At 48.1% G+C, this 71,460-nt stretch overlaps 1 protein-coding gene across 1 annotated transcript; it reads left to right on the top strand.

The window, feature by feature from the left end:
- The first annotated feature begins 13,919 nt into the window (after positions 1–13,919).
- Positions 13,920–54,758, top strand: LOC139259557 (nuclear receptor-binding factor 2-like). The gene is made up of 4 exons (XM_070875052.1): positions 13,920–13,971; positions 20,711–20,795; positions 39,784–39,824; positions 53,538–54,758. Exons 2-4 carry the CDS (start codon positions 20,741–20,743, stop codon positions 54,264–54,266), a joined length of 825 nt encoding a protein of 274 aa, XP_070731153.1. The 5' UTR covers positions 13,920–13,971; positions 20,711–20,740; the 3' UTR covers positions 54,267–54,758.
- Positions 54,759–71,460: the final 16,702 nt, after the last annotated feature.

Genomic DNA, 71,460 nt, shown 5'->3' with positions numbered 1-71,460 from the left:
GGAGGAGGAGGAGAGGGGGACGGTGAGGAGGAGGAGAGGGGGACGGTGAGGAGGAGGAGAGGGGGACGGTGAGGAGGAGGAGAGGGGGACGGTGAGGAGGAGGAGAGGGGGACGGTGAGGAGGAGGAGAGGGGGACGGTGAGGAGGAGGAGAGGGGGACGGTGAGGAGGAGGAGAGGGGGACGGTGAGGAGGAGGAGAGGGGGACGGTGAGGAGGAGGAGAGGGGGACGGTGAGGAGGAGGAGAGGGGGACGGTGAGGAGGAGGAGAGGGGGACGGTGAGGAGGAGGAGAGGGGGACGGTGAGGAGGAGGAGAGGGGGACGGTGAGGAGGAGGAGAGGGGGACGGTGAGGAGGAGGAGAGGGGGACGGTGAGGAGGAGGAGAGGGGGACGGTGAGGAGGAGGAGAGGGGGACGGTGAGGAGGAGGAGAGGGGGACGGTGAGGAGGAGGAGAGGGGGACGGTGAGGAGGAGGAGAGGGGGACGGTGAGGAGGAGGAGAGGGGGACGGTGAGGAGGAGGAGAGGGGGACGGTGAGGAGGAGGAGAGGGGGACGGTGAGGAGGAGGAGAGGGGGACGGTGAGGAGGAGGAGAGGGGGACGGTGAGGAGGAGGAGAGGGGGACGGTGAGGAGGAGGAGAGGGGGACGGTGAGGAGGAGGAGAGGGGGACGGTGAGGAGGAGGAGAGGGGGACGGTGAGGAGGAGGAGAGGGGGACGGTGAGGAGGAGGAGAGGGGGACGGTGAGGAGGAGGAGAGGGGGACGGTGAGGAGGAGGAGAGGGGGACGGTGAGGAGGAGGAGAGGGGGACGGTGAGGAGGAGGAGAGGGGGACGGTGAGGAGGAGGAGAGGGGGACGGTGAGGAGGAGGAGAGGGGGACGGTGAGGAGGAGGAGAGGGGGACGGTGAGGAGGAGGAGAGGGGGACGGTGAGGAGGAGGAGAGGGGGACGGTGAGGAGGAGGAGAGGGGGACAGTGGTGAGGAGGAGGAGAGGGGGACAGTGGTGAGGAGGAGGAGAGGGGGACAGTGGTGAGGAGGAGGAGAGGGGGACAGTGGTGAGGAGGAGGAGAGGGGGACAGTGGTGAGGAGGAGGAGAGGGGGACAGTGGTGAGGAGGAGGAGAGGGGGACAGTGGTGAGGAGGAGGAGAGGGGGACAGTGGTGAGGAGGAGGAGAGGGGGACAGTGGTGAGGAGGAGGAGGAGGAGGAGAGGGGGACGGTGAGGAGGAGGAGGAGGTGAGGGGGACGGTGAGGAGGAGGAGAGGGGGACAGTGGTGAGGAGGAGGAGGAGGAGAGGGGACAGTGGTGAGGAGGAGGAGGAGGAGAGGGGGACAGTGGTGAGGAGGAGGAGGAGGAGAGGGGGACGGTGAGGAGGAGGAGGAGGGGGGGACGGTGAGGAGGAGGAGGAGGAGAGGGGGACGGTGAGGAGGAGGAGGAGGAGGAGGAGAGGTACGGTCAGGAGGAGGGGAGGAGGACGGTGTGGAGGAGGACGAGAGGGGGACGGTGAGGAGGAGGAGGAGGAGGTGGGGACGGTGAGGAGGAGGAGAGGGGGACGGTGAGGAGGAGGAGGAGAGGGGGACGGTGAGGAGGAGGAGGAGAGGGGGACGGTGAGGAGGACGGTGAGGAGGAGGAGGAGGAGAGGGGGACGGTGAGGAGGAGGAGGAGAGGGGGACGGTGAGGAGGAGGAGAGGGGGACGGTGAGGAGGAGGAGGAGAGGGGGACGGTGAGGAGGAGGAGGAGAGGGGGACGGTGAGGGTGAGGAGGAGGTGGAGGAGAGGGGGACGGTGAGGAGGAGGAGAGGGGGACGGTGAGGAGGAGGAGAGGGGACGGTGAGGAGGAGGAGAGGGGGACGGTGAGGAGGAGGAGAGGGGGACGGTGAGGAGGAGGAGAGGGGGATGGTGAGGAGGAGGAGAGGGGGACGGTCAGGAGGAGGACGGTGAGGAGGAGGAGGAGAGGGGGACGGTGAGGAGGAGGAGGAGGAGAGGGGGACGGTGAGGAGGAGGAGGAGGAGAGGGGGACGGTGAAGAGGAGAGGGGGACAGTGAGGAGGAGGAGAGGGGGACGGTGAGGAGGAGGAGGAGAGAGGGGGACGGTGAGGAGGAGGAGGAGAGAGGGGGACGGTGAGGAGGAGGAGGAGGAGAGGGGGACGGTGAGGAGGAGGAGAGAGGGACGGTGAGGAGGAGAGGGGGACGATGAGGAGGAGGAGGAGGAGGAGAGGGGGACGATGAGGAGGAGGAGGAGGAGAGGGGACGGTGAGGAGGAGGAGGAGAGGGGGACAGTGAGGAGGAGGAGAGGGGGACGGTGAGGAGGAGGAGGAGGAGAGGGGGACGGTGAGGAGGAGGAGGAGGAGAGGGGGACGGTGAGGAGGAGGAGAGGGGGACGGTGAGGAGGAGAGGGGGACGATGAGGAGGAGGAGGAGGAGAGGGGGACGGTGAGGAGGAGGAGGAGAGGGGGACAGTGAGGAGGAGGAGAGGGGGACGGTGAGGAGGAGGAGGAGGAGAGGGGGACGGTGAGGAGGAGGAGGAGGAGAGGGGGACGGTGAGGAGGAGGAGGAGGAGGAGGTGGAGGAGGAGGACGGTGAGGAGGAGGAGGAGGAGGAGAGGTGGACGGTGAGGAGGAGGAGAGGGGACGGTGAGGAGGAGGAGGAGGTGAGGGGGACGGTGAGGAGGAGAGGGGGACGGTGGTGAGGAGGAGGAGGAGGAGAGGGGGATGGTGAGGAGGAGGAGGAGAGGGGGATGGTGAGGAGGAGGAGGAGAGGGGGACGGTGAGGAGGAGGAGGAGGACGGTGAGGAGGAGGAGGAGAGGGGGACGGTGAGGAGGAGGAGGAGAGGGGGACGGTGGTGAGGAGGAGGAGAGGGGGACGGTCAGGAGGAGGGGGAGGAGGACGGTGAGGAGGAGGAGGAGAGGGGGACGGTGAGGAGGAGGAGGAGAGGGGGACGGTGAGGCGGAGGAGGAGGAGGAGGAGGAGGAGAGGGGGACGGTGAGGCGGAGGAGGAGGAGAGGGGGACGGTGAGGAGGAGGAGGAGGGCGGTGAGGAGGAGGAGGAGAGGGGAACGGTAAGGAGGAGGAGGAGGAGAGGGGGACAGAGAGGAGGAGGAGAGGGGGATGGTGAGGAGGAGGAGGAGGCGAGGGGGACGGTGAGGAGGAGGAGGAGGAGAGGGGGACGGTGAGGAGGAGGAGGAGGAGGAGGAGGAGAGGGGGACGGTGGTGAGGAGGAGAGGGGGACGGTGAGGAGGAGGAGGAGAGGGGGACGGTGAGGAGGAGGAGGAGAGGGGGACGGTGAGGAGGAGGAGGGGAGGGGGACGGTGAGGAGGAGGAGATGGGGAGGAGGAGTGGGGGGGGGAGGAAGAGGAGGGGAAGGGGTGTGGGGGTGAGGAGGAGGGGGTGAGGGGGAGCGGGGGGGAGAGGAGGGGATGGGGTAAGAGGAGGAGGAGGAGGAGGAGGAGGAGAGGGGGAGTTGGGGGTGGGAAGAGGAGGAGGAGGAGAGGGGGGGTTGGGGGTGGGAAGAGGAGGAGGAGGAGGGGGTGGGAGGAAGAGGAGGAGGGGATGGGGGAGGAAGAGGAGGAGGAGGGAGTGGGGGGGGGAGAGAAGCGGGGGCGGGTTGGAAGAGGAGGAGGAGGGGAAGGGGAAAGGCGCTGGGGGAAGAGTAGGAGGAGAGGGGGACGGTGAGGAGGAGGAGGAGGAGGAGAGGGGGACAGGGAGGTGGAGGAGGAGAGGGGGACGGTGAGGAGGAGGAGAGGGGGACGGTGAGGAGGAGGAGAGGGGGACGGTGAGGAGGAGGAGAGGGGGACGGTGAGGAGGAGGAGAGGGGGACGGTGAGGAGGAGGAGGAGGCGGAGGAGGAGAGGGGGGGGTTAAGGACGAGGAGGAAAGGGGGGGAAGAGGAAGAGGAGGTGGAGGGGAAGGGGTGTGGGGATGAGGAGGAGGGGTGGGGGGGAGCGGGGGGAGAGGAGGGGATGGGGTAAGAGGAGGAGGAGGAGAGGGGGTGTTGGGGGTGGGAAGAGGAGGAGGAGGTGGTGGGGAGCAGGGTGAGGGGGGAAGAGGAGGAGGGGGTGGGGGGGAGAGGAGGAGGAGGGGGGCGGGTGGGAAGAGGAGGAGGGGAAGGGGGAAGGCGGTGGGGAAAGTGGAGGAAGGAGGAAGGGGGAAGAGGAGGAGGAGGAGGAGGTGTGGGGGGGAAAAGTAGGAGAGGGGAGAGAGAAGAGGGGGAGGCTGAACGGGCCCCGCCGATGTGGAGCGAACGGGGGGGGAGGAGGCAGCGAGGTGGGGGAGCGGGAGCTGAACGGGAGGGGTCAGGAGGTGGAGCGGCAGCTGAATGGGAGCCGGGGGTGGGTGGATGGAGGGAGTGGGAACTGAACGAGATGGGGGGAGGCCAGAGTCCGGTCTTCACCCGGGGGGCCCATTCGGCCAGGGCTAGGAGCGGCATGCTTCGGGCCCCTCACGCAGCCTCGGGGGCGAGGAGCTACTGCACATGCGCGCACACTCCAGCGTGCATGTGCAGATGTCCCGGCACTGTTTTCAGCTCCGGGACCTGGCTCTGTCCCCAACCCCTCGTGCTGCGCTATGCCAAGCACGAAGACGTCCTGAGAAGCTCGCAGAATCACAAGTTAAGTTTTCGGCGTCCTTTTTATTCCAGAAATTCGGCGCAACTTTTGGATGTGTGCCGTTCTTACAGTGGGCGGAAACTTGGGCCCTTAGTAGCTGGAGGGCCTGCCAGGTTGGGTATCTCGCCCCCGCTTGGTAATTCGGCGATGTCACTGTTCTGAAGTGTCCCCACACACTTCAATGGAGTAGACACTGAGAAACTATTTCCTTTGGTGGGGCAATCTGGAACAAGGCAGCAGAACCTTAAAATTAGAGCTCGGCCGTTCAGAAGTGAAATCAGGAACCACATTTTCACACAAAAGGGTAGTGGGAATCTGGAACATGATCCTCCAAAAGACTGTGGATGCTGGGGGCCAATTGGAGCATTCGAAACGGCGATCGACAGATTCTTACAACACCTAGATTAGATTACCCCTCAACCTTCTAAATTCAAGGAAATGCAAGCTCGGTTTATGTAACCTGTTCTCCTAATTTAACCCTTTAAGCCATGGTATTCTAGTAAGTTTGTGCTGTGCCAATCTATCCTTTCTAAGTTGTGGTGTCCAAAACCTTTGTTAGCATTTCAACTTCCCGTTTAGGCATTATTGACATGGAAACTTGTTGGGGGAAGGGAAAGAACTGTGTCTAAAAATGGCGTGGGACTTTATCAGGAAGCTTAGAAAATAAGCTATCAAAAAATGGGGTGTTAGTTTATGCAACGATATCCCCGTACAGTTCATAATCTCAGCCAGTCCACTGAAGCAAGCAGGTGTTTCCTACATCGGGAGAGGGGAAAATGGTGGTAAGTTGGGTCAAGCTGTGTTTGCACATTGTACAGTGACTGATTTACAGAGCGCATTAGACACAAGCTTGTATTCAGGTTGTCTCCTATCCCAGGGCATGAAAGAGAGCCTTTAAAACCTTTCTAACTTGGTGTTACTCCTTCAAACTGTTGAAAATTGTACATTATTTTCAAATCGTTCCTTGGCCTCACCCACCCCCCAAATCTCTCTAACCTCCTCTAACCCTACAATAAGAACATAAGAAATAGGAGCAGGAGTAGGACATATGGCCATTCAAGCTTGCTCCACCATTCAATAAGATCATGGCTGATCTGATCATGGACTCAGCTCCACTTCCCTGCCCGCTCCCATAACCCCTTATTCCCTTATCATTTAAGAAACTTTCTATTCTGTCTTAAATTCATTCAATGACCCAGCTTCCACAGCTCTCTTGAGGCAGCGAATTCCACAGATCCACAACCCTCTGAGAGAAGATCCTCATCTTTGTTTTAAATGGACAGCCCCTTATTCTAAGATCATGCCCTCTAGTTCGAGTCTCTCCCATCAGTGGAAACATCCTCTCTGCATCCACCTTTTCAAGCCCCCTCATAATCTTATACGTTTCGATAAGATCACCTCTCATTCTTCTGAATTCCATTCAGTAAAGGCCCAGCCTACTCGACCTTTCCTCATAAGTCAAATCCCCTCATCCCCAGAATCAACCTTGTGAACCTTCTCTGAACTGTCTCCAAAGCAAGTATATCCTTTTGTAAATATGGAAACTAAAACTGCATGCAGTATTCCAGGTGTGGCCTCACCAATATCTTATATAGCTGTAGCAAGACTTCCCTGCTTTTATACTCCATCCCCTTTGCAATAAAGGCCACAATACCATTGGCCTTCCTGATCACTTGCTGTACCTGCATACTATCCTTCTGTACTGCGGCACTTTGCAATCTTTCTCCATTTAAATAATAACTTGCTCTTTGATTTTTTTCTGCCAAAGTGCATGACCACACACTTTCCAACATTATATTCCATCTGCCAAATTTTTGCCCAATCGCTTAGCTTGTCTATGTCCTTTTGCAGATTTTTGGTGTCCGCCTCGCACATTGCTTTTCCTTCCATCTTTGTATCGTCAGCAAACTTGGCTACGTTACACTCAGTCCCTTCTTCCAAGTCGTTAATATAGATTGTAAATATATGGGGTCCTAGCACTGATCTCTGCAGCACCCCACTAGTTACTGGATGCCAACCAGAGAATGAACCATTTACCCCGACTCTCTGTTAGTTAGTCAATCCTCTCTCCATGCTAATATATTACCCCCAACCCCGTGAACTTTTATCATGTGCAGTAACCTTTTATGTGGCACCTTGTCAAATGCCTTCTGGAAGTCCAAATACACCACATTCACTGGTTCCCCTTTATCCACCCTGTTCGTTACATCCTCAAGAACTTCCAGCAAATTTGTCAAACATGACTTCGCCTTCATAAATCCATGCCGATTCTGCCTGACCGAATTTTGCTTTTCCAAATGTCCTGCTACTGCTTCTTTAATAACGGACTCCAACATTTTCCCAACCACAGATGTTAGGCTAACTGGTCTATAGTTTCCTGCTTTTTGTCTGCCTCCTTTTTTAAATAGGGGTGTTACATTTGCAGTTTTCCAATCTGCTGGGACCTCCCCAGAATCCAGGGAATTTTGGTAAATTACAACCAATGCATCCACAATCCCTGCCGCTACTTCTCTTAAGACCCAAGGATGTAAGCCATCAGTTCCAGGGGATTTATCTGCCTTTAGTCCCATTATCTTACTGAGTACCACCCCCTATAGCCCCTTGACTATCCACTGTTGGGATATTGTTAGTGTCCTCTACCGTAAAGATTGATACAAAATATTTGTTCAGAATTTCTGCAATCTCCATGTTCCCCATTACTAATTCCCCGTCTCGTCCTCTAAGGGACCAACATTTACTTTAGCCACTCTTTTCCTTTTTATATATCTGTAGAGATTCTTGCTATCTGCTTTTATATTTTGTGCTAGTTTACTTTCATAGTCTATCTTCCCTTTCTTAATAATTTTTTTAGTCATTCTTTGCTGGTTTTTAAAAGCTTCCCAATCTTCTGTCCTCCCACTAGTTTTGGCCACTTTGTATGCCCTTGTTTTTAATTGGATACTGTCCTTTATTTCTTTAGTTAGCCATGGATGGCTATCTTTTCTCTCACACCCTTTCCTCCTCACTGGAATATAGAGCTCCTCCAATTCGGCATCTAGCCCATCCCCGATTTTAATCATTCCGCCATCAGTGGCCATGCCTTCAGCTGCGAAGGCCCTAAGCTCTAGAATTCGCTGCCCAAACCTCTCCACCTTTCTACTTCTCTTTCCTCCTTTAAAATGCTCCTTAACACCTGCCGCTGTCTTCTGCCCAAATAGCCCCTAGGGTGGCTCGGTGTCAAATTTTGTTTGATAACACATCTGTGAAGCGCCCTGGGATGTTTTACTATGTCAAAGGTGCTATATAAGTGCAAATTATTGTTGACGGGATAACTAATGGTGCTGCATCTCAGTCAAGGAGTGGGAAAATCATCTGCATTAGAATGCTGAACTCCCAGGTACACTTTATTGTAAGTGGTCCCACTGGCATTTTAGTTGCTCACCTGCCATAAAGTCTGTAAAACGTTGTTCAGGTTTGACCTCCCAAATCCGGAGTTCCAAACTCCAGAATGTTCTGAAATCCAGACATCGCGATAATCCATGGAGGGGTTGTCTGAAATCCAGACATTTTAAAAACGGTGATATTTTTTCTGTATTTTTCGCCAAAAATACCGCTAATCATTCCGCTATTTTTTTTAAAGTTCCAGGCGTAAAAATTAGCGGAAACCACAGTCCTCGTCAACTTTAGTCCGAGGCTGATTACCGCTGTGGGAGAGGCCGTGGGAGGGGGAGAGAACACAAAAAAAAAATTAAAAAATCACAAGACACTTGAAGCGCTGAAAAAGAATTAAAAATAAAAACTTTAACTTTATTTTTCAGTTTTTCATACCTACCGCTGTCCCAATGGCTGCAACGCAGATTTTTCCCAGGCATTTTTTTTCTAACTAACTACAGGTCACGGCTGAGCCAAATAGGTTTTTTTCACTCGTAAATAATCCCCGATACAGCACAGATACACACACTCAAAAAAAAAAAAATTACAAAACATTCACAGGACACTCTCTGGCGTTTTTTTTTCCGGCCAGAATACGGCCGGCCGATGGGTTCCGAAATTCAGAAATACCTGAACCTCGGCCCGGGCGTTTCTGGATTCGGGGTGTGGGAAATACGTTCCAAAATATCCGAAATACGGAATGCTCTTGGTCCCAAAGTTTCCAGATTTTGGAGGTCGAACCTGTACTGGCGATTGCATATCATTGGCAAATCGCATTTGCACGAATGCATCTGCTATAAGAGGTGGGGACTGTAAATTACTTTTCAGGAAGATATTTGCGAATTGGCAACTGCCGCATGAAACCTGCATCATTCTTTAAAAAGATTTTTGTGACGTTTAAAAAGTTTACACCAGACAGACCTGGGCAATAAAGCAGGAAATTAATGACCTCAATAATAATGGTCACAGCTACAATGACCAAGCATCTAGTAGTGACCGTATCAACGTGAGGTATGAAGTAAGCACAACATTTTGCCATCTGTAGTGACTACAGGTGAAGAGGGGAGTGAGCTGAAGTTTATGAACAGTTGACAGTTCTGTAGGGAGACAGAAATTAATGGATAAATATTTTTGAAAGATGCACAAACGAAAAAAGCAGATAGAGGTCGTATACAAAATCAGTGAGTCCAACTAATTCACATGAGGGATCGTGTCTAATTTGGTCCCAAATGGAGGAAGTTAAACTGAAGGGGGTGGGATGGGGGGAAAACTGCATTTCTCCAGTGCAGAGGACACTTGCAGAAAAGGATAACCTAAGGCCTCATAATTTTTCTGGCCTAAGTCCAACCACTTGGGTTGGGCCCCAGTAAAAAACTCTCCTAGCCTGTTGTGCTTGTCTAGCTAAGGTAAATCTGGGGAAAAAAACTCTCTCAGTATTTTGCTCCCTTCTCCACTTCTATCTCTCTCAGACCTTCCTCCACCAGTTTGCTATTTCACTAACTTTTGCTCGCTGTCTTTTTCACTTCTGTTTTTGCATATTATCCCTTATTTTTGTTTCTTTTGTGCGCGAAGGGCCTCTTTCATTTTCTTTCGTTCCCTCATCCTTCACTGTTTCTTCTGTTTGCTCTCTCTTCCACTTATTTTTTTAGCTTCTTGTTTCCAGCAATTCTTTTTTTCACTCGCTGCCTCCTTCGCCTGTTTCATTCACACAGTCTTTTCCTTCGCTTCTGTTTCTGAAGCCCACTCTCTTGTACGCCTCGACCACTCACTCTTTCATCTCCTGTCCACTCGCATGTTGTTCCATCACTTCTGTTTCTTCCTTGTGCACTCCTTCACTTTCCACTTTCCCTTTCCTAACTGGTTTACCTTTCTCTCCTTTTTGTCCCTGCAACACACTCACTACTCTTGGGGAAGGAGGGAGTGTCTGGTGGGCCAGAAACCCCAGAGAGCAGAAGGGAGCAGGCTATTTAAATGGGGGGGGGCAGTCAGAACATTGGAAGAGGCAGAAATCGGTAGAATTCTAAAAGGAGAAGGAGAGGAAAGGAGCTTGACGAGGACTCCAGCTAATTGGGAGGAGCCACTTCAACACCATGGCATCAACACATCGTCCGGGTTAATTTTTGAGCACATGTTACATCCTGCCATCCTTTCACAGACCCCAACACTTGGGCTCCTCTGTTCCTTACTTTGGGAACCACTGATGTGAAGAAAAAGAAATGAAAAACAGTTTTTTTGTTTATTTCCATTGACCTTTATGCAGCCAATTTACGAAAAATCGTGACCGATGTAAAGCGGGCTGCTGAGTCACTATCGCCCGTTTTACACTATCGTACAAAGTCAAAATGAAAGTGTGGGGAGAGCAGACAAATCAACATTTCATGCCGGGCCCTTCAAAACATGAGGATGCAGCCTGCAATATTGAGTTGCCTGCTCTCCACAGAGAAATCAGAGCATTGGGCTCAATTTTCCCTGGTTACTTGCGCTGTTTGTTTTGGCGTGTGCTATTTTTTCTGGCGTATTTATTTTTTTTCCAAGTTCCCCCCTGCGATCTGTGCCGGCGTAACTGACTCAGTTACGATTTTTCTAGGCCGGTTTTTTCAATTGTTCGTAGTTTGGCCAACGTTTTTTTTTTCTCTTAGGTCAGCGTATCTGACCACTCCTGAAAAACCTTCTGGTGAGTTAAAAAACCAGCGCACATTCACAAATCAGCACTGAAAGATACCGTTGTTTTTAAATCGAAGATTTTGGAGGGAGTCAAGAACACTGTCAAAAATCAATAATAAAGTTCAACTTTTTTTTAACCTGTCAATGTAGAAGTGTAAATTTGTTGGATTTCAGAAGTTTTCTAATTTTTTTACTCACTCGCAAGCCACCAGCGAAAGTCTTGAAGCAAGGCTGGAGGGTCGTAGATTTGGCCGGCAGAATCGGCCTCGTGCCCGGACACACCGGCTCGGGGTTAGGCTACAAAACAAGGCAGGGGGGATGAGAGCGAGAGAGAGAACGCGAGGTGCCGATCAGAAGCTTGGAACCCGGGGAGGGAGAGAGAGAGAAGTCACTCCGCAATTATTAAAGGCTGGGTAGAGTAGAGCAGAATAGCCGATCGGAAGGCTTGAAGCCCAGGGAGGGAGAGAGAGAGAAGTCACAAGACCTTTGGATGTGGTCCATCCATACAGACCTGGAGAGATACAACTGCGATCCTGTGTTGCCTGCTTTCCTGTCGTTTTGAGCTTCTTTCAAAGGTTAAATGTAAGTATGGGGGCAGTACTGACAATGCCATACCTTGTGCGAGCCTTCTGCATTATGGTGCTACGTCGGAGACAATTGATTCGACTTCATCGCATCAGGAACATTAGAGCCCGTAGGGTGCTGGGCAGGAGGCCTTAACCACCTCAGGTATATCGAGACAGACGTTCGTACCTCCACCTGAGTGATGCAGACTGTGTCAGAAGGCTGCGTTTCTGCAAAGAAGTTGTAAGTGAGATCTGAGAGTTGGTCAAAGCAAACCTGCTACCTGCAATCTGCTTCAGGAGGACTGCTTTGTCAGTTGAAGTGAAGGTAACAGCTGCACTTTCATTCTATGCCTCCGGGTCGTTTCAAGCTACAACTGGGGATGTGTGCGCCATCTCTCAACATGTAACACGTCTCCATTCGCCAGGTGACGGCTGTACTGTATGCGCGGAGGAATGACTTCATAAAGTTCCCCATGACTGCCCAAGCAATCCATGACTGATGTGGGCTTCTCCAGGATTGCTGGCTTCCCAAAGGTACAGGGCTGCATTGATTGTACCCACATCGCCTTGCGAGCACCTTTGAAGGATTCCAAGATGTACAAAAACAGAAAAGGCTTCCACTCCATTAATGTACAGCTCGTGTGTGATGACATGCATCATATCATGTTAGTCGATGCGAGATACCCTGGCAGCACCCATGATCCTACGCGACAGAGTTATATCTGCCATGTTTCGGCAGCAGCCAGAAGGGCAGAGCTGGCTAGTGGGAGACAAACGGTATGGCCTCGCCACCTGGCTTATGACTCCCCTACACGTAACCCGGATGGAAGCTGACCGTCAATACATCGCACATTGCAATGCACAGCATCATTGAGAGGACCATTGGTATATTGAAGCAGCGTTTCCGATGCCTGGACCATTCCGGGGGCTACTTGCTGTACCCCCCTGAGATTGTCGGTCAGTTCACTGTTGTGTGCTGCATGCTGCATAACTTAGTCATCATGAGGCAGCAGCAGCTGGTAGTGGAAGAACTACGGGCGGTGAGAGTGACTGATGATGATGATGTGGAAGATGCAGGTGAGGAGGATGAGGAAGCCATGCAAGTGCCTGAGACCGGAGCACGACGGCGGAGGAGGGCGGGCCATCGTGCCCCTTTAACAATTGATCAAGCCCTGCACCAGCAGCTCATCTGTGAACGCTTTACTGATGCTGGAGGCTCAGTGACAACTATTCCAAATGGACATGTTTACTGTTTGGAGCTGTTCTGTAATGTTGTGTTGTGTTAATGGAACATAATTCTGTTTTAATGTAAAATATATTTTATTCAAAAGTTTACAATGTACTTAACTTTAATAAAATTATTCTTGTATCAAACTTTACTTTAATATCACTTTTTAAGATCACTTAAAAACTTTATTGCTTATAAACTTGTAAATTTACATAACTTACAAAAAAATTTTTAAGAACAGTTACAACAGTAACAATAATATTAACAGCAGCAAAGAAAGGCTGCACCCATCTCTCATCCCCCTTATTCTAAGACCGCCCGCTACATTTGGCCTTGGACTCTCCACCACCCCTGCCTGCTTGATTCTATCAATAGGCACAGCACTCCTCTCACACACACAACTGGCTCTTTAAAAATGGCCGATTGCCAAATCCGAGCTGTACTGAGCATGTGCGTACATTGGAGCGACATCAAAAACTTAACTTTTTTTCGCGCATGCGCAGAAGGTGCAGCTTCATTTTTTGGCTCCACCCCCCGAGGCGACTGGACATGCTGCGCGGCACCAAATTCGAATTATACATCGGGGAAACTTTGGCAAAATATTTCTGGCGCATTTCTGGCCTAGAAAAAGGGATGTCACTCTGGCAATACGCCAGAAAACGGGCTTGGGGAAAATTGAGCCCATTGTGTTTCATGTCACATATTGTGAGGGTCTTGTATCAAAAATGAGCCCTCCCCACTCCTCCCACCCCAGCCTTTTAAAACATTTTCTCAAGTTCAAGTACAGGTTGAGCGCCGTGATCTGGACACCGGGCCGATCCGTGACGGGGTCGTCCGGAAACCGGAAAATGTTTCCAAATCTGGATTCCCCCACCTCGGCTGCCCGACACCCTACCTCGGCCCAGCCAAAGATGTTCTGAAATCTGAAAATACCCGGAACGGTCGAGGTTTCCGGATTTCGGACATCACACTTGTTATGTTAACTAATAGTCCACCCATCAAAAACATGTTATTTTGGCTCTTAAACACTTGCGCTAAGCCACTCACCTGGTTGCAAGATCATTGTGGAAGATAGGGTTGTTATCAGTTGGTTTATTGGGGTGAATAATCATTGAACAGTCGGTGTAAAAGGTAGGTTCTTGTGCGTAATGCACGCATGTATCCCTATTGTGTGACAGCACCAGACTAAGGATTTGTTTCTCTAGCAGTTTCATTTTTATTTTTGTTGCATTCTAACTTTTCTTTGTCACCAGTATTTTTCTGCTTTACTTTTATTGTCTGCCTGCAGGATCTTTCTTTTCCGCTCGGCCTTTCCAGTTCCCAATGCTCCTGATGCAACAAGAACAAATTTCATCCTGTAAAGTAGCACAGCTCTAATTAAAAAATAAATCCACCTATAATTTACAGTTTATTGGTCCAAATGTGTCGTATATGAGAGGGTGTTCGGGCAACCTACTCCCAGGCCACTGCCAGTGACTCACTACCGGAGCAGCGTGTGCAAGAACAACCGCCGGGTAACTCATTTCTTCCTTTGCGTTTTCCTCCCCTCCTAAAACGAGGAATTGCTTCACCTCCTCTTGACCTCCCGACTGTAACCTGGCTGAGATTGGAAATTTACACTGGGTGGACTTGCGGAAAGGAAACCTGTAACCATTCTTTCCATGGCACAGCAAACTGGAAGAGCTACATGTCTCCTCTCTATCCCCCCCCACCACCGACCTGTTGTTAAGCAATATCATAGTGAAGGGATGTACTTTCATCGTATCCATCTGAGATTGTGATCTTTCAGTCTAACAGAGAGTCGGGATAAATGGTTCATTCTCTGGTTGGCAACCAGTAACTAGTGGGGTGCAGCAGGGATCAGTGCTGGGACCATAACTATTTACAATCTACATTAATGACTTGAAAGAAGGGACTGAGTGTAACGTAGCCAAGTTTGCTGATGTTACAAAGATTGGCGGGAAAGCAATGTGTGAGGAGGACACCAAAAATCTGCAAAGGGACATAGACAGGCTAAGTGAGTTGGCAAAAATTTGGCAGATGGAGTATAATGTCGGAAAGTGTGAGGTCATGCACTTTGGCAGAAAAAAAATCAAAGAGCAAGTTATTATTTAAATGGAGAAAGATTGCAAAGTGCCGCAGTACAGCGGGACCTAGGAGTGCTTGTGCAAGAAACACAAAAGGATAGTATGCAGGTACAGCAAGTGATCAGGAAGGTCAATGGTATCGTGGCCTTTATTGCAAAGGGGATGGAGTATAAAAGCAGGGAAGTCTTGCTACAGCTATATAAGGTATTGGTGAGGCCACTCCTGGAATACTGCAGGCAGTTTTGGTTTCCATATTTACCAAAGGACATACTTGCTTTGGAGGCAGTTCAGCGAAGGTTCACTAGGTTGATTCCGGGGATAAGGGGATTAACTTATGAGGAAAGGTTGAGTAGGTTGGGCCTCATTGGAATTCAGAAGAATGAGGAATGATCTTATCGAAACATATAAGATTATGAGGGGGTTTGACAAGGTGGATGCAGAGAGGATGTTTCCACTGATGGGGGAGGCTAAAACTAGAGGGTATGATCTCAGAATACGGGGCCACCCATTTAAAACAGAGATGAAGAGAAATTTCTTCTGAGGGTTGTAAATCAGTGGAATTTGCTGCTTCAGAGAGCTTTGAAAGAAACATAGAAACATAGAAAATAGGTGCAGGAGTCGGCCATTCGACCTTCGAGCCTGCACCACCATTCAATAAGATCATGGCTGATCATTCCCTCAGTACCGCTTTCCTGCTTTCTCTCCATACCCCTTGATCCCCTTAGCCGTAAGGGGGGCCATATCTAACTCCCTTTTGAATATTTCCAATGAACTGGCATCAACAACTCTCTGCGGCAGGGAATTCCATAGGTTAACAACTCTCTGAGTGAAGAAGTTTCTCCTCATCTCAGTCCTAAATGGCCTACCCATTATCCTAAGAATTTGTCCCCTGGTTCTGGACTTCCCCAACATCGGGAACATTCTTCCCGCATCTAATCTGTCCAGTCCCATCAGAATCTTGTACGTTTCTATGAGATCCCCTCTCACCCTTCTAAACACCAGTGAATAAAGGCCCAGTTGATCCATATGACATCCTTGGAATCAGTCTGGTGAACCTTCGCTGCACTCCCTCAATAGCAAGAACGTCCTTCCTCAGATTAGGTGACCAAAACTGTATACAATATTCCAGGTGAGGCCTCACTAAGGCCCTGTAAAACTGCAGTAAGACCTCCCTGTTCCTATACTCAAATCCCCTAGCTATGAAGGCTAACATACCATTTGCCTTCTTCACCGCCTGCTGTACCTGCATGCCCACTTTGTGACTGATGAACCATGACACCCAGGTCTCGTTGCACCTCCCCTTTTCCTAATCTGTCATCATCCAGATAATATTCTGCCTTCGTGTTTTTGCCCCAAAAATGGATAACCTCACATTTATCCACATTATACTGCATCTGCCATGCATTTGCCCACTCACCTAACCTGTCCAAGCCACCCTGCAGCCTCTTAGCGTCCTCCTCACAGCTCACACCGCCACCCAGTTTAGTGTCATCTGCAAACTTGGAGATATTGCACTCAATTCCTTCATCTAAATCGTTAATGTATATTGTAAAGAGCTGAGCTCCCAGCACTGAGCCCTGCGGCACTCCAATAGTCACTGCCTGCCATTCTGAAAAGTACCCGTTTATCTCGACTCTCTGCTTCCTGTCTGCCAACCAGTTCTCTATCCACGTCAGTACATTACCCCCAATACGATGCGCTTTGATTTTGCTCACCAATCTCTTGTGCGGGACCTTATCAAAAGCCTTTTGAAAGTCCAAATACACCACATCCACTCGTTCTCCCTTGTCCACTCTACTAGTTACATCCTCAAAAAATTCCAGAAACTTCGTCAAGCATGATTTCCCTTTCATAAATTCATGCTGACTTGGTCCGATCCTGTCACTGCTTTCCAAATGCGCTGCTATTTCATCCTTAATGATTGATTCCAACATTTTCCCCACTACTGATGTCAGGCTAACCGGTCTATAATTAACTGTTTTCTCTCCCTCCTTTTTTAAACAGTGGTGTTACATTAGCTACCTTCCAGTCCATAGGAATTGATCCAGAGTCGATAGACTGTTGGAAAATGATCACCAATGCATCCACTATTTCTAGGGCCACTTCCTTAAGTACTCTGGGATGCAGCCTATCAGGCCCCGGGGATTTATCGGCCTTCAATCCCATCAATTTCCCTAACACAATTTCCCGCCTAATAAGGATATCCTTCAGTTCCTCCTTCTCACTAGATCTACTGTCCCTTAGTACAATCGGAAGGTTTTTTGTGTCTTCCTTCGTGAAGACAGAACCGAAGTATTTGTTCAATTGGTCTGCCATTTCTTTGTTCCCCTTTATAAATTCACCTGAATCCGACTGCAAGGGACCTACGTTTGTCTTCACTAATCTTTTTCTCTTCACATATTTATAGAAGCTTTTGCAGTCAGTTTTTATGTTCCCTGCAAGCTTCCCCTCGTACTCTATTTTCCCCCTCTTAATTAAACCCTTAGTCCTCCTCTGTTGAATTCTAAATTTCTCCTAGTCCTCAGGTTTGCTGCTTTTTCTAGCCAAATTATATGCCTCCAACTTGGCCTTAACACTATCCTTAATTTCCCTTGTTAGCCACGGTTGAGCCACCTTCCCCGTTTTATTTTTATTCCAGACAGGGATGTACAATTGCTGAAGTTCATCCATGTGATCTTTAAATGTTTGCAATTGCTTATCCACCATCAACCCTTTAAGTATCCTTTGCCAGTCTATTCTCGCCAATTCACGCCTCATACCGTCGAAGTTACCTTTCCTTAAGTTTAGGACCCTAGTTTCTGAATTAACCGTTTCACTCTCCATCTTAATAAAGAATTCTACCATATTATGGTCACTCTTCCCCAAGGGGCCTCGTACAACAAGATTGCTAATTAGTCCCTTCTCGTTACACATCACCCAGTCTAGGATGGTCAGCTCTCTAGTTGGTTCCTTGACATATTGTCTAGAAAACCATCCCTAATACACTCCAGGAAATCCTCCTCCACCACATTGCTACCAGTTAGGTTAGCCCAATCAATATGTAGATTAAAGTCGCCCATGATAACTGCTGTACCTTTATTGCACGCATCCCTTATTTCTTGTTTGATGCTGTCTCGAACCTCACTACTACTGTTTGGTGGTCTGTACACAACTCCCACTAGCGTTTTCTGCCCTTTGGTATTCCGCAGCTCCACCCATACCGATTGCACATCATCCAAGCTAATGCCCTTCCTTACCATTTAATTAATTTCCTCTTTAACCGGTAATGCCACACCGCCTCCTTTTCCTTTCTGTCTATCCTTCCTAAATGTTGAATACCCCTGGATGTTGAGTTCCCAGCCTTGGTCACCCTGGAGCCATGTCTCCGTGATGCCAATTACATCATTCCCGTTAACTGCTATCTGCGCAGTTAATTCGTCCACCTTATTCCGAATACTCCTCGCATTGAGGCACAAAGCCTTCAGGCTTGCCTTTTTAACACACTTTGCCCCTTTTAGAATTTTGCTGTAATGTGGCCCATTTTGTTTTTTGCCTTGCGCTTCTCTGCCCTCCACTTTTACTATTCTCCTTTCTATCTTTTGCTTCTGCCTCCAGTTTATTTCCCTCTGTCTCCCTGCATAGGTTTCCATCCCCCTGCCATATTAGTTTAACTCCTCTCCAATAGCACTAGCAAACACTTCCCCCTCAGCCATTGATTTCGGTCCTGCCCAGATGCAGACTGTCCGGTTTGTACTGGTCCCACCTTCCCCCAGAACCGGTTCCAATGCCCCAGGAATTTGAATCCCTCTCTTCTGCACCACTGCTCAAGCCATGTATTCATCTGAGCTATCTTGCGATTCCTACTCTGACTAGCACATGGCATTGGTAGCAATCCTGAGATTACTACTTTTGAGGTCCTACTTTTTAATTTAACTCCTAGCTTCATAAATTCGTCTCGTCGGACCTCATCCCGTTTTTTACCTATATCATTAGTACCTAGATGCACCACGACAACTGGCTGTTCACCCTCCCTTTTCAGAATGTCCTGCACCCGCTCCGAGACATCCTTGACCCTTGCACCAGGGAGGCAACATACCATCCTGGAGTCTCGGTTGCGGCCGCAGAAACGCCTATCTATTCCCCTTACAATTGAATCCCCTATCACTATCGCTCTCCCACTCTTTTTCCTGCCCTCCTGTGCAGCAGAGCCAGCCATGGTGCCATGAACTTGGCTGCTGCTGCTCTCCCCTGATGAGTCATCCCCCTCAACAGTATTCAAAGCGGTGTATCTGTTTTGCAGGGGGATGACCGCAGGGGACCCCTGCACTACCTTCCTTGCACTGCTCTTCCTGTTAGTCTTCCATTCCCTATCTGGCTGTGGACCCTTTACCTGCGGTAAGACCAACTCACTAAATGTGCTATTCACATCATTCACAGCATCGTGCATGCTCCAGAGTGAATCCACCTGCAGCTCCAGTTCCACAACGCGGTCCGTCAGGAGCAGGAGGTGGATACACTTCCCGCACACATAGTCGTCAGGGACACTGGACTTCCCACATGGTACAGGAGGAGCATAACATGTGTCCGAGCTCTCCTGCCACTACTTAACCCTTAGATAAACTTAATTTGTCAACAACAATGCTAAATGTTACTTACGAAAAAAGAAAAGCTACTTACCAATCACCAGCCAATCACTTACCCCCTTGGCTATGACGTCACCTTTTGATTTCTTTCTACTTTTTTGCCTGCTGCAGCTGCACCGGCTGGGCCTTTATAGGCCGCTGCAACGTCCCCGGACTCCTGCTGCTCGCACTCTGGGACATTGAATAAATTTAAGACAGAAATAGAAAGTTTCTTGAACAATACGGGGATAAGGGGTTATGGGGAGCAGGCGGGGTGGAGCTGAGTCCATGATCAGATCAGCCATGATCTTATTGAATGGTGGAGCAGGCTCGAGGGGCCGTATGACCTACTCCTGTTTTTATTTCTTATGTTCTTATATTTAGTTTGTCTGTAAGGCTTTGTACATCTTATTTCTAAAGGTTTTCTTTATCTGTACGAGATTCCCAGGAGACTCTTGCAAATCTGTGTGTAATACACTGTGCCAGGACTCTGCATGAGGCTGTTTAAAGTACAATCTAATGTCCTTTGTCGTTGTACACTTTGTGTACAAAATGTTTCACTGACTAACCAAGTCAACAGGCTGAGCTGTCAGTGGCAGTAAGCCATGCCGTGCTACAGATAACTGGCAGCACCACTTCTCTTCTCGGAGATGTGCAGATGAACTACAGAAAGTGGCCTGGGTTTCATCCTTCTGTGCTCACCAGGCTGTGATTGTCCAGGCTGCTGAACAAGGAAACCCCAGCTAAGTCAGTCTAATGGTACATTAGCAATGCTGTGTTTTAATTGCATCTATTTTTTTGTATATGCTGGATTCTCGACATGTAGCTGCCAATGTGCTGTACAACTAAACATCCTGTATTACACTCTGTGTTGACATTTCATTTTGTGTTATTTTCATTTTCCAAACAGATTCATCTTAAACTATTTGGTGTTTTAGTTTACAGGATTTTTTTTTAACCTCTCCTGTGTTTCAGTCTTCAGTACAACTCTTGGTGACTCAAAGGTTCTGTGCCCATCCTTAAATTCAGACCAAGTGAAATGAACTGTAAACACAGCTGCTTATGGCAGTAATAGACCAGCATTTTGAACATTTCAGAAGGAATTTCCGTGTGCGTGTTTGGGAGCAAGCACCACTTATAATGTGAAATAGATAACTGCAACTTAAAGTTAGTAACTTCTGCAACCAGGTAGTGCAGCAGCAGCTTCAGATCGACAATCCGTTGTATCTGGAAATAGGACACTTCCCACCGATGTCACCATGGTGTTTGTGTTTTTTGTCTTTATTACACATGGTGCATTATGTTCATGTGATGATGCATGTTATTTCTTGAGCTTGCTCTCAAGGCTCCCTTTAGGCTCGATAAGCAAGGAGGTGTGTTATCACAACGAGTATGCACATTCGCACTCTTTCACAGGCAACCATATTCTTTCCAGCAGTTTAGATAAAGCTGTCCAGTTCAGCTGCAAGGCCGTAGTCAAATTAGTAACATAGCTGTCATGGTAGATCTTGATTTGCAATGACCCAGTGCAAGTGTATCCTGCTTAGTAGTATTGTTTCTTTCAGGCTCACCAGCAGAGCAGAAAGGCGGAGCGTATGCTAGCAGCAGGAAAGTATGCTGAAGCAATTGATTGTCATGGGAAGGCTGCAGGTTGGTGAATCTTTTCAGCATATAAAATATAGAAACATAGAAAATAGGAGCAGTAGTAGGCCATTCGGCCTTTCAAGTCTGCACCGCCATTCAATATGATCATGGCTGATCCTCTATTTCAACACCATATTCCCGCTTTTTCCCCATACCCCTTGATACCTTTTGTTTCTAGAAATCTGTCTATCTTCCTCTTAAATATATTCAGTGACTTGACCTCCACAGCCTTCTGTGGTAGAGAATTCCACAGGTTCACCACCCTCTGAGTGAAAAAATGTCTTCTCATCTCGGTCCTATATTTCCTACCCCGTATCCTGAGACTGTGACCCCCTTGTTATAGACTCCCCAGCCAGTGGAAACATCCTCCCTGCATCCAGTCTAGCCAACCTAGTCAGAATTTTATATATTTCAATGAGATCCCCTCTCATTCTTCTAAACTTTAGTGAGTACAGGCCTAGTCGACCCAATCTCTCATACGACAGTCTTGCCATCCCAGGAATCAGTCTGGTGAACCTGTGCTGTACTCCCTCTATGGCACGTATATCCTTTCTTAGGTAAGGAGATCAAAACTGCACACAATACTCCAGGTGCGGTCTCACCAAGACCCAGTATAACTGTAGTAAGACATCCTTGCTCCTGTACTCAAATCCTCTTGCCAAAACTGTAGCACCGTGGGACATTTTTGCTATTTAAAGACAAAGTTTTAATGTAGTACTAATAATTAGAAAATATTACACAGCCTGTGGTTTATATCGGACTCGGAGATGTCTGCTTATTTTGTAGACGCGGTTGCCATTCTTACTTTAGTTCCTTCCACTAGAGAATTATACAACAACAATTTGCCTTTAATGTAATAAAATATCCCAAGGTGCTTCACAGGAGCATTATCAAAAAACATTTTACACCCAGCCACATAGGGAGATATTAGGACAGGTGATCAAAAGCTTGGTGAAAGGGGTAGGTTTTAAGGAGCATAAGGAGGAATGAGAGGCGGAGAGGTTTAGGCAGGGAATTCAGAGCTTGGGGCCTAGGCAGCAGAAGGCATGGCCGCCAATGGTGGAGCGATTAAAATCGGGGACGTACAAAAGGCCAGAATTGGAGGAACGCAGAGATCTTGGAGGGTTGTAGGGGTGGAGGTGGTTAGAGATACAGAGGGGCGAGGCCGTGGAGGGATTTGGAAACAAGAATGAGAATTTTAAAATCGAGGCCAGCGAGCACAGGGGTGATGGGTGAACGGGACTTGATGCGAGTTAAGATACGGGCAGCGGAGTTTTGGATGAACTCCAGTTTATTTAGAGTGGAAGAGGGGTGGCCGGCCAGGAGAGCATTGGAATAGTCAAGTCTAGAGGTAATAAAGGCATACAGCACATACACACAGAAGAAGGGCAATTCGATCCATTGTGCCTGTGAAAGCTCTTTGAAAGAGTTATCCAATTCGTCTCATTTATCTGCTTTTTCTCCCATAGCCCTGCAAATCTCTCCTTTTTCAAGTATCCAATCTCCTTTTGAAAGTTATTATTAAATCTGTTTCCACTGCTTCCAGGCAGTGCATTCTAGATCATAACCTGCATAAAAATATTCTCCTCATCTCCCCTCGGGTTCTTTGGCCAATTATGCGTCCTCAGGTTAGTTTCTCCTTATTTACTCTATCAAAACCCCTCATAATTTTGAACACCTTTATTAAAATCTCCCCTTAACCTTCTATGCTTCTCTGATCTCTCCATATAACTGAAGTCTTTGATCCCTGGTACTATTCTGGTAAATCTTCTCTGCACCCTCTCATCCTTCCGAAAATGTGGTGCCCAGAATTGGATACAATACCCCAGCTGAGGCCTAATGTATAAAGGTTGACCATAACTTCTTACCTTTTATACTCTATGCCTCTAGGAAACAGGGTTTAGTATGTAGTAAGCAAGGCGGTCTTTCTGTGCTGAATGGTATATACTTTAATGCAAGGAGTATAGCGAATAAGGCAGGTGAGCTAAGAGCACACGTAGACACTTGGGAGTGTGACATTATAGCCATTACAGAAACATGGCTGAAAGAGGGGCAGGTTTAGCAGATCAATATTCCTGGCTACAGGATTTTTAGACAAGATAAAGAGGGGGTAAAAAGAAAAAGGGGGGGGGGAGGATGCAGTACTGATTAAAGAAAATATTACAGTGGCGAGGAGGAATGATATGTTAGAGGGATCATCAAATGAGGCCATATGGGTCGAATTGAAAAATAAAAAAGGGGCGATCACACTGCTGGGCGTGTATTATAGACCCCCAAACAGTGGGAGGGAGATAGAGGAGCAAATATGTAGGCAAATTGCAAGTCTAAAAACTATAGGGTGGTAATAGGGGATTTTGACTATCCAAATATTGATTGGGACAAATTTAGTGTGAAGGGTATAGAGGGTGCGGCATTCTTGACATGCATTCAAGAGAACTTTTTTAGTCAGTATGTAGCAAGCCAACACGAGAGGGGGCGGTCTTGTATTTAGTTTTGGGGAATGAAGCTGGGCAGGTTGAAGGGGTATTAGTGGGAGAGCACTTGGGTGCCAGTGACCATAATTCAGTCAGATTCAAGTTGGTTATGGATAAGGACAAGAATAGGCCTGGGATAAAAGTTCTGAATTGAGGAAAAGCTAATTTTGCTAAGTTAAGGAGTAATTTGGCCATAGTGGACTGGAAACAGCTACTTGTGGGTAAATCAGTGATGGAACAGTGGGAGGCATTTAAGGAGGAGATCCGGAAGGCTCAGGCCAAACATGCGCCCTTAAAGAAAAAGGCTGGGAAAAATAATTCTAGAGCCCCCTGGATGTCTAGGGACTTACAGGGGAGGATTAAGAAAAAAAGGGACGCTTATGTCATATATCAACGGCTAAATACTATAGAATCTTTAGAGGAATATAGAAAGAGCCCAAATTAAAAAGGATATTTGGAATGCTAAGAGAGAGCACGAGAAATTCTTGGCCAGTAAAATTAAGGAAAACTCTAAGATGTTCTATAAATATATTAAGAGTAAGAGGGTAACTAAAAAAAGGGTAGGGCCTATTAGAGACCATGACGGTAATCTTTGTGTGGAGGCGGAGGGTTCTTCTGTTTTCACAAAGGAAAGGGGCAATGCAGATACTGCTATCGAGGAGGAGTGAGATATTTTGGATGAAATAAATATAGTAAGAGAGGAAGTATTAAGGGGTTTAGCAGCTTTGAAAGTAGATAAGTCACCAGGCCCGGATGAAATGCATCTCAGGCTGTTGAGCGAAGGAAAAGAGGAAATAGCAGAGGCCTTGACCATCATTTTCCAGTCCTCTTTGGATCTGGGCATGGTACCGGAGGATTGGAGGACTGTTAATGTAGTACCCTTGTTTAAGAAGGGAGAAAGGGATAGGCCGAGTAATTACAGGCCTGTCAGCCTAATCTCAGTGGTGGGAAAATTATTAGAAAAAATCCTGAAAGACAGGATAAATCTGCATTTGGAAAGGCAAGGATTAATTAGGGACAGTCAGCACTGATTTGTCAAGGGAAGATCGTGTCTGACTAACTTGATTGAATTTTTTGAGGAGGTAACCAAGAGGGTCCATGAGGGTAGTGCGTACGATGTAGTATATATGGACTTTAGCAAAGCTTTTGATAAAGTCCCACATGGTAGACTGGTATGAAGGTTAAAGCCCATGGAATACAGGATAAAGTGTCAAGCTGGATCCAAAATTGGCTTGGAGGTGGGAAGCAAAAGGTAATGATTGATGGATGTTTTTGTGACTGGAAGGATGTTTCCAGTGGGGTTCCGCAGGGCTCAGTACTGGGACCCTTGCTTTTTGTGGTATATATCAACGATTTAGATTTGAAATATATAGAGTATGATTAAGAAGTTTGCAGACGACACTAAAATTGGCTGTGTGGTTAATAATGAAGAGGAAAGTCATGGGCTGCAGAAGGATATCAATCTACTGGTCAGGTGGGCAAAGCAATGGCAAATGAAATTTAATTTGGAGAAGTGCGAGGTGATGCACTTTGAGAGGGCTAATAAAGAAAGTATATACAGATTAAGCGGTAGGCCACTTAATAGTGTAGATGAACAAAGGGACCTTGGAGTGCTTGTCCACAGATCCCTGAAAGTAGCAGGCCAGGTGGATAAGGTATTTGGAATGCTTGCCTTTATTGGCTGAGGCATAGAATATAAGAACAGGGAGGTTATGCTTAAATTGTATAATACTTGGGTTAGGCCACAGCTGGAGTATTGCGTGCAGTTCTGGTCACCGTATTATAGGAAGGACGTGATTGCACTAGAGAGGGTGCAGAGGAGATTTACTCGGATGCTGCCTGGAATGGAGAATCTTAGTTATGAGGACAGATTGGATAGGCTGGCTTTGTTCTCATTGGAACAGAGGAGGTTGAGAGGAGACCTCATTGAGGTGTACAAAATATTGAGGGGCCTGGATGTAGTGGAAAGTAAGGGTCTATTTCCATTGATGGAGGGGTCTATTACGAGGGGGCATAGTTTTAAGGTGGTTGGTGGAAGGATTTGAGGGGGGGCTTCTTTACGCAGAGGGTTGTGGGGATCTGTAACTCGCTGCCTGGAAGAGTCATGGATGCAGAAACCCTCACCACTTTTTAAGAGATGGTTGGATGGGCACTTAAAGTGCAGTAACCTGCAGGGTTACGGACGTAGAGTTAGTAATTGGGATTAGACTGGATGACCTTTTGTTGGACTGTGCAGATATAATGGTAAGTACTGCAGGGAATAGAATACGGCCAGGGTGATCTCCTGGACTAGTTTCGATCGCCTGGTTGGGTCGGAGTGGAATTTCCCCAGATTTGTTTTCTCCCTAAATTGGCCTGGGTTTTTAATCTGGTTTTTGCCTCTCCCAGGAGATCACATGGCTCCGGTTGGGGTGGAGTGTCGAATGTTTCAGTATAAGGGGTGTCGCAGTTGTGGTGAGGCGGACTGGTTGAGCTGGGTGCTCTTTGCCTTTCCATCATTGTTCATAGGTTTATATGAACCATCGGCCGGCACAGACACGATGGGCCGGAATGGCCTCCTGCGCTGTAAATTTCTATGTTTCTATTTATAAAGTCAAGGATCCTGTATGCTTTTTTTAACAGCCTAATAACTTGTCCTGCCATCTTCAAGGTCCCAGGTCTCTCTCTTCCTGCACTCCCTTTAAAATTGTGCCATTTAGTTTATATTGCCCTGTCTCTTTCTCATCTTTCGAAAATGCATCACTTCACACTTCTGTTAAACTTCTTCTGCCATTTCACCAGTCTCTGTTATTCTGAGTCTACTACTATCCTCCTCATTATTTACTTCATTTCTGAGTTACGTGTCATCTGCAAGCTTTGAAATGATAGAAACATAGAAAATAGGTGCAGGAGCAGACCATTCAGCCCTTCTAGCTTGCACCGCCATTCAATGAGTTCATGGCTGAACATGCAACTTCAGTACCCCCTTCCTGCTTTCACGCCATACCCCTTGATCCCCCGAGTTGTAAGGACTTCATCTAACTCCCTTTTGAATATATTTAGTGAATTGGCCTCAACTACTTTCTGTGGTAGAGAATTCCACAGGTTCACCACTCTCTGGGTGAAGAAGTTTCTCCTTATCTCGGTCCTAAATGGCTTACCCCTTATCCTTAGACTGTGACCTCTGGTTCTGGACTTCCCCAACATTGGGAACATTCTTCCTGCATCCAATCTGTCCAAACCCGTCAGAATTTTAAACGTTTCTATGAGGTCCCCTCTCACTCTTCTGAACTCCAGTGAATACAAGCCCAGTTGATCCAGTCTTTCTTGATAGGTCAGTCCCACCATCCCGGGAATCAGTCTGGTGAATCTTCGCTGCACTCCCTCAATAGCAAGAATATCCTTTCTCAAGTTAGGAGACCAAAACTGTACACAATACTCCAGGTGTGGCCTCACCAAGGCCCTGTACAGCTGTAGCAACACCTCCCTGCCCCTGTACTCAAATCCCCTCGCTATGAAGGCCAACATGCCATTTGCTTTCTTAACAGCCTGCTGTACCTGCATGCCAACCTTCAATGACTGATGTACCATGACACCCAGGTCTCGTTTCCTAATCTGTCACCATTCAGATAATAGTCTGTCTCTCTGTTTTTACCACCAAAGTGGATAACCTCACATTTATCCACATTATACTTCATCTGCCACGCATTTGCCCACTCACCTAACCTATCCAAGTCACTCTGCAGCCTCATAGCATCCTCCTCGCAGCTCACACTGCCACCCAACTTAGTGTCATCCGCAAATTTGGAGATACTACATTTAATCCCCTCGTCTAAATCATTAATGTACAATGTAAACAACTGGGGCCCCAGCACAGAACCCTGCGGTACCCCACTAGTTACTGCCTGCCATTCCGAAAAGTACCCATTTACTCCTACTCTTTGCTTCCTGTCTGACAACCAGTTCTCAATCCACGTCAGCACACTACCCCCAATCCCATGTGCTTTAACTTTGCACATTAATCTCCTGTGTGGGACCTTGTCGAAAGCCTTCTGAAAGTCCAAATATACCACATCAACTGGTACTCCTTTGTCCACTTTATTGGAAACATCCTCAAAGAATTCCAGAAGATTTGTCAAGCATGATCTCCCTTTCACAAATCCATGCTGACTTGGACCTATCATGTCACCATTTTCCAAATGCGCTGCTATGACATCCTTAATAATTGATTCCATCATTTTATCCACTACTGAGGTCAGGCTGACCGGTCTATAATTCCCTGCTTTCTCTCCCTCCTTTTTTAAAAAGTGGGGTTACATTGGCTACCCTCCACTCGATAGGAACTGATCCAGAGTCAATGGAATGTTGGAAAATGACTGTCAATGCATCCGCTATTTCCAAGGCCACCTCCTTAAGTACTCTGGGATGCAGTCCATCAGGCCCTGGCGATTTATCGGCCTTCAATCCCATCAATTTCCCCAACACAATTTCCCGACTAATAAAGATTTCCCTCAGTTCCTCCTCCTTACTAGACCCTCTGACCACTTTTATATCCGGAAGGTTGTTTGTGTCCTCCTTAGTAAATACTGAACCAAAGTACTTGTTCAATTGGTCTGCCATTTCTTTGTTCCCCGTTATGACTTCCCCTGATTCTGACTGCAGGGGACCTACGTTTGTCTTTACTAACCTTTTTCTCTTTACATACCTATAGAAACTTTTGCAATCCGCTTTAATGTTCCCTGCAAGCTTCTTCTCGTACTCCATTTTCCCTGCCCTAATCAAACCCTTTGTCCTCCTCTGCTGAGTTCTAAATTTCTCCCAGTCCCCAGGTTCGCTGCTATTTCTGGCCAATTTGTATGCCATTTCCTTGGCTTTAATACTATCCCTGATTTCCCTAGATAGCCACGGTTGAGCCACCTTCCCTTTTTTATTTTTACGCCAGACAGGAATGTACAATTGTTGTAATTCATCCATGCGGTCTCTAAATGTCTGCCATTGCCCATCCACAGTAAACCCCTTAAGTATCATTAGCCAATCTATCTTAGCCAATTCATGCCTCATACCTTCAAAGTTACCCTTCTTTAAGTTCTGGACCATGGTCTCTGAATTAACTGTTTCATTCTCCATCCTAATGCAGAATTCCACCATATTATGGTCACTCTTCCCCAAGGGGCCTCGCACAATGAGATTGCTAATTAATCCTCTCTCATTACACAATACCCAGTCTAAGATGGCCTCCCCGCTAGTTGGTTCCTCGACATATTGGTCTAGAAAACCATCCCTTATGCACTCCAGGAAATCCTCCTCCATCGTATTGCTTCCAGTTTGGCTGGCCCAATCTATGTGCATATTAAAGTCACCCATTATAACTGCTGCACCTTTATTGCATGCACTCCTAATTTCCTGTTTGATGCCCTCCCCAACATCACTACTACTGTTTGGAGGTCTGTACACAACTCCCACTAACGATTTTTGCCCTTTAGTGTTCTGCAGCTCTACCCATATAGATTCCACATCATCCAAGCTAATGTCTTTCCTAACTATTGCATTAATCTCCTCTTTAACCAGCAATGCTACCCCACCTCCTTTTCCTTTTATTCTATCCTTCCTGAATGTTGAATACCCCTGGATGTTGAGTTCCCAGCCCTGATCATCCTGGAGCCACGTCTCCGTAATCCCAATCACATCATATTTGTTAACATCTATTTGCACAGTTAATTCATCCACCTTATTACGGATACTCCTTGCATTAAGACACAAAGCCTTCAGGCTTGCTTTTTTAACACCCTTTGTCCTTTTAGAATTTTGCTGTACAGTGGCCCTTTTTGTTCTTTGCCTTGGGTTTCTCTGCCCTCCACTTTTCCTCATCTCCTTTCTGTCTTTTGCTTTTGCCTCATTTTTGTCTCCTTCTGTCTCCCTGCATAGGTTCCCATCCCCCTGCAATATTAGTTTAACTCCTCCCCAACAGCACTAGCAAACACTCCCCCTAGGACATTGGTTCCGGTCCTGCCTAGGTGCAGACCGTCCGGTCTGTACTGGTCCCACCTCCCCCAGAACCGGTTCCAATGCCCCAAGAATTTGAATCCCTCCCTGCTGCACCACTGCTCACGCCATGTATTCATCTGCGCTATCCTGCAATTCCTACTCTGACTAGCACATGGCACTGGTAGCAATCCCGAGATGACTACTTTTGAGGTCCTACTTTTTAATTTAGCTTCTAGCTCCTTAAATTCTTTTCGTAGGATCTCATCCCTTTTTTTACCTATGTCGTTGGTACCAATGTGCACCACGACAACTGGCTGTTCTCCCTCCCATTTCAGAATGTCCTGCACCCGCTCCGAGACATCCTTGACCCTTGCACCAGGGAGGCAACATACCATCCTGGAGTCTCGGTTGCGTCCGCAGAAACGCCTATCTATTCCCCTCACCATCGAATCCCCTATCACTATCGTGCTCCCAATCTTTTTCCTGCCCTCCTTTGCAGCAGATCCTCCCCAACAGTACTCAAAGCAGTGTATCTGTTTTGCAGGGGGATGACCACAGGGGACCCCTGCACTATCTTTCTTGCACTGCTCTTCCTGCTGGTCTTCCATTCCCTATCTGGCTGTGGACCCTTCTCCTGCGGTAAGACCAACTCACTACACGTGATACTTACGTCATTCTCAGCATCGTGGATGCTCCAGAGTGAATCCACCCTCAGCTCCAATTCCGCAACGCGGACCGTCAAGAGCTCGAGGCGGATACACTTCCCACACACGTAGCGCCCGAATCCAGGTCATTAAAATGTGTCAAAAAGAGCATTGGTCCTAATACAGCCCTCGAGAGGACCCACTGTATACTTTCCTCCCATCTGAAAAACAACAGTTTCCCACTTATCTCTGCTTTCTTGGCCAATTTCATATCCATGCTGCCACTGTCCCTTCAATTTTCCTAACAAGTTTATCAAACACCTTTTGAAAGTTCATATACATAACATTAACTACACTACCCTCATTAACCCTCTGTGTTCATCGGTAAAGTAACAAAGTCAAGTTTTCTCACGATTCCGTGCTGATATGCTAGATTTTGCGTACTCCTACGTTCCCGCTTGTTTTTGGCTGCATTCAATTAAACTTTTTCTTGCTGAAAATATAATTATATAAGCTCAGCTAGTAAGTTTTGTTTTTTCAAAAACAAGCCTATCTTATTGTTTAATTCTAGGGTTGCTGCAGTTTAACGTATTTAAAAGCGGAAAGATTCCTAGAAGCTAGTTGAAATGAAACTATTGCAGAAGATGGTGAATGTGTGGAATGGACTGGAAGGGGAAATATTTTGGGAAATATTTTGGGTTAATTGCATCAGGAAATTGAAGAAAGATTCGGCTAAGGTTTAATGGAGGAGAACAGGAGATGTGATGGGACGTGATATTTCCTGGGACTGGCCAGCTCGATCCCTGGTCTTTTGCAGTCCTCTGTTCCATTGTACTGTGCTTGTAAAATTGATTTTTTTTAAAGTGCAATATTGTCAAAAGGTTTGTGCCTCTGATGACTTTCATGCTGTGATGAAATTCAACCGATTAACAATAACTTGCGTTTCATAGAATCATACACTCAGAGCGGTTACAGCACAGAAGGAGGTCATTCGGCCCATCGAGCCTGTGCCGGCTCTTTGCAAGAGCACTTGAGCTAGTCCCACTCCCCCGCCCTTTCCCCATAGCCCTGCAGTTTTTTTTTCCTTCAGACACTTATCTAATTCCCTTTTAAAAGCCACAATTGAATCTGCCTTCACCCTTTCAGGCAGTGCATTCCAGATCCTATCCACTCACTGCGATAAAAAGTTTTGTCTCCTGTCGCTTTTGGTTTTTCTGCCGATCACCTTCAATCCGTGTCCATTGGTTCTTTTCCCTTTGACAGAAGGGTCCAGTTTTTCTCTCTCTGCTCTGTCTAGACCCCTCATGATTTTGAAACATAGAAACATAGAAAATAGGTGCAGGAGTAGGCCATTCGGCCCTTCGAGCCCGCACCACCATTCAATAAGATCACAGCTGATCATTCCCTCAGTCCCCCTTTCCTGCTATCTCTCCATACCCCTTGATCTCTTTAGCCGTAAGGGCCATATCTAACTCTCTCTTGAATATATCCAATGAACTGGCATCAACAACTCTCCGCGGCAGGGAATTCCATAGGTTAACAACTCTCTGAGTGAAGAAGTTTCTCCTCATCTCGGTCCTAAATGGCCTACCCCTTATCCTAAGACTATGCCCCCTGGTTCTGGACTTCCCCAACATCGGGAACATTCTTCTCGCATCGAACCTGTCCAGTCCCGTCAGAATCTTAGAAGTTTCTATGACATCCCCTCTCATCCTTCTAAACTACAGTGAATGAAGGCCCAGTTGATCCAGTCTCTCCTCTGGAGTCCAACCATCCCTGGAATCAGTCTGGTGAACCTTCGCTGCACTCTCTCAATAGCAAGAATGTCCTTCCTCAGATTAGGAGGATATTGCAGGTGAGACCTCACTAAGGCCCTGTACAACTGCAGTAAGACCTCCCTGCTCCTATACTCAAATCCCCTAGCTTTGAAGACCAACATACCATTTGCCTTCTTCACCGCCTGCTGCACCTGCATGCCAACTTTCAATGACTAATGAACCATGACACCCAGGTCTCGTTGCATCTCCCCTTTTCCTTATCTGCCACCATTCAGATAATATACTGCCTTCGTGCTTTGCCCCGAAAGTGGAAATCCTCACATTTATCCACATTAAACTGCATCTGCCATGCATTTGCGCACTCACCTAACCTGTCCAAGTCACCCTGCAGCCTTTTAGCATCCTCCTCACAGCTCACACCGCCACCCAGTTTAGCTCATCTGCAAACTTGGAGATATTACACTCAATTCCTTCATCTAAATCGTTAATGTATATTGTAAAGAGCTTGGGGTCCCAGCACTGAGCCCTGTGGCACTCCACTAGTCACTGCCTGCCATTCTGAAAAGGACCCGTTTATCCCGACTCTCTGCTTCCTGTCTGTCAACCAGTTCTCTATCCACGTCAGTGCATTACCCCCAACACCATGTGCTTTGATTTTGCATACCAATCTTTTGTGCGGGATCTTGTCAAAAGCCTTTTGAAAGTCCAAATACACTACATCCACTGGTTCTCCCTTGTCCACTCTACTCGTTACGTCCTCAAAAAATTCCAGAAGATTCGTCGAGCATGATTTCCCTTTCATAAATCCATGCTGACTTGGACCGATCCTGTCACTGCTTTCCAAATGCACTGCTATTTCATCCTTAATGATTGATTCCAACATTTTCCCCACTACTGATGTCAGGCTAACCGGTCTATAATTACCCGTTTTCTCTCTCCCTTCTTAAAAAGTGGTGTTACATTAGCTACGCACCAGCTCATAGGAACTGATCCAGAGTCGATAGACTGTTGGAAAATGATCACCAATGCATCCACTATTTCTAGGGTCACTTCCTTAAGTACTCTGGGATGCAGACTATCAGGCCCCAGGGATTTATCGGCCTTCAATCCCATCAATTTCCCTAACACAATTTCCCGCCTAATAAGGATATCCTTCAGTTCCTCCTTCTCACTAAACCCACTGTCCCCTAGTACATTACGGAAGGTTATTTATGTCTTCCTTCGTGAAGACAGAGCCAAAGTATTTGTTCAATTGGTCTGCATTTCTTTGTTCCCCATTATAAATTCGCCTGAATCTGGCTGCAAAGGACCGATGTTTGTATTCACTAATCTTTTTCTCTTCACATATTTATAGAAGCTTTTGCAGTCAGTTTTTATGTTCCCTGCAAGCTTTCTCTCGTACTCTATTTTCTCCCTTAGTCCTCCTCTGTCGAATTCTAAATTTCTCCCAGTCCTCAGGTTTGTTGCTTTTTCTAGCCAATTTATATGCCACTTCCTTGGTTTTAACACTATCCTTAATTTCCCTTGTTAGCCACGGTTGAGCCAACTTCCCTGTTTTATTTTTACTTCAGCAATTGTACATCCCTGTCTGAAGTTCATCCATGTGATCTTTAAATGTTTGCCATTGTTTATCCACTGTCAACCCTTTAAGTATCCTTTGCCAGTCTATTCTAGCCAATTCACATCTCGTACTGTCGAAATTCTCTTTCCATAAGTTCAGGACTCTAGTTTCCAAATTAACTGTGTCACTCTCCATCTTAATAAAGAATTCTACCATGTTATGGTCACGCTTCCCCAAGGGGTCTCGCACAACAAGATTGCTAATTAGTCCCTTCTCATTACACTTCACCCAGTCTAGGATGGTCAGCTCTCTAGTTGGTTCCTCGACATATTGTTCTAGAAAACCATCCTTAATACACTCCAGGAAATTCTCCTTCACCGCATTGCTACCAGTTTGGTTAGCCCAATCAATATGTAGATTAAAATCGCCCATGATAACTGCTGTACCTTTATTGCACACATCCCTTATTTCTTGTTTGATGCTGTCCCCAACCTCACTACTACTGTTTGGTGGTCTGTACACAACTCCCACTAGCATTTTCTGCCCTTTGGTATTCCGCAGCTCCACCCATACCGATTCCACATCATCCAGGCTAATGTCCCTCCTTACTATTGCATTAATTTCCTCTTTAATCAGCAAGGCCACCCCGCTTCCTTTTCCTCTCTGTCTATCCTTCCTAAAAGTTGAATACCCCTGGATGTTGAGTTCCCAGCCTTGGTCACCCTGGAGCCATGTCTCCATGATGCCACTTACATCATATCCGCTAACTGCTATCTGCGCAGTTAATTCGTCCATCTTATTCCAAATACTCCTCGCATTGAGGCACAGAGCCTTCAGTCTTGTCTTTTTAACACACGTTGCCAGTTTAATATTTTGCTGTAATGTGGCCTTTTTTGTTTTTTGCCTTGGGTTTCTCTGCCCTCCACTTTTACTATTCTCCTTTCTATCTTTTGCTTCTGCCTGCATTTTATTTCCCTCTGTCTCCCTGCATAGGTTCCCATCCCCCTGCCATGTTAGTTTAACTTCTCCCCAACAGCACTAGCAAACACTCCCCCCAGGACATTGGTTCCGGTCCTGCCCAGATGCAGACTGTCGGTTTGTACTGGTCCCACCTCCCCCAGAACCGGTTCCAATGTCCCAGCAATTTGAATCCCTCCCTTGTGCACCACTCCTCAAGCCACGTATTCATCTGAGCTATCCTGCGATTCCTACTCTGACTAGCACTGGTAGCAATCCTGAGATTACTACTTTTGAGGTCCTACTTTTAGTGAGTCTAGTGAGAAGGAGGAACTGAAGGATATCCTTACAAAGCGAGAAATTGTGTTAGGGAAATTGATGGGATTGAAGGCCGATAAATTCCCAGGGCCTGATAGTCTGCATCCCAGAGTACTTAAGGAAGTGGCCCTAGAAATAGTGGATGCATTGGTGATCATTTTCCAACAGTCTATCGACTCTGGATCAGTTCCTATGGACTGGAGGGTAGCTTAATGTAACACCACTTTTTAAAAAAGGAGGGAGAAAGAAAACGGGTCATTGTAGACCCGTTACCCTGACATCAGTAGTGGGGAAAATGTTGGAATCAATCATTAAAGATGAAATTGCAGCGCATTTGGAAAGCAGTGATAGGATCGGTCCAAGTCAGCATGGATTTATGAAAGGGAAATCATGCTTGACGAATCTTCTGGAATTTTTTGAGGATGTAATTAGCAGAGTGGACAAGGGAGAACCAGTGGATGTGGTGTATTTGGACTTTGAAAAGGCTTCTGACAAGGTCCCGCACAAGAGATTGGTGTGCAAAATCAAAACACATGGTATTGGGGGTAATGTACTGATGTGGATAGAGAACTGGTTGGCAGACTAAACTGGGTGGCGGTGTGAGCTGTGAGGAGGACGCTAAGAGGCTGCAGGGTGACTTGGACAGGTTAGGTGAGTGGGCAAATGCATAGCAGATGCAGTATAATATGGATAAATGTGAGGTTATCCATTTTGGGGGCAAATGCACAAAGGCAGAATATTATCTGAATGGCGGCAGATTAGGAAAAGGGGAGGTGCAACAAGACCTGGGTGTCATGGTTCATCAGTCACTGAAAGTTGGTGTGCAGGTACAGCAGGCGGTGAGGAAGGCAAATGGCATTTTGGCCTTCATAGCTAGGGGATTTGAATATAGGAGCAGGGAGGTCTTACTGCAGTTGTGCAGGGCCTTTGTGAGGCCTCACCTGGAATATTGTGTTCAGTTTTGGTCTCCTAATCCGAGGAAGGACATTCTTGCTATTGAGGGAGTGCAGCGAAGGTTCACCAGACTGATTCCAGGGATGGCTGGACTGACATATAAGGAGAGACTGGATCAACTGGGCCTTTATTCACTGGAGTTTAGCAGGATTAGAGGGGATCTCATAGAAATGTATAAGATTCTGACGGGATTGGACAGGTTAAATGCGGGAAGAATGTTCCCAATGTTGGGAAGTCCAGAAGCAGGGGACATAGTCTTAGGATAAGGGGTATGCCATTTAGGACTGAGATGAGGAGAAACTTCTTCACTTAGAGTTGTTAACCTGTGGAATTCCCTGCCGCAGAGAGTTGTTGATGCCAGTTGATTGGATATATTCAAGAGGGAGTTCGATATGGCCCTTACGGCTAAAGAGATCAAGGGTATGGAGAGAAAGCAGGAAAGGGGTACTAAGGGAATGATCAGTCGTGATCTTATTGAATGGCAGTGCAGGCTCGAAGGGCCGAATGGCCTACTCCTGTACCTATTTTCTATGTTTACTTTTTAATTTAGGTCCTAGCTCCCTAAATTCATCTCGTAGGACTTCATCCTGTTTTTTACCTATATCGTTGGTACCTATATGCACCACGACAACTGGCTGCTCACCCTCCCTTTTCAGAATGTCCTTCACCGGCTCCGAGACATCCTTGACCCTCGCACCAGGGAGGCAACATACCATCCTGGAGTCTCAGTTGTGGCCGCAGAAACACCTTATCTATTCCCTTTACAATCGAATCCCCTATCACTATAGCTCTCCCACTCTTTTTCCTGCCCTCCTGTGCAGCAGAGCCAGCCACGGTGCCATGAACTTGGCTGCTGCTGCTCTCCCCTGATGAGTCATCCCCCTCAACAGTACCCAAAGTGGTATATCTGTTTTGCAGGGGGATGACCGCAGGGGACCCCTGCACTACCTTCCTTGCACTGCTCTTCCTGTTGGTCACCCATCCCCTATCTGGCTGTGTATCTTTCACCTGCGGTAAGACCAACTCGCTAAACGTGCTATTCACGTCATTCTCAGCATCGTGGATGCTCCAGAGTGAATCCACCCGCAGCTCCAGTGCCGCAATGCGGTCCGTCAGGAGCTGGAGGCGGATACACTTCCCACACACGTCGTCGTCCGGGACACTGGAAGCGTCCCTGATTTCCCACATAGTACAGGAGGAGCATAACATGTGTCCAAGCTCTCCTGCCATGTCTTAACCCTCAGATTAACTTAATTTGGTAACAACAATGCTAAAAGTTTACTTACTGATAAAGAAAAGAAAATAGAAAAGCTACTTGCCAATCACCAGCCAATCACTTACCCCCTTGGCTGTGACGTCACCTTTCGATTTCTCTCTCCTTTTTTGCCTCCCTGCTGCAGCTGCACCGGCTGGCCTCTCCGACGCCTCCTCAACCTCCCGCTGGCACCTCCCAACTGATGGGCCTTTTGTAGGCCTCCCGACTCTGCTGGCTCCGCCTCGGCGACCTCCCGCTCTATCAAATCTCCTCTCAATCTTCTCTGCTCTAAGGAGAACAACCCCAGCTTCTCCACTCTACCCACGTAACTGAAGTCCCTCATTTCTGGAATCATTCTCGTAAATCTTTTCTGCACCCTCTCCAAGGCCTTCACATCCTTCCTAAAGTGGAACTGCTCACAGTACGCCACGTCTGGTCTAACCAGGGTTTTGTACGGTTGCAGCATTACTTCTACCCCCTTGTATTCTAGTCCTCTAAATATAAAAGCCAGCATTCCATTAGCCTTTTTGATTAATTTCTTCACCTGTTCATGACATTTTAATGATCTGTGTGCCTGGGCCCTCACCCACCCCTGCCAAGTCTCTTTGGTCCTCCATTGTTTTTAGCTTTTCACTATTTAGAAAGTATCCTGTTCTATCCTTTCTCGGTCCAAAGTCAATTACCTCACATTTGCCGATGTTGAAATCCATTTGCCACAGTTTTGGCCATTCACGATCTGTTGCTATCCCTTTGTAATTTTATGCTTTCATCTACACTGCCGCCTATCTTTGTGCTATCCGCAAATTTGGATATATGACTTTCTATACCATCATCTAAATCATTAATAAATACAGTGAATAGTTGAGTCCCCAACACAGATCCCTGCGGGACACCACTAGTCACCTCCTACCAATTTGAGTATCTACCCATTATTCCTACTGCCTGTCTCCTACTGCTCAGCCAATTTCCGAACCAGGTCAGTCATTTTCCCTCAATTCCATGGGCTTCTACCTTAGTTAACAATCTCTTATGAGGGACTTTATCAAATCCCTTCTGGAAGTTAATATAAATAACATCCATAGACATTCCCCATTCCACGATTTTAGTCACCTCCTCAAGTCATGACCGACCTTTCACAAATCCATGCCGGCTCTCCCTGAGAAACTGAAAATTTTCGAGGTGTTCAGTCACCGTATCCTTAACTATAGACTCTAGTAATTTCCCGACTGGTTTCCCTATCTCACCGTTTTTAAATAACGGAGTGACACGCACAATTTTCCAATCTAAAGGAACTGTTCCTGAATCAAGAGAACTTTGGAAGATTATAATTGGGGCATCTGCAATGTGCTCATCTACTTCTCTTAAAGCCCTGGGATAGAAAGCATCTGGTCCTGGGGATTTCTCACTGTAGTGCCATTATTTTCTTCATCACTGCTATTTTACTTGCATTCATTTTATTGAGTCCCTTTCAATGATTCAATATTAAGTTTCTTTGTGATTTCTGGCATGCTCTACTGTAAATACTGATGCAAAGTAATTATTCTACATGTCTGCCATTTCCTGATTCTCATTGAGAATATTACCACTTTCAATTTTTAAGGGGTGGATTTTCATATCCCTTGCAAGTTTTTTTTCATACTCCCTTTTTGTAGCTCTTACTATCTGTTTAGTGACCCTTTGCTGTTTTTTGTATCTTTCCTATTCACCAGGATCTGTGCTATTTTTTGCATTTTTGTATGCTTTTTCTTTTAGTTTTATGCTGTCCCTTACCTCTGTATGGCTGTATTTTTTGGCAAGTAGAGCTCTTGCCCGTCAGGAGTATAAATTGATTCTGTATCACCTTGAATTCTGTTTTGAACACCTCCCATTGATCATGTGTCTTTTTACCCATTAACAGATTTGCCCAGTTTACTGTGGACAGTCTCTGTCTCATCTTGTTGAAGTCGGCCTTATCCAAATCCAGAATCTTAGTAGCTGTTTCACGTTTCTCCCTTTCAAAAACGTTAAGTTGAACTCGATAGGAAAAATGTTCACGCACAGTTAGGTCGTTAACTAAATCTGGCCGATTACTCATTTGCTAAATCTAATGTGGCTTGACCCCTTGTTGCCTCTGGAACATATTGTTGTAGAAAACTATCCCGGACACACTCAAGAAGGAAGTTCTTGTATAATCGATATTTTTTAAACTCTTGGCTATATAAAAAGGAAGTAGAAATTGATGATCTGTGGAATTCCCACTTCATTTCATAACCCAAGAAAGATCATGTACAATATTGCCACTGTTAAAATGCTGTACTTTTCCATAAACTGTCTGTTCATGTCTGCCAACCCCTGTTCACATTTAAAAAGAGGTCTGCCAAAAACAGCAGTAACTAAAGATATGAACTCCAATTCACAGCCTCAAATGTTTAGCACACGTGCTGATTGCTAACATTGAGTTGTGTTCAAGCTGAAAAACATACCCTTGGATTCAGGTGACATTTATAAACCACTTTAGCTTCACTTTCTTGGTTTGTGGCTTGCTCTGAAGCTCTTGTAATATACTAGTGTTGTCCAATATGTTGGCCACAAGTCACATGGCATGTGATCTCAATACTCATTATACAGTGTGAGAGTGAACTGTCACCTTTTTGTGTGTTGGTAAAATGGTAAGATGAAAATCAGAGTGTGAGTGCTTTTTGATCATTGAATGCTTTACTTTGTCACTGAATGGTGGCAGATGTTTCAGTAAATATGCACATGTGAAGTACATTTACCTCGATTGTGAGTGTATTAAGATGTTTTCTACTGAAATGATGTTGCCATAGTTACACCTATGACTCGTCAGCGATTTCTATTGGACAACACTAATTTATTCTAAGCCATCATTCATTGTTCAATTTAGGAATTAGTTAGGAAGGTTCTCATTGAATGGAATAAACTGCATTACACAGTCTTGCTGTTACCTGTAAATTCCTGTACTTTTGTTAATGTTTGTCGCCTGTTCGGCTGCATTTGTAAGTGTGTTTTGTGAAGTGTGGTCTGACTGTCATTTGATGAAGACATGACCTGCATGATCCACTGACTTTGGGTTTCTTCTTTCTATACAGACCATCTTGGAGAAGCCATGAAACTAACCGAGTCACAACAGGTACACATTGAGTAAGGAAACATGAACTGTTCGGAAGCACTTGTGGTTCAGCACTGAATCGAGGGAAGTCATCATTATAGGCAGTCCCTCGGAATCGAGGAAGTCTTGCTTCCACTCTTAGCATGAGTTCTTAGGTGGCTGTACAGTCCAATACAAGAACCATAGTCCCTGTCACAGGTGGAACAGATGGTCGTTGAGGGAAAGGGTGGGTGGAACAGGTTTGCCACACGCTCCTTCCGCTGCATGCGCTTGATTTCTGCATTCTCTCGGCGATGACACTTGAGGAGCTCAGCGCCCTCCCGGATGCACTTCCTCCACTTTGGGTGGTCTTTGGCCAGGGCCTCCCAGGTGTCAGTGGGGATGTTGCACTTCATCAGGGAGGCTTTGAGGGTGTCCTTGTAACATTTCCTCTGGCCACCTTTGGCTCGTTTGCCGTGGACGAGTTTTGAGTAGAGCGCTTGCTTTGGAAGTCTTGTGTCTGGCATGCGAACTATGTAGCTTGCCCAGCAGAAGTAACTACGTCTTGATTAGCATTGCCTGCCCTGTACTGATCCAGTAGTAGTTCTGTGCAATGCAGTGATCTGATGTACTACGTCTCTGCTGTTTAGAGGATACCTTGAGCTCTGGGTTGATGTGCTTCTCTTCTCTGCTCCTGTAGGTACTTGCTTTTGCTGGAGTACAAGTGCCCAAACACTTGCACCCCTCTAATACCTCCTACACATAGAAACATAGAAAATAGGTGTAGGAGTAGGCCATTCGGCCCTTCGAGCCTGCACCACCATTCAATAAGATCATCGCTGATCATTCCCTCAGTACCCCTTTCCTGCTTTCTCTCTATACCTCTTGATCCCCTTAGCCATAAGGGCCATATCTAACTCTCTCTTGAATATATCCGATGAACTGGCATCAACAACTCTCTGCGGCAGGGAATTCCACAGGTTAACAACTCTGAGTGAAGAAGTTTCTCCTCATCTCAGTCCTAAATGGCCTACCCATTATCCTACGACTATGTCCCCTGGTTCTGGACTTCCCCAACATCGGGAACATTCTTCCCGCATTTAACCTGTCCAGTCCCGTCAGAATCTTATACGTTTCTATGAGATCCTTCTAAACTCCAGTGAATAAAGGCCCTATTGATCCAGTCTCTCCTCATGTCAGTCCAGCCATCCCTGGAATCAGTCTGGTGAACTTTCGCTGCACTCGCTCAATAGCAAGAATGTCCTTCCTCAGATTAGGAGACCAAAACTGAACGCAATATTCCAGGTGAGGTGACACTTAAGGCCCTGTACAACTGCAGTAAGACCTCTCTGCTCCTATACTCAAATCCCCTAGCTATGAAGGCCAACCTACCATTTGCCTTCTTCACCGCCTGCTGTACCTGCATGCCCACTTTCAGTGACTGATGAACCATGACACCCAGGTCTCGTTGAACCTCCCCTTTTCCTAATCTGCCGCCATTCAGATAATAATCTGCCTTCGTGTTTTTGCCCCCAGAATGGATAACCTCACATTTATCCACATTGTATTGCAACTGCCATGCATTTGCCCACTCACCTAAGTCACCCTTCAGCCTCTTAGCGTCCTCCTCACAGCTCACACCGCCACCCAGTTTAGTGTCATCTGCAAACTTGGAGATATTACACTCAATTCCTTCATCTAAATCGTTAACGTGTATTGTAAAGAGCTGGGGTCCCAGCACTGAGCCCTGCAGCACCCCACTAGTCACTACCTGCCATTCTGAAAAGGACCCGTTTATCCCGACTCTCTGCTTCCTGTCTGCCAACCAGTTCTCTATCCACGTCAGTATATTACCCCCAATACCATGCACTTTAATTTTGCACACCAATCTCTTGTTGGGACCTTGTCAAAAGCCTTTTGAAAGTCCAATTACACCACATCCACTGGTTCTCCCTTGTCCACTCTACTAGTTACATCCTCAAAAAAATTCCAGAAGATTCGTCAAGCATGATTTCCCTTTCATAAATCCATGCTGACTTGGACCAATCCTGTCACTGCTTTCCAAATGCGCTGCTATTTCATCCTTAATGATTGATTCCAACATTTTCCCCACTAGTACACATCACTATTATCCCATGTGTCAGCCTAGGTAATAAGCGTTGGCAGGCTATTTGATTCAGGGCAATTACAGAAGAGCTCAATGCTGTCCTCCATATATGCACTAGAAGGAGTCTCTCAACAGCGATCAGGAGGGGACCCGAGTCAGTTATTCCCCCTTCTCCCCTCAGATAAAAAAACAACAGTGGAAATGTGTGACCAAGTGTGCATTGTATATAACATTGCACTGGAACCCTTCAGGTATTCCTTTTATACAATGGTTGAATTACAGTTTTCTACATCAATCTCCTGCACCCTGTAAGGAAGTAAACTGGCTTAGACTGCTCTGGTGTGTTCCTGCAACCACATCAGGAGTAGTGTAGCACAGACATGGGTGCTGGTTGGCTGCCTGTATTTCTTAGCTGGAATTGGTGTGTTGTACAGAAAAACCCAGTGCAAGTAATGCCTTTTTTTTTTAAATAACACAATTACTGTATTTCATCAAATTGATTTGAAAATCGTGAGTCACACATGGATATTAGTTGCCCAAATAATTCACAAGGATTTAGGATACTACAGTTGTCAACTTGTTCAAAGTCCTGGGGGTGGAAATCCGGCTGGATCCATTCTTTGGTCTGAGAATCAGTGCTGCGTAGGAAGCATCGCCCCAGCCAGGAGGCCAAGGCAGGGCTGGAATTGGGCCTGATATCAATAAGTTTGGTGAGCCTGTCGAGCTCTCTTCAGAAAATGAATTTTAGGCCATTTGCCTCGCCGGCACCCTGACCTCTGGTAAGTCTCCAGATGTGGGGTTGGGGCAAGGCACAGCAGAAAGGAGTGGTCATCAGGAGAGCTGTGGAGCTGGTGAGCACATAAGAACATAAGAAATAGGTGCAGGAGTAGGCCATCTGGCCCCTCTCCTCCTCTGCCATTCAATATGATCATGGCTGATCTGATCTTGGCCTCAACTCCACTTCTCTGCCCCCTCCCCATAACCCTTGACTCCTTTATCATTCAAAAATCTGTCTATCTCCACCTTAAATATATTCAGACCCAGCCTGTACAGCTCTCTGAGGTAGACAATTACAAAGGTTCACGACCCTCAGAAGAAATTCCTTCTCATTTCTGTTTTAAATGGGCGACCCCTTATTCTGAGACTATGCCCCCTAGTTCTAGATTTCCCCCACGAGAGGAAACATTCTCTTTGCATCTACCCTGTCAAGGCCCCTCAGAATGTTATACGTTTCAATAAGATCTCCTCTCATTCTTCTAAACTCCAATGAGTATAGGCCCAACCTACTCAACCTGTCTTCATCAGACAACCCTCTCATCTCCGGAATCAACCTAGTGAACCTTCTCTGAACTGCCTCCAAAGCAAGTATATCCCTCCTTAAATCAGGAGACCAAAACTGTACGCAGTACTCCAAGTGTGGCCTCACCAATGCCCTGTTCAGTTGTAGCAGGACTTCCTTACTTTTATACTCCATCCCCCTTGCATTAAAAGCCAACATTCCATTTACTTCCTAATTACTTGTTGTACATGCTAACTTTTTGAGTTTTATGTACAAGGACCCTCAGATCCCTCTGTACCGCAGCATTTTGTAATCTCTTCCCCATTTAAATAATTTGCTTTTTCCTACCAAAGTGGATAACCTTCTAGCTCCATGTGCATTTGATATTTTAAAAAATGACCACCTTTGGCGGCCTCTTGCTAGGCCGCATTCACGCCTTGAAACCTGAGCAGATCAGTCCCCGGTGCCTGCTTCACTCGGGACAGTCCAATTTCTCTGAGGGGTCCTCAACCTGGCATTGGATCCTCATTAGCATATGCAAGGGAGCTAATACTTCAGATGCCTGAAAATCACCTGAAGTCAAAATGCCATTGGAACATTTTTCAGACTGCAAAATAGGTTCTTATTGCCCCCAAAACTGGCGCAAAGATGAGCAATTTCTAACCCTGCACTTGCAGAGTTCTGTGGAATGCTGGCCTTGAGCCTGAAGACTATGGGCTGGAAATTCATCATATTATTGCCCACTTACCACCCAGAAATGCAAATTTGATTAAAAAAAATCAATTACTGCCCACTGCCCCAAAAACGCAAATTTGATCACTAAGATCCATTTACTCCCCACCCTAAATACCGTCCTGAAAAGTAAGGTCTTGCCTGATCTTAGCCGCTCTTAAGCGGACGGTACGGACCCCATTTTAAAAACGGGAGTATTTGACGAAAGGCTGCTGAGAGCTTAACACTTAGTTCACAGTAGGGAATTTTACAATTTTAGCCCAGTGCAAGTGCATCCCTCCCCCAGTCAAAGTGCCTTACCCCAGTGCAAGTGCATCCCTCCCCCATTCAAAGTGCCTTACCCCAGTGCAAGTGCATCCCTCCCCCAGTCAAAGTGCCTTACCCCAGTGCAAGTGCATCCCTCCCCCATTCAAAGTGCCTTACCCCAGTGCAAGTGCATCCCTCCCCCATTCAAAGTGCCTTACCCCAGTGCAAGTGCATCCCTCCCCCAGTCAAAGTGCCTTACCCCAGTCAAAGTGCCTTACCCCAGTGCAAGTGCATCCCTCCCCCAGTCAAAGTGCCTTACCCCAGTGCAAGTGCATCCTTCCCCCAGTCAAAGTGCCTTACCCCAGTGCAAGTGCATCCCTCCCCCAGTCAAAGTGCCTTACCCCAGTGCAAGTGCATCCCTCCCCCATTCAAAGTGCCTTACCCCAGTGCAAGTGCATCCCTCCCCCAGTCAAAGTGCCTTACCCCAGTCAAAGTGCCTTACCCCAGTGCAAGTGCATCCCTCCCCCAGTCAAAGTGCCTTACCCCAGTGCAAGTGCATCCTTCCCCCAGTCAAAGTGCCTTACCCCAGTGCAAGTGCATCCCTCCCCCAGTCAAAGTGCCTTACCCCAGTGCAAGTGCATCCCTCCCCCAGTCAAAGTGCCTTACCCCAGTGCAAGTGCATCCCTCCCCCAGTCAAAGTGCCTTACCCCAGTGCAAGTGCATCCTTCCCCCAGTCAAAGTGCCTTACCCCAGTGCAAGTGCATCCTTCCCCAGTCAAAGTGCCACCTTACCCCTCCACCACCACCACCACCACCATAGATGGGGTATTGTGTATCCCAGTCTCTCTCGCTCTCTCTCACCCGCCTTCCCCCCCCCCCCCCCCTCCCAATCTCTCTCTGAATGAGGAAGGTTCAGAACATAGAATCATAGAATGATGCAGCACAGGAGGAAGCCATTTGGTCCATCGTGCCTGTGCCAGCTTTTTGAAAGAGCTCCCCTATTGGTCCCACTTCCCTGCTCTTTCCTCGTAGCCCTGCAATTTTCCCTTCCAAGTATTTATCCAATTCCCTTTTGAATGTTACTGTTGAATCTGCTTCCACTACCCTTTCACATTACCTAGGCTGGCACTGCAGTACTGAGGGAGTGTTCTAATGTCTACAGTGATGACCTTCAGATGAGATGTTAAATTGAGATCCAGTCTGCCCCCTCGGGATGTAAAAGATTCTATGGCGCTACTCAAAGAGCAGGGAAGTGCTCCCAGCATCCTGAACTAGCTTTACCCCTCAGCCAACGCCACAAAAAGGCACATGAACTGGCCATTCTTCTTCTTGTCAGATTGCCTGCAATATTTGCCGACATAACAATAGTGACAACTGTTAAAGTAATTAATATTTTAAAAAAATGTTTTGGGACACATGAGCAAATGGAGATATAAACTTGATTATACGTAATAGAACTTGCATTTCTGTAGTGCCTTTCACCACCTCATGACGACCCAAAGTGATTCCCAGCCACCGAAGCACTTTGTGTAGTCACTGTTGTATAAGAAACATATTTATATATTATTCAAGTCCCAACATTTGGGTTAAGAGACGAGGTCGTCGTTAACTTGGACCCATATTCCTTGATTTATATTCAGAGCAAAGTTCAGAAATCAAACGTGTTCAGTGAAAGTTGGCCACTGAATCGTTATTGCTGAAATGAAGGTGTTTATCTTTAGCCGTGGGGCTGGGTGCCCTTGCATTAGGTTCGCGGCTTGGGGTCATACATGAGAAATGATTAGTTGGATTAGATATCCAAGAAATGGGAGCACCTCAGTCCAACCAGAGTCAGCGCATTCTGGAGAAGATGGGAACATTCTGCATCACTATTGCTTTAGACAGATGTGGTGGTTGATATTCGTGTTCTGGGTGAGCAGGGTTGCCCTAATTGTGGTGGCAAATGTGGGTAAATTTAGTGTTAGTGCCAATATGAACATGAAACTGAGGAGATTAACAATACTCAGCAAGAACCAGCGAGTGTGTTAGTGTCACTTGGGTTAGTAATGACGAGGCTGATGTCAGTGGGATAAAGTTTAGACATAAGCAAAAGTGAGTAATGGGATTCTATTCTTCTGACTGATCCTTCCTTAGAAATCCCAACTGCCTCTTGTATGATGTTCTCAGCCCCCTCGCTGAGCTTGGGCCGGAGCGGGGGAGGGGCAGGTCGCTGAGCTTGGGCCGGAGCGGGGGAGGGGCAGGTCGCTGAGCTTGGGCCGGAGCGGGGGAGAGACAGGTCGCTGAGCTTGGGTTGGAGCGGGGAGAGACAGGTAGCTGAGCTTGGGCCGGAGCGGGGGAGAAACAGGTCGCTGAGCTTGGGTTGGAGCGGGGGAGAGACAGGTCGCTGAGCTTGGGTTGGAGCGGGGGATAGACAGGTCGCTGAGCTTGGGTTGGAGCGGGGGAGAGACAGGTCACTGAGCTTGGGTTGGAGCAGGGAGAGACAGGTCACTGAGCTTGGGTTGGAGCGGGGGAGAGACAGGTCACAGCTTGGGTTGGAGCAGGGAGAGACAGGTCGCTGAGCTTGGGTTGGAGCGGGGAGAAACAGGTCGCTGAGCTTGGGTTGGAGCGGGGAGAGACAGGTCGCTGAGCTTGGGTTGGAGCGGGGGAGAGACAGGTCGCTGAGCTTGGGTTGGAGCGGGGGAGGGGCAGGTCGCTGTGCTTGGGCCGGAACGGGGGAGGGGCAGGTCGCTGAGCTTGGGTTGGAGCGGGGAGAAACGGGTCGCTGAGCTTGGGTTGGAGCGGGGAGAGACAGGTCGCTGAGCTTGGGTTGGAGCGGGGAGAGACAGGTCGCTGAGCTTGGGTTGGAGCGGGGAGAAACGGGTCGCTGAGCTTGGGTTGGAGCGGGGAGAGACAGGTCGCTGAGCTTGGGTTGGAGCGGGGAGAGACAGGTCGCTGAGCTTGGGTTGGAGCGGGGAGAGACAGGTCGCTGAGCTTGGGCTGGAGCGGGTGAGAGACAGGTCACTGAGCTTGGGCCGGAGCGGGGGAGAGACAGGTCGCTGAGCTTGGGTTGGAGCGGGGAGAGACAGGTCGCTGAGCTTGGGTTGGAGCGGGGAGAGACAGGTCGCTGAGCTTGGGCCGGAGCGGGGGAGAGACAGGTCGCTGAGCTTGGGTTGGAGCGGGGGAGAGACAGGTCACTGAGCTTGGGCCGGAGCGGGGGAGAGACAGGTCGCTGAGCTTGGGTTGGAGCGGGGAGAAACAGGTCGCTGAGCTTGGGTTGGAGCGGGGAGAGACAGGTCGCTGAGCTTGGGTTGGAGCGGGGAGAGACAGGTCGCTGAGCTTGGGTTGGAGCGGGGAGAGACAGGTCGCTGAGCTTGGGTTGGAGCGGGGGAGAGACAGGTCGCTGAGCTTGGGTTGGAGCGGGGAGAGACAGGTCGCTGAGCTTGGGTTGGAGCGGGGAGAGACAGGTCGCTGAGCTTGGGTTGGAGCGGGGGAGAGACAGGTCGCTGAGCTTGGGTTGGAGCGGGGGAGAGACAGGTCGCTGAGCTTGGGTTGGAGCGGGGGAGGGGCAGGTCGCTGTGCTTGGGCCGGAGCGGGGGAGGGGCAGGTCGCTGAGCTTGGGTTGGAGCGGGGAGAGACAGGTCGCTGAGCTTGGGTTGGAGCGGGGAGAGACAGGTCGCTGAGCTTGGGTTGGAGCGGGGGAGAGACAGGTCGCTGAGCTTGGGTTGGAGCGGGGGAGGGGCAGGTCGCTGTGCTTGGGTTGGAGCGGGGGAGGGGCAGGTCGCTGTGCTTGGGTTGGAGCGGGGGAGGGGCAGGTCGCTGAGCTTGGGCCGGAGCGGGGGAGGGGCAGGTCGCTGAGCTTGGGCCGGAGCGGGGGAGGGGCAGGTCGCTGAGCTTGGGTTGGAGCGGGGGAGAGACAGGTCGCTGAGCTTGGGTTGGAGTTGGGAGAGACAGGCCGCTGAGCTTGGATTGGAGCGGGGGAGAGACAGGTCGCTGAGTTTGGGTTGGAGCGGGGGAGGGGCAGGTTGCTGTGCTTGGGCCGGAGCGGGGGAGGGGCAGGTCGCTGAGCTTGGGTTGGAGCGGGGAGAGACAGGTCGCTGAGCTTGGGCTGTAGCGGGGAGAGACAGGCCGCTGAGCTTGGGCTGGAGCGGGGGAGAGACAGGTCACTGAGCTTGGGCCGGAGCGGGGGAGGGGCAGGTCGTTGAGCTTGGGTTGGAGCGGGGGAGAGACAGGCCGCTGAGCTTGGGCCGGAGCGGGGGAGAGAGGTCGCTGAGCTTGGGTTGGAGCGGGGGAGAGACAGGTCGCTGAGCTTGGGTTGGAGCGGGGTAGAGACAGGCCGCTGAGCTTGGGTTGGAGCGGGGGAGAGACAGGCCGCTGAGCTTGGGTTGGAGCGGGGTAGAGACAGGTCGCTGAGCTTGGGTTGGAGCGGGGGAGAGACAGGTCGCTGAGCTTGGGTTGGAGCGGGGAGAGACAGGTCGCTGAGCTTGGGCTGGAGCGGGTGAGAGACAGGTCACTGAGCTTGGGCCGGAGCGGGGGAGAGACAGGTCGCTGAGCTTGGGTTGGAGCGGGGAGAGACAGGTCGCTGAGCTTGGGTTGGAGCGGGGAGAGACAGGTCGCTGAGCTTGGGCCGGAGCGGGGGAGAGACAGGTCGCTGAGCTTGGGTTGGAGCGGGGGAGAGACAGGTCACTGAGCTTGGGCCGGAGCGGGGGAGAGACAGGTCGCTGAGCTTGGGTTGGAGCGGGGAGAAACAGGTCGCTGAGCTTGGGTTGGAGCGGGGAGAGACAGGTCGCTGAGCTTGGGTTGGAGCGGGGAGAGACAGGTCGCTGAGCTTGGGTTGGAGCGGGGAGAGACAGGTCGCTGAGCTTGGGTTGGAGCGGGGGAGAGACAGGTCGCTGAGCTTGGGTTGGAGCGGGGAGAGACAGGTCGCTGAGCTTGGGTTGGAGCGGGGAGAGACAGGTCGCTGAGCTTGGGTTGGAGCGGGGGAGAGACAGGTCGCTGAGCTTGGGTTGGAGCGGGGGAGAGACAGGTCGCTGAGCTTGGGTTGGAGCGGGGGAGGGGCAGGTCGCTGTGCTTGGGCCGGAGCGGGGGAGGGGCAGGTCGCTGAGCTTGGGTTGGAGCGGGGAGAGACAGGTCGCTGAGCTTGGGTTGGAGCGGGGAGAGACAGGTCGCTGAGCTTGGGTTGGAGCGGGGGAGAGACAGGTTGCTGAGCTTGGGTTGGAGCGGGGGAGGGGCAGGTCGCTGTGCTTGGGTTGGAGCGGGGGAGGGGCAGGTCGCTGTGCTTGGGTTGGAGCGGGGGAGGGGCAGGTCGCTGAGCTTGGGCCGGAGCGGGGGAGGGGCAGGTCGCTGAGCTTGGGCCGGAGCGGGGGAGGGGCAGGTCGCTGAGCTTGGGTTGGAGCGGGGGAGAGACAGGTCGCTGAGCTTGGGTTGGAGTTGGGAGAGACAGGCCGCTGAGCTTGGATTGGAGCGGGGGAGAGACAGGTCGCTGAGTTTGGGTTGGAGCGGGGGAGGGGCAGGTTGCTGTGCTTGGGCCGGAGCGGGGGAGGGGCAGGTCGCTGAGCTTGGGTTGGAGCGGGGAGAGACAGGTCGCTGAGCTTGGGCTGTAGCGGGGAGAGACAGGCCGCTGAGCTTGGGCTGGAGCGGGGGAGAGACAGGTCACTGAGCTTGGGCCGGAGCGGGGGAGGGGCAGGTCGTTGAGCTTGGGTTGGAGCGGGGGAGAGACAGGTCGCTGAGCTTGGGCTGTAGCGGGGAGAGACAGGCCGCTGAGCTTGGGCTGGAGCGGGGGAGAGACAGGTCACTGAGCTTGGGCCGGAGCGGGGGAGGGGCAGGTCGTTGAGCTTGGGTTGGAGCGGGGGAGAGACAGGCCGCTGAGCTTGGGCCGGAGCGGGGGAGAGAGGTCGCTGAGCTTGGGTTGGAGCGGGGGAGAGACAGGTCGCTGAGCTTGGGTTGGAGCGGGGTAGAGACAGGCCGCTGAGCTTGGGTTGGAGCGGGGGAGAGACAGGCCGCTGAGCTTGGGTTGGAGCGGGGTAGAGACAGGTCGCTGAGCTTGGGTTGGAGCGGGGGAGAGACAGGCCGCTGAGCTTGGGTTGGAGCGGGGGGAGACAGGTCGCTGAGCTTGGGTTGGAGCGGGGGAGAGACAGGCCGCTGAGCTTGGGTTGGAGCGGGGAGAGACAGGTCGCTGAGCTTGGGTTGGAGCGGGGGAGAGACAGGTCGCTGAGCTTGGGTTGGAGCGGGGGAGGGGCAGGTCGCTGTGCTTGGGCCGGAGCGGGGGAAGAGACAGGTCAACAAAAGAAAAGGACAGAACCCAGCCTCCAATCTTTGCCGAGTGGAATGGCCTGCACTGCACTCCGCTCCCGCTGTCCCCCTTAACAGTCTCATCAAATTCGCGCTGGAGGACTTCAGCTGCAACGGGCTGTAAAAAATGACGGGCTGCCCGAATACCGCCGAGAAACGGGCGGCAGGGGGGCATGATCAATTTTGGGGCCTATAGCTTTAGAATCCCATTGGGAACTAATGGTGTGTGCTGGGAAAGTGCTCCAACGCTCTGCAACTACCTTTCCTCATGCTTTTAAAATGTTTTTTGTTAACATTTTGGAATCCTTCCATTCAGAAGTTCTGACCACTTGGTGTAACAATCCACTTTAAAACTGTGAGACCAGTCTTCTGTCCCCGTAAACCAGCCATGATACAAAACGTACTTTGTTAATGGCTCTGTGATTATCTTGAGCTTTAATTTTCTGTTATAATGAAACTTTCCCTGTGGCTCCAGAGGGCATTGTGCTCACAGCAAAAATGCAATGAAGCAGACAGAGTCTCTTCTGAATCTTGTATGTGCAGATCCCATGCCCAGGATAACAATTGCCCCAAGTTCTGGTACAGTGCATCGCCGATCACGTAAGATGACCATTGTATTCTCCTGTCATCTCCAAAAGGCAACAAATACCATGCCGTGTTCAGGTTAAAACGAATAGGTTTAGAAACATAGAAACATAGAAAATAGGTGCAGGAGTAGGCCATTCGGTCCTTTGAGCCTGCACCACCATTCAATAAGATCATGACTGATCATTCACCTCAGTACCCCTTTCCTGCTTTCTCTCCACACCCCTTGATCCCTTTAGCCGTAAGGGCCATATCTAACTCCCTCTTGAATATATCCAACGCACTGGCATCAACAACTCTCTGCGGTAGAGAATTCCACAGGTTAACAACTCTCTGAGCGAAGAAGTTTCTCCTCATCAGTCCTAAATGGCTTACCCCTTATCCTTAGACTGTGTCCCCTGGTTCTGGACTTCCCCAACATCGGGAGCATTCTTCCTGCATCTAACCTGTCCAGTCCCGTCAGAATTTTATATGTTTCTATGAGATCCCCTCTCATCCTTCTAAACTGCAGTGAATACAGGCCCAGTTGATCCAGTCTCTCCTCAAATGTCAGTCCTGCCATCCTAGGAATCAGTCTGGTGAACTTTCGTTGCACTCCCTCAATAGCAAGAACGTCCTTCCTCAGATTAGGAGACCAAAACTGAACACTATTCCAGGTGAGGCCTCACCAAGGCCCTGTACAACTGCAGTAAGACCTCCCTGCTCCTATACTCAAATCCCCCTAGCTATGAAGGCCAACATAGCATTTGCCGCCTTCACCGCCTGCTTTACCTGCATGCCAACTTTCAATGATTGATGTACCATGACACCCAGGTCTCGTTGCACCTCCCCTTTTCCTAATCTGCCGCCAGTCGGATAATATTCTGCCTTCGTGTTTTTGCCACCAAAGTGGATAACCTCACATTTATCCACATTATACTGCATCGGTTATGCATTTTCCCACTCATCTAACCTGTCCAAGTCACCCTGCAGCCTCTTAGCATCCTCCTCACAGCTCACACCGCCACCCAGCTTAGTGTCATCTGCAAACTTGGCGATACGGCCTCAACTGGACTACTTCTGTGCACCACACTTTAGGAAGGATGCGAAGCCCTTGGAGAGGGTGCAGAAAAGATTTACAAGAATGGTTCCAGGGATGAGAGACTGCAGTTACATGGATAGACTGGAGAAGCTGGGGTTGTTCTCATTAGAGCAGAGAAGGTTGAGAGGAGAGTAGAAACATCAGCAGAAACAAACAACAACTAACAGAATTAGTAGGGATTCAGTAGGGATGTGAATAACAGCAGAATCCAGTCACTTGTGAACTCGCTGGTGTCTCAGCAGGTTGGGTGACTGAGTGAATCCCTTCCCACACACTGAGCAGGTGAACGGTCTCTCCCCAGTGTGAACTCGCTGGTGTTTTAGCAGGTCGGAAGCATATAGGGTAGGTATCACTACTGCTCTGTAGATCTTGAGCTTGGTGCTGGGTTTGAGGTCCCGGTCTTCGAACACTCTTTTGCTCGGCGACCGAAGGCTGCTTTGGCATACTGAAGGCAGTGTTCGACTTTGTCTTCGAAGTCTGCCCTGTTGACAGTAGGCTCCCATGGTATGGAAAATGGTCCACATTGTCCACTGTCGTTTCTGCTGATGTTAATAAACTCCAGCCGAGTTGAAGGGTTAATATTTTGATATTTCAAATAACAGTGTCGATATTTGATGTCTCCAAGATAAGAGACTAATTGATGTCCTGTTACTGACTGCTCCATTTTTGATCGGAGCAGAGGAGCGGTGAGAGATGGGGCCCAGGAGCGTTGTGATCGGGGCGCAGGACAGGCGAGGGTTCGGGGCCCAGAAGAGGCGAGGGCCCAGGGGCAGTACGGGCCAGCCCACATTGCGATCTATGGATAGTGTGCGCACTAGGTCCGTGCAGCAGAGCTTGGTCTCCAGTCATCTTGGTTAACCCTTGCCACTGGATCAAAATCGAGCTCTGTCAAACCCGTGTGGTGGTTGGTGTGCAACGGTCACATTAAAATAATCCACGTATAGGCATCTTCCACCCTTCAGACCTAGAATGTCAGGTCCCTCATTGAAACACCTGTGAACTCATCCCTTTTTGGTGTGGAAGCAAGCTATCCTCAATAGGAGGGACTGCCTAATACTATATACTGAGTAGATAGAAAGAAACTGTTCTCATTGGCGAAGGGCCATAAGTCAGAGAACACAGATTTAAGGTGATTGGCAGAAGAACCAAAAACGACATGGGGGAAAACATTTTTACGCAGTGAGTGGTTAGGATCTGTAATTCACTGCCTGAAAGGGTGGTGGAGGCAAATTCAGTTGTGGCTTTCAAAAGGGAATTGGATAAGTACCTGAAGGAAAAAAAAAATTGCAGGGTTACGGGGAAGGGCACGGGAGAGGGACTAGCTGAAGTGCTCCTGCAGAGAGCAAGGCAAAAGCTCGACGGGCCGCATGGCCTCCTGTGCTGTAACCATTCTATGAATCTATGTTAATTTCATGAAGTCTTTCTTTCACTGCTAACGAATTGTGTTCTGAACATACAGGCTTTATTATCATTGGAGCTACAGAGAGACAGTCATATCAAACATCAGCTTCTAATCCATGAGAGATGGAAGAGGGCTAAGAGAGAAGAGAAGCTGAGGGCTCAGATACACCCAACAGCAGCAGACAGGGAATCTGAGCCCCAATTACCTATGAAACCATTCTCTGATGGTCAGAAGACACTTTCCACAAGCACGGAAATGAGTAGCCTGAACCAGGAGGGATACCTGAGGCAAATTCAGAATTCCTGTGATCGGGAACCGGATACACTTCTCTTTCTGTTAGAGAAGAGACAAATTCCTTTGAAGACCTGTGTAGGGAGCAGAGCTCCTAAAGATGACAAGACAAGGATAGAGGAGCAAGAGATGAAAATTTCTGAACTGAAAAGACTTGTTGATCTACTTATAGCTGAGAATGAGAGGCTAAAGAAGGAGAATAAACAGCTGAAGACCGAGAATGCAAGAATTAAGAAGTCCCCGTTGGAAAAGGAATTAGACGTGGATTCAGACTTTGTGAAGTCTGAGTTATGGTGTATGAGTCAACCATCCGATAACGCCTCCAATGCTGGCAAAGCGAAAGACATTCCAATACCCAACCTTCCTCCTTTGGAAATGCCAGCTCAGGACATTTCATTGGATGATCTCCCCCTTTTAGAACTTCCTGAGGAGGTTGTGTGTGATCTGAAAGAACTATTGGACAACCAAAAGGAAGCCTCAAAGGACAAATTATAGGGAGCATACTTGCAAAAAAAAAACAATGTAACAGATCAGTGGTACAGTGCCTCCAAATAGCAGTTAATGTTCCTGTTGTATGTACGACATGAGTGCCAGATGATCGTATGTACGATCCGTATGATTTTCTCACCCAGATGGACTGAGGCACTGTTTACATTCGGGCACTCGCCTCCAAGAATCAGTCTGTGCCACTCAATGAACTCTTAATGTGATGCAAATTTCAAAGCCAATCAGGAACATTACATGTATTTCTACTGTATAATGAGGGAACCAAATCACCAACTTCTGAATGCTCAGTTTACATTGCAGTAATTGGGGTGCACCATTGTATACCTTTTTTATTGTTTTCTTTGTCTAAACAAATTACTCTGTGTGATATGAATTGTCTAAAGATGAACTGTAACTTTTTTTTGTTGCTGCATGAATGAAGAAATTAGTGTCGGTATTTGATTTGCAGATCGAATAATTAAATAAATACAATCCTTGCAATTGGATTTTACAGAACCTTTATTTCTGCTTTAAGTGCCATTGTCACTCAGTTGGTAGTACACTTCCACTCTGAGTCAGCAGGTCGGAGGTCCAAACCCCATTTAAGTCCATAAGCCCTACAGTACTAAGGGCTTCCCTATGTCGGAGGTGCTGTCTGCCTTTGAACCAGGTGGATTTTGTTGTTACGGCACTGTTCGAAGAGCAGAGTCATCTGGTGATGTGACTTACAGTCATCCCTCAACCACTAGCACACAAAAACAGGTTAACTGGTTAGTCACTTAATTGCTGTTTTTGCGATCCTGAATGCCTTCAAAATAATTCATCATATGTGAAGCGTTTTGGCTAGTTAAGATACTCTATAATTAGAAACCTTTCCTCAAACTTGAAGGAAACTGTGACTTGACATTAAAATAATTGATGTTGCAACTGTGCTTTGTGGTTTTGAGTACAGTATTTGGGTTGTTTTCTGCTACTTCCAAATCATCTGGCTAATGTTTTTGTCACTTTTAAAGTAGGAAGCCGGAGGCTTGAGTCTCTGTTCCAACTTGACAAAGTCTACAGGGTTATAAACAATGTTCCCCCAAGGTGGGCAGCCGCACACCAGTCGCGAGGTCCCGTGCAGGACATTCACCAGCTCCTGCCCCTGGAAGAGATATCGTGCGGCCACACAGCAAATTTAAAGGGATTGCGCACGGGAAAAAAAATTAGAGGGAACATTGGTTATCAATCTCAGCCAGGGTTGTAGCAAAATAATATGGCACTAGATCTCCAATCAGCTTCTGTGCTATCTATGAATGCCCATGTTAGCTGCCATTTTGATTTTCCCTGCTGAACATAGGAACAGAAGTCAGTCATTCTGGCCTGCTTTGGCATCCAATTAGTTTATGGCTGATCTGCAACTCGACTCCCTGTTTCCACATGTGCTCTGTATCCCTGAAATATAGATTAAATGGTGTTAAAGATGATCAAAAGTGTTGATCGGTTCTCTTCATCTACCCTATTTCCACTGGTGGGAGAGTTCAGATCAAGGGGGCATAAGCTTAAAATTAGAGCTTGGCCATTTGGGGGTGATCGGGTCGTGGAAATCTGGAAAACACTTCCTCCAAAAAGCTGTTGAGACTGGGATTCAACTGAAAAATATTAAAACCGAAATGGATAGATTTTTGTTAGGCAAAGGTATTAAGGGTTACGGATCCAAGGTGGGTAAATGGAGTGAAGATACAGATCAGCCATGAGTGGAATAGGCCAGTATAGCATAGGAGGAGGTTTGCTTTGCATTTCTGTGTTGTACCTGAGCCGGGAGCCCAAGGTGTTCCATTCCTCAAAACCATGACATCTTGTAAGTTGAGAAATCTTCATCATAAACTGTGGCTTTTTGTAAACTTGTATTTGTATCTGCTTCAATACCTCTCACCCCAGTGCCCCAGAATAACTACAGGGTGAGGCTGGCCTTGGCCTCTGCCAATCTATTGTGAGCTGGAGTAGTTTCTGTTTGCATCTTTGGGACTGATTGGGTGGGGGGTATGTTTCACTAGCACATGATGACAGTGTTACATTTATTAATGTTTTATGGGAAGAAATAGTTCATAAAATATTGCAATTTTTGAAAACTAATTGTGCTCCTTATTTGGGGTTGGGGAGAGAGAATGCAGGAACGATCCATCTTGAGCTGTTAGTTTTTGATTTATTCTTGGGCGTAGTTCCTCCTTGCTGACTGCCGAAATGTGCTCAGATTGATGTCCCTCATTAAAAAAATTATCACATTGGCCTTTGAAGCAGAGGCTGAGGCAGTAAGATTATCAATACTGCTTTCAGTTGCTGCATGTGTTTTTAAATAAAACCCATTTTGTACCCGAACATGTAATTATGGAGCTAATCTATTCCATAAAGCTGCTGCTTTGCATTGTATCTGAGCATCCCCATCAAAGTCTGCAACCTTGAAGGAATTGTTTTCTGCAATCTCCAAGTATACTGTCGAATCCAGATGACTAAAGGATCTGTCTTAGAAACATAGAAAATAGGTGCAGCAGTAGGCCATTTGGTCCTTCGAGTCTGCACCACCATTCAATATGATCATGGCTGATTATACAACTTCAAACCCCCTTCCTGCTTTCTCTCCATACCCTTTGACCCCTTTAGCCGTAATCATCATAGGCAGTCCCTTGGAATCGAGGAAGATTTGCTTCCACTACTAAAGTGAGTTCTTTGGTCTAACACGAGAGCCACAGACCCTGTCGCAGGTGGGACAGACATTTGTCGGGGGAAGGGGGGGGTGAGACTGATTTACCACACGCTCCTTCCGCTGTCTGCGCCTGACCTCTTCACACTCGCAGCGTTGAGATTCAAAGAGCTCAACGCGCTCCCAGATGCACTTTCTCCACCTCGGGCGGTCTTCGGCCAGGTGTCAGTGGTGATGTTGCACTTCACCGTTTCCACTGCCCACCTTTGGCTCGGTTGCCATGAAGGAGCTCCGCGTAGTGCAATTGCTTGAGGAGTCTCACGTCTGGCATGCGAACTAAGTGGCCTGCCCAGCGAAGCTGATTGAGTGTGGTTAGTGAGTCAATGCTGGGGATGTTAGCCTGGGCGAAGACACAGATGTTGGTATGTTTAGCCGTAAGGGCCACATCTAACTCCCTTTTGAATATATCTAACGAACTGGCCTCAACTCTCTGTGGTAGAGAATTCCACAGGTTCACAACACTTGAGTGAAGAAGTTTCTCCTCATCTCGGTCCTAATTGGCTTACCACTTATCCTTAGACTGTGACCCCTGGTTCTGGACTTCCCCAACATCTTGGCTATGATGCCCCTACAGTGCAATAGCCTGCAACTATATTGTCATTACGGTAACCACTTTGATGAGGTATAGAAGGGTGATTTGCACCCGTGGAGCCTGGTGAGCAGAAACAAATGGAGAATTTCCCTGCGGTTCTCCTGATCTCTCGCTGTGATTTTGGCACAAGATCAGTGGAATTGCTGGAGAAACAATGGGGCTGAAATTGCGGTCGGAGGCTTCCCGCGGGCAATTGCCTCAGACCTGAAACATTTCTACGAATTTACCTGGTGGTCCGGGAGGGGGCTGTGATTCCATTGGGAAGGCCTTCCCTTCCCGCGCTGCAGAGTGTGCTCCCGTCCTCCAGGTTCCCACGCAGAGGGTGCAGTCACGTGTGCAATCAGGTACTGGATTCCACAGCTTTCTCATTAATAGCAACGAGGAAAAAAACTCAGACACTAAACATATGTAATAAAAATAAACACACCACAATTAAAATTAATTGAAATTAAAGTTAATAACTATCTTTAGAATTTTTTTTCGAGTTTTTAAAGTATGGATAAAAATAAATGTAATGTAGTGGGCAGGGTTTTTAAAATGTTTTTTAATTTAATTTTATATTTTTATATGTTTTTAAACACTTACGCCTGTAGGAGTTGGCTATACGCCTGCTTTTACCGGGCGCAAGAATTTTGAGGACATTTGCTGGGCAAGATATGGGTAAATACCGCAATCCTGCCCATGCAAACGTCCTCATTCCCGATCTACGTCGGATCTGTCAAGCTCCGTGTTTTTTAGTGCGTGCGCTGAAAAGCGGCTTTTCCGATGCCTTCCCGTTGGAGGCCGGAATTTCAGGGCCTATGTAAATGGCCGTTTTTACTCCCAAATCGCCGAGAATTCTGCTGATATCCCACCCGAGAATCCCTGTGGAAATTTCAGGCGAATATTTTCAGGACATGGAGAGAGGAGGAAACCTATCCCCCTCCCCCCCCTCCCCAACCCAAAAAAATTGCAAACAAAAGAATTAAGAATCATTTGTTGCTCTTTCCAATTCCTGTTGTGACAGTGGGACCATCGTTCTTGTGCTGAAGTGACTGACCGTCTCATCATCATCAGCAGTCCCTCAGAATCGAGGCAGACTTGCTTCCACTCTAAAAATGAGTTCTTGGGTGACTGAACAGTCCAATACGAGAGCCACAGTCCCTGTCACAGATGGGACAGATAGTCGTTGAGGGAAAGGGTGGGTGGGACAGTTTGCCGCACGCTCTTTCCGCTGCCTGCGCTTGTTTTCTGTATGCTCTCAGTGACGAGACTCGAGGTGCTCAGCGCCCTCCCGGATGCTCTTCCTCCGCTTAGGGCGGTCTTTGGCCAGGGACTCCCAGGTGTCGGTGGGGATAGAAACATAGAAGGATAGGCCATTTGGCCCTTCGAGCCTGCACCACCATTCAATAAGATCATGGCTGATCATTCCCTCAGTACCCCTTTCCTGCTTTCTCTCCATACCCCTTGATCCCTTTAGCCATAAGAGCCATATCTAACTCTCTCTTGAATATATCCAATGAACTGGCATCAACAACTCTGCGATAGGGAATTCCACAGGTTAACAACTCTGAGTGAAGAAGTTTCTCCTCATCTCAGTCCTAAATGCCTACCGCTTATCCAAAGACTGTGTCCCCTGGTTCTGAACTTCCCCAACATCTGGAACATTCTACCCGCATCTAACCTGTCCCATCCCATTAGAATCTTATGTTTCTATGAGATCCCCTCTCATCCTTCTAAACTCCAATGTATAAAGGCCCAGTTGATCCAGTCTCTCCTCATATGTCAGTCCAGCCATCCCGGGAATCAGTCTGGTGAACCTTCGCTACACTCCCTCAATAGCAAGAACGTCCTTCCTCAGTTTAGGAGACCAAAACTGAACACAATATTCCAGGTGAGGCCTCACTAAGGCCTGTACAACTGCAGTAAGACCTCCCTGCTCCTATACTCAAATCCCCTCGCTATGAAGGCCAACATACCATTTGCCTTCTTCATCGCCTGCTGTACCTGCATGCCAACTTTCAATGACACCGAGGTCTTGTTGCACCTCCCCTTTTCCTAATCTGCCATCATTCAGATAATATTCTGTCTTTGCGTTTCTTTGCGTTTTTGCCCCCGAAGTGGATAACCTCACGTTTATCCACATTATACTGCATCTGCCATGCATTTGCCCACTCACCTAACCTGTCCAAGTCACCCTGCTGCCTCTTAGCGTCCCCCTCACAGCTCACACCGCCACCCAGCTTAGTGTCATCGCAAACTTGGAGATATTACACTCAATTCCTTCATCCAAATCATTAATATATATTGTAAAGAGCTGGAGTCCCAGCACTGAGCCCTGCGGCACTCCGCTAGTCACCGCCTGCCATTCTGAAAAGGACCCGTTTATCCCGACTCTGCTTCCTGTCTGCCAACCAGTTTTCTATCCACGTCAGTATATTACCCCAATACCATGTGCTTTGATTTTGCACACCAATCTCTTGTGTGGGACCTTGTCAAAAGCCTTTTGAAAGTCCAAATACACCACATCCACTGGTTCTCCTTTATCCACTATAAAGTGATAATGTTTCACTTTATCAGGGAGGCTTTGAGGGTGTCCTTGTAACGTTTCCTCTGCCCACCTTTGGCTCATTTGCCATGAAAGAGTTCTGAGTAGACCGTTTGCTTTGGGAGTCTCGTGCCAGGCATGCGAACAATGTGGCCTGCCCAGTAGAGCTGATCGAGTGTGGTCAGTGCTTCAATGCTGGGGATGTTGGCTTCGATAAGGACGCTAATGTTGGTGCGTCTGTCCTCCCAAGGGATTTGCAGGGTCGAGGACGCTAATGTTGATGAGTCTGTCCTCCCAGGGGTTTTGTAGGATCTTGTGGAGGCATCGTTGGTGGTATTTCTCCAGTGACTTGAGATGTCTACTGTACGTGGTCCATGTCTGAGCCATAACAGGAGGGCGGGTATTACTACAGCCCTGTATATCATGAGCTTGGTAGTGGATTTGAGGGCCTGGTCTTCGAACACTCTTTTCCTCAGGTGACCGAAGGCTGCACTGGCACACTGGAGGCGGTGTTGAATCTCGTCATAAATATCTGCTTTTATTGTTAAGAGGCTCCCGAGGTATGGGACATGGTCCACGTTGTCCAGTGCCGGCCGTGGATCTTGATGACTTGTGGGGGGAGGGGGGCAGTAGTGAGCGGCGAGGACAGGCTGGTGGAGGGCTTTTGTTTTACAGATGTTTAGCGCAAGGCCCATGCTTTCGTATGCCTCAGTAAATACATTGACTACGACTTGGAGTTCAGCCTCTGTATGTGCAGAGATGCGGGCATCGCCCACGTACTGTAACTTGATGACAGAGGTTGGGGTGGTCTTGGACCTGGCCTGGAGACGGCGAAGGTTGAACAGGTTCCCACTGGTTCTGTAGTTTAGTTCCACTCCAGCGGGGAGCTTGATTGTGAGGTGGAGCATGGCAGCGAGGAAGATTGAGAAGAGGGTTGGGGCGATGACGCAGTCCTGTTTGACTCCGGTCCGGACGTGGATTGGGTCTGTGATAGATCTGTTAGTAAGGATCACGGCCTGCATGTCGTTGTGGAGCAGGCAAAAGATGGTGACGAACTTTTGGGGGCATCCAAAATGGAGGACGCTCCATAGACCCTCGCGGTGGACGGTGTCAAAGGCCTTTGTAAGGTCGAAGGCCATGTATAAGGGTTGGTGCTGTTCCCTGCAGCTGTCGCGCTGCAAAAATCATGTCCGTTGTGCCCCGGAGGGGATGAAATCTGCACTGTGACTCCGGGAGGAGCTCCTCGGCCACAGGGAGAAGATAGTTGAGGAGGACTCTGGCGATGACTTTCCCAGTGGCTGATAGCAGGGAGATTCTCCTGTAGTTGCTGCAGTCGGACTTGTCCCCTTTTTTAAAGATGGTCACGATCACTGCATCTCTGAGATCTCCCGGCATGCTCTCCTCCCTCCAGATGCGAGAGATGAGGTTGTGTATTCGCGCCAGCAGTGCCTCTCCGCCATACTTCAGTGCCTCAGCAGGGATTCCATCCGCTCCCGTAGCCTTGTTGTTCTTAAGCTGTCTTATGGCTTTTTCTACCTCGTGCAGTGTTGGGGTTTTACTGAGGTGGTGGCGGGTTGCATGCTGCGGGATGGAGTTGAGAACATTCAAGTCAAAGGCAGAGTCTTGATTGAGGAGATCTTCGAAGTGTTCCTTCCAGTGGGCCCTCAATGCCTCAGTGTCCTTGATGAGTGTCTCCCCGTTCTTGGCCAGCAGTGGGGTGGGGCCTTGGGTGTTTGGGCCGTAGGCGATCTTGACTGCACTGAAGAATCCTCACACATCATGGCTGTCGGCCAGCTGCTGTATCTCCTGTGCTTTCTCCATCTATCATCTGTTCTTCGGGTCCCGGGTTTTTTGTTGGACCTCAGCCTTGAGCCGTCTGTAATGCTGCTTTGCTGCTCCCGAGTTGGGTTGTTGTTTAAGGCTCTGCGCTTGCGATCTATTAGCTCTTGAATCTCCTGATCATTCTCATCAAACCAGTCCTGGGTGTTTTCTGGTTGAGTGACCGAGCGTCTCTTCGCAGGCACTGGTTATGGAGACCTGGAGGGCAGACCAAACGCTGCGGGCATTCTGCGTCTCGGGGTCATCAAAGCACGCCAGGTTAGCTGTGAGGCACTGGCTGCATAGGGCTCTCTTAGCTGGGTCCTTAAGTGCCCCGGCATTGACTTTTGTGCGGCACTGTTTCTGCTGCCCCCTCCGCTTTGGGGCTATGTTGATGTCAATGATGGATCGGATTAGGCGGTGGTCCATCCAGCAGTCGTCAGCTCCTGTCACATCCTTGCGATCCTGGGCTCGGACGATGACACAGTCGAGCAAGTGCCAGTGTTTGGAGTGAGGGTGTTGCTATGATGCCTTGTATTTGTCCCTCTGGCGGAACAAGGTGATGACAAGTTCATGTTCTAGATATTTTGTCAGTAGGGTACCGCTGGAGTTGGCTCTGCCAATCACGCCTCCCCAGGGGGCTGTATCCTTGCTGACCCTGGCGTTGAAGTCACCGAGGAGGATCAGTTTGTTGTCCGCATGGATTTTGCGAGATTGGAGTAAAAGCCCTCTTTGGTCTCATCTGTCGCATCGAGTGTTGGGGCGTACGCACTGATAACTGGTGCATTGATTCCAGGATAGGGTGAATCGAAGAGTCATGAGGCATTCGTTAACCCCACACGGGGAGTCTTTGAGGCGGTCAACCAGCTCGTTTTTGATGGCAAAGCCGACTCCGTGGAGGCGGCGTTCTTCCTCTGGTTTCCCTTTCCAGAAGAAGGTGTAACCTCCACCTTGTTCCTTGATCTGGCCTTCCCCTGCCCGCTGGGTCTTGCTTAGGGCGGCGATGTCGATATCAAAGTGTCTAAGTTCCCAGGCAACTATGGTGGTGCTCCGGTCTGTTGCTGTTGAGGTTGTCCATGAGGGTCCTGACGTTCCAGGTCCCGAACTCCATGTTAAAGGAGTGGAAGATGCCTGTGGTGAGTTCTTTTAACGTGGGATGGTCGTTGCACACCAGCTACCACACAGGCTTAGCTGAGCAAGGTCTTGGTCCAGTGGCAAGGGGCTCCAAGACGACTGGTGGATATGGTGGTTAAGAAGTGATTGCACGAGAGAGGGTGCAGAGGAGATTTACTAGGATGCTGCCTGGAATGGAGAATCTTAGTTATGAGGACAGATTGGATAGGCTGGGTGTGTTCTCATTGGAACAGAGGCGGTGTACAAAATATTGAGGGGCCTGGACATAGTGGATAGTAAGGGTCTATTTCCATTGGTGGAGGGGTCTATTACAAGGGGGCATAGTTTTAAAGTGGTTGGTGGAAGGTTTTGAGGGGGGGGGCTTCTTTACGCAGAGGGTTGTGGGGAACTGGAACTCTGTCTGGAAGAGTGGTGGATGCAGAAACCCTCACCACTTTTAAGAGTTGGTTGGATGGGCACTTAAAGTGCCGTAACCTGCAGGGTTATGGACCTAGAGCTGGTAATTGGGATTAGACTGGATGACCTTTTGTTGGATGGAGCAAATATAATGGTAAGTGCTGCAGGGAATAGAATACGGCCAGGGTGATCTCCTGGACTAGTTTCGATCGCCTGGATGGATCGGAGAGGAATTTTCTCAGATTTTTTCTCCCTAAATTGGCCTGGGTTTTTATCTGATTTTTGCCTCTCCCGGGAGATCACATGGCTCCGGTTGGGGTGGAGTGTAGATGTTTTCAGTATAAGAGGTGTCGCAGTTGTGTGAGGTGGACTGGTTGGGCTGGGTGCTCTTTGCCTTTCCGTCATTGTTCATAGGTTGATATGTAACCTTAAGTCTGCTGACCAAGAGCCGTGTGGCTTTGTCGGCCGGTGTGGACACGATGGGCTGAAATGGCCTCCTTCTGGGCTGTAAATTTCTATGTTTCTATGTCTATGACTGGAGACCAGGCACTGCTGTATGGGTCTAGTTACCAACAGTGAGATGTTGGCCGCAAGCTCGGCACTGTTGGCTGACTGTCTAGTTTGCCAAGGTCAGCTCATTTAGAATATCTCCTTTCCCCCTGTGCCGATCACCTGATGCACTTGTGAGTCACTGGCCAAAGACCGCCCTAAGTGGAGGAAAAGCATCTCGGAGAGACTGGATCGACTGGGCCTTTATTCATTGGAGTTTAGAAGGATGAGAGGGGATCTCATAGAAACATATAAAATTCTGACGGGACTGGACAGGTTAGATGCAGGAAGAATGTTCCCGATGTTGGGGAAGTCCAGAACCAGGGGACACAGTCTAAGGATAAGGGATAAGCCTTTTAGGACTGGGATGAGGAGAAACTTCTTCACTCAGAAAGTTATTAACCTGTGGAATTCCCTACCGCAGAGAGTTGTTGATGCCAGTTCATTGGATATATTCAAGAGGGAGTTAAATATGGCCCTTACCGCTAAAGGGATCAAGGGGTATGGAGAGAAAGCAGGAAAGGGGTACTGAGGTGAATGATCAGCCATGATCTTATTGAATGGTGGTGCAGGCTTGAAGGGCCGAATGGCCTACTCCTGCACCTATTTTCTATGTTTCTATCCTTTCATAAATATGGAAACCAAAACTGCACGCAGTATTCCAGGTGTGGCCTCACCAGTACCCTGTACAACTGTAGCAAGACTTCCCTGCTTTTATATTCCATCCCCTTTGCAATAAAGGCCAAGATTCCATTGTCATATGACAAGTTCCTGTGGAGCCATCTTGTGTGTAGTGTGTTTGTGATGTTGTAAACAATATATCACATTGACTGACAAAGATGGGATTTCTGGATACCCTTGCTGAAATTTTTGTTTGGTAGATGATTCCAGCCAAACAACAGAGACAGTTTGAGAGGTTCTTTGTGCCTCTGGGAATAATAGGTTGCTTGGGTGAGTTCCATCGCAACCGAGAGACTTTCGGAGCATTTGTGGAGCGGCAAGAAATGTTTTTCACCACAAATAGTGTCGTCGAAGTCCCCTATTATGAAAACTGTAACCGGGTGGTGTTAGGAAAATAAAACAGGCTATTTTCTTAACTGAAGCAGGACTCAAGGTGTATGAAACCCTGAAAAATGTGCTTGTTCCCATCAAGCCAAAGGACACATCACTGACAGAGATTCTAACCAAGTTAGAACAGCACTACAGTCCTGAGCCCCTGGAAATTGCTGCAAGTTAGCGCTTTGGAATACGAGATCAATTAATTGACGAGAATACATTGTAGCACTGAAAAATCTATCCATTCACTATCATTTTGGAAACTTTCGGAATCGAGCATTGCATGATCGCTTTGTTTATGGGATGAAAAATGAGGCAATTAGAAGAAAATTGTTGACAACACCTAACTTAACTTTTGATTTAGCTTGTTAGACAGCTATGCTGATGGATATGGCCGATCAATACTCCAAGAATTTCGTGCCATTTCCAGTCGTGAGACAACCGAGGTGAATCACCTGCAGGTTAAAAGTAAAAGGCAGTTGGGCCCCAAGGCCTCAGCAACTGGCCAAGGGAAGAGCACATTGAAGTCCTGTTATCGGTGCCTGGGACAACACATTGCTCAAAGTTGTCCATATGAGAAGGCAGTGTGTTTCTACTACAAGAAAACTGGGCATCTTGAAGACATGCCGACTGAAGAGTAAACTGCTGCTCAGTGTTAGAAGTAGCAATCGCCAGAGACTGTAGTATTGAAGAGAAGCAACAGGACAAGGAGGTTTTGGAGATACCCTCGTGCTCCTGATGACGTATCCTAACAACAATTCGCAATGCATCATCATCCAAGTAGATGTTACAGGAACTAGGATACCCATGGAAATGGACACTGGTGAGTCAATGAGCGTAGTGCTGGAATCACTATATCTCGACAAGTTGAGTGATTTTCCACTGGAGAAGTCGAAGTTAGAGCTGCGAGGCTATTAGGAGAGCAAATCCCTGTGGTAGGACATATCACCGTATCGGTGAAATACAAAGTTGCCTCTGAGAATAGTGGCAGGAGACAAGCCTGTCTTAACCAGATAGAACTTGGTTGGGATCACTGAAGCGAGATTGGAATGAGATTGTGTGTGTTGAAATGAGATTTGCATTGAAGGATGATGTCATCAAGCAGTATCCAAAGATGTTCAGTGAAACAAGCAGTCCGATCCAAGGTTTCAAGGTGAGTATCAGGGTACAGAAGGACGCTAGACCAGTTTACTGCAAGCTATATCCTGTACCATACGCACTCAAGGAGAAAGTTGAGCAAGAACGCCAAAGACTAGAAACTGAGAACATTATCTCTAAGATAAATCTAAGTAATTGGGCTACACCCATTGCTGTAACTAAGTCTGATGGAAATGCTATATCTAGGTTGCCATCCTCATCACAAGTTACACCCAATAGGGAAGAAGTGTTCTATTTTTCACACATTGATGAACTGCCAGTCACAGCTGAAGAGATTGGTAGAGCAACCAAGTGTGACCCAGTTATGTCAAAGGTGTACGATTACATCGCAAAATGGCTGGCCAAACCAGGTATCAGAGGAAAATATTCATCCATACTTTGTTCGTGGGAATGAATTATCAGGTCGATAAAGATTGTATCATGTGGGGTCCCAAATAAATTCAGGTCCAAATAGTTAGATCTTCAGGACCAGCACTTGGGAATGTGCTTGACCAAGAGTTTTGCACGCAGTTACTTAGGGCCCAAGTTTCCGATGCTGGTGAAAACGGCGCAACTCCGTGATTTAAGTAACCTGTCTGGGGAAAAAAAGTGCACCGAAATCTTGCCGGGGAATTCTCCGGTCGTCCTGGAGCATGGTGTGGCACAGCGGAGTCTCCCTGGGGTGGAGCAAGTCGATCGCAGCCAACAGGGGGGCGGGGCTAAGGATCAGCATTCTTCTGAGTGCCGGCAGCATTCCGCATGTGCATTGGAGTGTGCGTGCATGCGCAAGGGCTCAGCAGGGCGTTTTTCCATGGGAGTGTTTTTCTTTTGAAAATAATGGCTACTCCTTTTGTGGAAGCACCCTTTCACTGGTGAATGTATTTTCACTGGTTTCTGTGCATACAGTATAGTATTGAGTTCTAGTAATCAGTTCTGCAGTATTGTTTTTCCCCCAGTCTTTGAATGGTGTGGGGACCGGGGAGGTGATCGGTGGGGGAGAAGCATGGGAAGGGATGGAGGAGCGTGGGTTGGGGGTCACTCGAAATGATCGGAGGGCCGGAGGAGAGAGCACGGGTGCCTAAACCAATTGAGGGCCAGAGGAGCGAGGGTCCGGGGTTAAGAATGATCGGAGGGCCGGAGGAGAGAGCGGGGTGCCTATACCAATTGGGGGGTCGGAGGAGCGAGGGTCCAGGCTTACTGCATATTAGAGTAATCATTTGTTCAGCCTCCGTTCAGCCTCCCTCCCCTCCTCCACCCCTCACTGTCAGAAACAGAGAGACAGAGAGAGAGAGACACGGAGAGAAGCTGACAGAATCACCTTCCCTTCACATAAAAGTAGAACTTCTATTTTTTATTTGTTATTGCTTATTACTTTGGTCTTGGTGCTTTAGGTGCAGGGTTCCTTCTATTTCTTATTAATTGTTTATTACTTTTTGTGCTTTGTTTAGTGCTTAGTGCTTTAAATGTACTTTGCTTCTTTAATGTTGTTGTGAAGGTGTGTAGTGCTTTGCCCAGTTTCACACTGGGGAGAGACCGTTCACCTGCTCTGAGTGTGGGAAGGGATTCACTACCTCATCCAACTTGCTGGCACACCAGCGAGTTCACACTGGGGAGAGACCGTTCACCTGCTCTGAGTGAGGGAAGGGATTCACTCAGTCATCCAACCTGCTGAAACACCAGCGAGTTCACAAGTGACTGCAGGGTTTGGATTCTGCTGTTGTTGCTGCTGTTATTCACATCCTACTGACCAGTGTTCATTCTGTTAGTTGGCGTTTGTTTCTGCTGCTGTTAATAACCCTTCAACTAGGCTGAAGTTTAATATTTTGATATTTCAAATAACAGTGTTAATATTTGAGGTCTCCAAGGTTAGAGGAGACTAATTGATGTCCTGTTTCTGACTGATCCATTTTTTAGCGGGGTGGAGGAGCAGAGAGAGATCGGGGCCCAGGAGCGTCGTGATCAGGGCCCAGGAAAGGCGAGGGTTCAGGGCCCAGAAGAGGCGAGGGCCCACACTGCTATCTATGGATATTATGAGCATGCGTGCGCACTAGGCCCGTGCAGCAGAGCTTGGTCTCCAGTCGTCTTGGTTAACCCTTGCCACTGGATCAAGACCGAGCTCTGTCAAGCCCATGTGGTGGCTGGTGTGCAACGGTCACCCCACGTTAAAAGAATCCATGCACAGGCATCTTCCACCCTTCAATATGTAGTTCAGGACCTAGATTGTCAGGTCCCTCATTGAAACACCTGTGAACTCGTTTTTGGTGTGGAAGCAGGTCATCCTCGATACAAGGGACTGTCTAATACGAATACTAGTGCTTTGGAAAATCCTCTACCTTCCCTTCCCCCGCCCTCCCCCACCCCCATTGTGATGTTGATGTGTCCTTTGTGTTTAATGCTTCCCACCACACCCTGTCTCTGACTGTGCCTGCACTAAACTTAACTCTAGGTAAGGTTTTTCAGAACTTACAAAAGTGGACACTTACTCCATTCTAAGTTAGTTAGGAGTAAGTTTTCGCTGCCGAAACTTGCAAAACAGGCCTAAGTGGCTGGACATGCCCCCTTTTGAAAATAAATACCTGAACTAAAATTAACCTAAACTAACTCACTGGAGCAAACTAAGTGCCGATAATTGCGATTTCTAAGATACTTCAAACTAAACTAGTTGCTCCAAGCAAATTGGAGCAAGTCCACCCGAAACTTGGGCTATGATGGCCAGGTCTAGATAAAGCTATATAGTACATCATTAGTCAGTAGACAACATGTCAATCGGTAAGCAAGAAACCACCATCAGTGTCATTACAGCCATGGAAATAGCCTCCCAAGATGTGGCAAAGGTTACATGTAGATTTTGCTGAACTAGAAGGACAATTGTTCATTGTGATTGATAGTCATTCAAAATGGGTGGAGGTGTTTCCGATGTGTAAAATAACAGCTAAAATAGACGATTTGCAAAGATTGTTTTCTTCATATGGCCTCCCAGAAGAAAGTGTCTGATAATGGGCCACAATTTTGTTCAGAAGAATTTGCACAGTTCATGAGCAGAAATGGTGTGAAACATACCAAAGTTCCACCATATTACCCTGCTTCAAATGGTGCAGCAGAGCACACTGTACAAATTGTAAAAAGTGCCCTCATCAAGCATATGTTGGAACCAAATCCAAAGAAATGACTGTTGTTGGACCACAAATTTTCTAATTACTTATAATACTCCTCATACAACTACAGGTAGAACACCAGCAGAGTTGTTTCTCAAATGTCAGCCACGAACCAGGTTCTCGTTGTTAAAACCAAACTTGGCACAGTCCATAGAAGGGAAGCAATTAAGACAGAAAGCGAATCATGATAGAGGTAGAGTAAGAGAGAGAAGTGTGAAATTGAATTAGAATGTCAGAGTGAAGAACCAACATCATAAATGGTTAAAGTCGTTACCAGGAAGAGTGGTGAAGATATGTGGTCCTCGCACATATTTGGTCAAGATGTTTGATCATGGACAGGTTAGGTTTGCTCACATTGATCATGTTTTACCAACAGATGTGGAAGGAGTTCAAAGTTAGAATGATTCGATTATTTCTGATGAGTCTGTCAGTCTTGTTACAAGTAGAGTACCAGTAACAAATCCTACATCAGATGTACTAGAAACAAGTCCAAGAGAAAGTCAGAATTTAAGTCCGAGTCCGAGTCAGGCAGACAAACAGTCTGAAGTTGTAGAGAGTCCAAACGTAGATCAAGGGTTACCCTTGGAGAAAAACTTTCCTCAGGCTCAGCCGAGAATGAGTCTACGTTCAACACCAAGTTTGGAAAGTTCTGTTCAAGAGCAAAGGTATCCTGACCGACGCAGAAAATCAGTGGTTATCAGTGTAAATATGGCAAAATAAGTCCATGGGCTAGACTTTCCAGCGAGCCCCTCAACACCCCCTGAAAAAACGCGAATGTTGGGTAAGTAACGCTTGCGAAAATTTCCACTTTTAGAAACATAGAAACATAGAAAATAAGTGCAGGAGTAGGCCATTCGGCCCTTCGAGCCTGCACCGCCATTCAATAAGATCATGGCTGATCATTCCTTCAGTACCACTTTCCTGCTTTCTCTCCATACCCCTTAATCCCCTTAACCGTAAGGGCCATATCTAACTCCCTCTTGAATATATCCAATGAACTGGCATCAACAACTCTCTGCGGCAGGGAATTCCAATGGTTAACAACTCTCTGAGTGAAGAAGATTCTCCTCATCTCAGTCCTAAATGGCCTGCCCCTTATCCTCAGACTGTGTCCCCTGGTTCTGGACTTCCCCAACATCGGGAACATTCTTCCTGCATCTAGCCTGACTAGTCCAGTGAGAATCTTATATGTTTCTGTGAGATCCCCTCTCATCCTTCTAAATTCCAGTGAATAAAGGCCCAGATGATCCAGTCTCTCCTCATATGACAGCCCAGCCATCCCAGGAATCAGTCTGGTGAACCTTCGCTGCACTCCCTCAATAGCAAGAACGTCCTTCCTCAGATTAGAGGAACTAAACACAATATTCCAGGTGGGGCCTCACCAAGGCCCTGTACAACTGCAGCAAGACTTCCCTGCTCCTATACTCAAATTGCCTTGCTATGAAGGCCAACATACCATTTGCTTTCTTCACCGCCTTCTGTACTTGCATGCCAACTTTCAATGACTGATGAACCATGACACCCAGGTCTCGCTGCACCTCCCCTTTTCCTAATCTTCCGCCATTCAGATAATATTCTGCCTTCGTGTTTTTGCCCCCAAAGTAGATAACCTCACATTTATCCACATTATACTGCATCTGCCATGTATTTGCCCATTCGCCTAACCTGTCCAAGTCATCCTGCAGCCTCTTCGTGTCCTCCTCACAGATCACACCACCGCCAAGTTTAGTGTCATTTGCAAACTTGGAGATATTACACTCAATTCCATCATCTAAATCATTAATATATATTGTAAAGAGCTGGGGTCCCAGCATTGAGCCCTGCGGCACTCCGCTAGTCACTGCCTGCCATTCTGAAAAGGGCCCGTTAATCCAGACTCTCTGCTTCCTGTCTGCCAACCAGTTCTCTATCCACATCAGTACATTACCCCCAATACCATGTGCTTTGATTTTGCACACCAATCTCTTGTATGGGACCTTGTCAAAAGCCTTTTGAAAGTTCAAATACACCACATCCACTGGTTCTCCCTTGTCCACCCTACTAGTTATATCCTCAAAAAATTCCAGAAGATTTGTCAAGCATGATTTCCCTTTCATAAA

The sequence above is a fragment of the Pristiophorus japonicus genome, chromosome 3 (genome assembly GCF_044704955.1).
Source record: "Pristiophorus japonicus isolate sPriJap1 chromosome 3, sPriJap1.hap1, whole genome shotgun sequence".
In the NCBI taxonomy this organism is placed as follows: Eukaryota; Metazoa; Chordata; class Chondrichthyes; family Pristiophoridae; genus Pristiophorus; species Pristiophorus japonicus.
Note: the sequence above shows the minus strand (reverse complement) of the source record. Positions and strands in the feature narration are given on the sequence as shown.

What these genes read in the sequence shown, in the direction of transcription:
- LOC139259557 (XM_070875052.1), top strand. Translation starts at nt 20,741, where the DNA reads ATGCTAGCAGCAGGAAAGTATGCTGAAGCAATTGATTGTCATGGGAAG. An exon ending in TTGTCATGGGAAGGCTGCAG is followed by an intron (nt 20,796 to 39,783) that starts GTTGGTGAATCT and finishes CTTTCTATACAG; the next exon opens with ACCATCTTGGAGAAGCCATG. An exon ending in AACTAACCGAGTCACAACAG is followed by an intron (nt 39,825 to 53,537) that starts GTACACATTGAG and finishes CTGAACATACAG; the next exon opens with GCTTTATTATCATTGGAGCT.